This window comes from Pinus tabuliformis, chromosome 3_2 (genome assembly GCF_031772625.1).
Source record: "Pinus tabuliformis cultivar Carrire ecotype Pingquan chromosome 3_2, CPIR1, whole genome shotgun sequence".
Lineage (NCBI taxonomy): Eukaryota > Viridiplantae > Streptophyta > Pinopsida > Pinales > Pinaceae > Pinus > Pinus tabuliformis.
Genome location: NC_142302.1, coordinates 357,390,246 through 357,462,334, shown reverse-complemented (window position 1 = coordinate 357,462,334; position 72,089 = coordinate 357,390,246). Strand labels below are relative to the sequence as shown.

The following is a 72,089-nucleotide window of genomic DNA, read 5'->3' as shown; positions in this document are numbered from 1 at the left end:
TAGTGCATTTACTCTAGGCCATATCTCTTGATTTTGTTGGTTAATAAAAAGGAAGGATTGGGTCTTTCTCCATGGATGTAGCCCAAATTGGGTGAACCACATATATCTATGTCTCTCTTGTTTTATGCATTTCTGTTTATGTGTTTTTGGAATATTTTGTGTATTTCATTGCTCCGTTAATTTCTAACATCGGATCTATAGTGCTTAGGAGGCACAGATAGTTGGAGAAGTTGCACAAAGTATTCCATGGATCTATGCAACATTGGATAATAGGCAGGAAAATCACTAGACATCCATCATTGAGATAGAAGGTAAGCTTTATGAACGAGTTGTTTCTATTTTGATTGACCTTGGATCTAATATTATAGTTATGTTAACCTTTACCTGGTGGATAAGTGTGGTTTGACAAAAGAAGTGCATGCAGAGTATTCGTTAGTGCAATTGGCTACAATGTGCTTCTAGGTTTGGATTGGTTGTACTTTCACAAGACTAAGGTGGATTGTTATGAGAAGGCTATTGAGTGCTTGGATGACAATGTAGAACAAATAATCTTGTAGGGTAAGAAGAAGGCAACACAATTTAGAAGGGTTACAACTATGTAGGAAAAGCACAGTCATAGGAAAGGGTGTGTGTCTTTTTCAGTGCATGTATCTAGTGATAAAAGGTAAGGATGTTGAGGATGCAAAAGTATTGAAGAGGTATCCCGTTTTGCAGCAGTTTCAGGATGTATTTCCAGCATAAATTTTAGAGTGTGTGCCTCACGGGGAAGTGGACTTTTCTATTGAGTCGGTAGCGAGAGAAAAACCAACATCAAATGAACCTTACAGGATGAGCACTTCAAAGATAGTGGAATTGAATTTTTGGTTGAAGGAAATGCTTGAAAAGGGATACATTAGGCAAAGTGTATCGTCATCGGGTGCACCAATATTTGTTGCGAAGAAGAAGGATTGTACTCTCACGCTGTGCATTGATTATAGACAACTGAATAAAGTAACCAAGTATCTGTTGTTGACGATAGATGGCTTGTTTGATTAGCTAAAGGGATAAACATTGTTCTTGAAGATTGATTTGAGATCAAGATATAATTAGGTATACATCCAAGAAGTCGACATCATTATAAGACTTCGTTCTGGACTAGGTATGGGAATTATGAGTTTGTTCTAGTTCCTTTTGGTTGTACTAATGCTCCAGCTACTTTCATGTGTTTGATGAATAATGTGTTGTGTCCTCATCCAAACAAGTTTATGATTGTATTCGTCGATGATATATTGATATATTCTAAGAATCTGGAAGAACATGCCAAACACTTAGCAGTAGTATTGAGATTGCTAAGAGAGCATTAGTTGTATGCCAAGCTTAGTAAATGATTTTTTTCAAACAGAGGTACATTACATGGAACATGTGATCTCCAAGGAAGGTATAACAGTGGATCCAGAAAATATCAAAGCTATCATGGAATGAGAACCTCCTAGGAATGTGGATGAGCTCATACCATTCATGAGGTTAGCAGGTTATTAGAGGAGGTTCATCAAGAACTTGTCATAGATTTCCTATCCTATTACATCATTACAAAGGAAAGGAAAGAAATTCGAATGGACAGAGGAATGTGCAACAAGTTTTGAGTAGTCGAAGCAGTTTCTTACAAATTCTCCAGTTCTAAAGATAATAGATCTCAATAATGAGTTTTTGGTAGGTATAGATGCTTGTAAGAGAGGACTTGGTGGAGTCCTCATGCACAAGGGGCAAGTGGCATGTTTCATGTCAAGGAAACTAAATGAGCATGAGATAACATATGTAGCACATGATCTTGAGTTGGCACTAACCATTCATGCATTGAAGATGTGGACGCACTATCTTCTCAGTAGGAGATTTGTATTGATGAGTGATCATAGTGGCTTCAGATATTTATTTGACCAATAAAATATGAATGCCAAGTAAGCTAGATGGTTTTCCATGCTCAATGAGTTTGACTTTGAGATCAGGTACATCATTGGAAAGGAGAATATGGTTGCATATGTTCTTAGCAGAAGAGTTTAGGTAAACCATATAGAAGTTATAAGTACATATGGGAAAAATTTACGAGATCATATCTTACAAGAAGGACATCAGGATGATAAGTATAGGGATCTTAAGCACATGTTACAATAGCAGGGTATAGGTGAACAAGATGTGGACTATCATGTCACAACATATGGTTTGGTGAGATTTAGGGATAGGATCTGTGTCAGAGAACAATGAACTCAAGAAGCTTATCATGAGGGAATTTCATGTCAAGCCATATTCAGTTCGCCTGGGATATCAGAAGACTCTAACAGTTGTAATGAAGTTCTATTATTGGCCTAATTTGAAGAAAGAGGTAGTTGAGTTCGTCGCGAGGTATTTCGATTGTCAACAGATAAATGTAGAGTGCAAGAATCCATGTGGTTTACTACAGTGATTCCAATTCTGAAGTGGAAAGGGGAGGTCATTTCCATGGATTTCATTACAATTTTTCATAGAACATATAGACAGCATGATTCCATCATGGTTGTGATTGACAGGTTGACCAAGGTAGCTCACTTCATAGTGGTTAAGTTTACTTATTCAACTAGTGAGGTAGCACAAGTCTTTATCAGGGAGATAGTGAGATTACATGGTATTCCTAAGAACAGTGTGTCAGACAGAGATTCCAAGTTCACTTCTAGGTTTTGGAAGGAGTTATTTACAGTTTTGGATATATATTTGGCCTTCAAGAAAAATTATCATCCATAGTTAGATGGACAGATAGATAGGATCAATAAGATTCTGGAGGAAATGTTGAAAATGTATGTTATACATCAACAAAACAGGTGGGAGGAGTATCTTCCATTTGTTGATTTTTCTTACAATAATGGGTATCAAGAGTCATTGAGGATGAGTCTCTTAAAGGAAATTTATGAGCAGAGTTGTAATACTCCCATCAACTGTAGTGATCTAGTGAATAGGGTACTGATAGGACAGAACATGTTGGCAGAAATGGAACAGGAAATGCAGGTTATCAAGAAGAATCTACAGGTAATATAGGATAGACACAAGAGTTATGCAGGTCAACACAAGGAATTTAAGGAGTTTCTCATTGGGTAACATGTGTATTTGGGCATCAAGCCAAAGAAGATATCCTTGAGTATTGGATCATGTTCATGTTGGCTTAGGTGGGTTGGACCTAGGTTCAAAGTGTGTTGCACACCAACAAGAACCTCAACGACTGGCCCTCTCGGAAATGATCTGCAAAAAGATCTCAGTCTCACCCAAAGTGATTATGGTAGGTTACAAAACCAAGTTTCTGCAGCCTAAGGGATATTACACTATGGCATCGTTGTATTCTTTTTATGCTTTAATTCTTATAAAAAATGTAACCTCCACAAATTAATTCACACTTATACTTTACCTCGCGAAGTTACATTCATAATTTGAGCATAAAATAAACATTCATAAACTGTACAACACTGAAATAAGGTGCAGATAATAAGCAAATGAACACTAAGACAAATATTTGACCATGATTCATCCCAATGTGGGACTACGTCGACAAGAACTATTGCTTATAATTTGGAATTCGATACAACAAACAGTTTTTCCCTACACACACAGCTGCAAGGTATCTGCACACGTAGCTGCAGACAATCTGCACACTTAGCTACAGACCCGGCCTCCTTACACACAACTATGGAGCCTCACCCGTCCTCCAAAATACAAACCATAAAAGTATCACATAAACATAGATTTGATCCAATTCGATCTTCTAATGATACCTTCTTATTTATTATTCATCCCTATATATATTATTACATGAGATATTTACTTTGTTACATTACAATGGACCCGATACCATGATTTCTGAAATAAAAGGGGTTGTTTCCCAAAACCAACCAATTTGCAATATTGTAATGATTTTACATAAAGGAAGGGGATTCGCCACAAAGCCTTGATGCTGCACGTTGACTTTGATTTGCGATCTTCGTCATGCTCGGTTGCTCTGCTACATGGTTCACTTTGTACTCCACAACATCCTTTCTACTGCGCGCTTCCACAAAACTTGGATTTCTTCCTAAAATTTGGCCAAGTTGGGCTGCGCCAAACAAGCTCCCAACACTCCCATGTGGCTCATCCCAAATTACTTAGCTGATATGCCCCAAATCTTTGCTGCGATTCTCATGTAGGTAGAATTATACTCCTGAAGTATTTCTGCTAAAGACTTCTCCTCTTGGAGCACTTGTTCCAGTAGTGCCTTTGTTGTCGATCTGACAACCTTCTGCAACACTTCTTTCTCCCTCTGTCATATCTCCTTCAGCCTATCATCTATTTCCTGTGAAATATAGAAGTCCTCATCCTACCACAGTTGAGTACTCTCTATCAAAATATGTTTTTCTTTGATGTTCTTGAATCTTCTTTTGAAGAGTTTGTCCTTTAGTGGTTCTGGAGAGCCCCTGGGAGACTGGTAAGGTCTTCATAGTTGCCCAAAGTTCTTGCAAATTTTTCTTCTTTGTTTGGAGCTTCACTTCAATCCTCTAAATGTTTGGATCCTCCTGGAGTGATGTCTAAATCTGCATAGTTTCATCTAGCAGTTTACCAGAGTCTACTACTATGTCGGAGATGCCTTTTAGTGCAAATTTTAGATTTGTTTCCCTTTGCTCATGTACTTCTGGTGGCATGACTGGCTGCAGCCTCATTTGTAGCTCAGTAATATCCACTTCATACTCGAACTTCATTTCCGTGAGTTTATTCTTTGAATCTCTTATTGCGAGGCCAAGCTTCATGACCTTCTCTGCTGGTGACTCTTCCTCGCGGGCCTTTACTTCTGGAACTATACTACAAGTTTTGGTGATCACTTTCTCTAGTTACTGTTATTGGTGGCATTACCCATCCCTTTCCATAATAATTTGATCGAGCTCCTTCTTCAACGATCTCTTTCCTTCTCCACCTAAATATTTAACAACAAAGTGCATTATTCTCGCTCCTGTAGTTTAGTTGTTATACCTTGAGGGAACTCATGCAATGTATGTGTTGTAGTGTGGCAATGTTCATATTGACATAGTCCCACCCTTTTTCTCGCTCTCTATTTTTGGTTCGCTCAAACTCTAATGCTCCAGCTGGTATCTGCATAATTCTTAATGCAAATGTGGTTTTTATCCATCGTTTTGGCTACTGCGGTTGACCCATTTGTCCTGGTTGTCTGGTTGTCTGCAGCAGTGCCTTTAACTCTAAAATACCTTCTTGGACATCTACCAAGAGTACTCTGTAGCAATTATCAATCTTATCCTAGGTTTCTGTTGTAACTTCCTCAACTTCATCTCCAATTTCGTCGATGTCCCCATCAACAAGGACAAGTGATATTGCACCCTTATATTTTTTGCCTTCTGATTCTTCCTTTTGCTCGACATAGGTGTTGTAGGTATCATTTTCTTGATGATGAATGGAAATTCCTCTTGTGGCTCTTCGTCATTGAGAAGGTCCTCAGCACCCCATTCTTGCTATGGCTCTATCTCTTATGTGTCTTTTCCTTTGTCCTTTCCACTTGAACCCACATCCTGTGTGGTGTCCTTCTCTGCTCCAATATTTTCTATGGTTGGAGTCATCCATTTTGTTGAACAATGTTGTATTATGCCAAGAAGGTCATCTTCGGTGACCAAATATGGCAGAGGATGCCATGTCTCCATCAGATCCTTCCGAGCCTTTACATATACCCTGTGAAAGTCTGCCTTAAACTATGCTATTTGGTGATACTGTTCATACAAACTTGGTGTCAACCTAGGATGATGGTTCACCACCATGTACAAGTCCATGTCCAATAGTACAAAGAAGATCATGTTCTCTTGTGCATGTAATGGCTCCTTGGTATGCCTGAGTGAGGCATACCACGTGGCTTCACATGCATCTACTTCGACTAGAGGAAATTGTGAATCCTTCAGCTCCTTCCATGCTAACAACATGATGATCGAGATCAAACACACATAGTGAAATGTTTTACACTCTTCCTATGCTTCACAAAAATCCTCCAAAAATTCCCTACATAAATATCTGGCACAATTGAACTGAACCTCATTGTTGCATTGCGCAGCTAAGGAAACTATGACCCCAGGGACTTCGCTTTCTCTACACTTCCTCAATATTTTTCCAGCTAAGTTGTGTGTGGTGAAGCACACCCCTTTATCACAGATGGATTTAATATCGTAACCTCACGCTTTCTTGATTAGCCCGTACTTGTACTTCATGGTTTGTGCTATTGCCTTGTCTTTGTTTTTTCCAACGAACTCTTTAGCAGGGTCCTTTCCTTGGTAGGGAAATCCAATAATAGTTTTTATCAACATTTCATCAATCGAGATCCTCTTCCCCATCCAGAGTTATCTATCATGCACTAATACCCGTAACTGTCAAACACAAGTTGTGTTAAATGTGCTTCTACGGAAGTGTGGCACATTTAACATGTTCAGTAAGCCTGATCTCTGTAATCTCGAAGCCCACTGGTGTGGCTCCAACCTTGTAACTCTGCTCTTTGGATAGTATATCTATTGTAGGTACTTGCTCAGATTGAAATTAGTATACTTACTTTGGTCATTGAAGTCCCAATCCTCCATCTTCAATTGCATTATTTTTCCCTGTAATTCTCCTTCAAATGGAACTTTTTCAAGTAGCAGCAATGTTAAAGTGCCTAATTACATGTCTTTGGGATATTTAACCAACTTGGCATCTAATTTCCCTAGTCGCATATATGGTGGCAAGACAGAGGGAATTTATGCACCCTCTCTCTCCATCTTTTGTATTTTAGCTTCCTCCTCATTGTCATGGATTTGTTCTGGTTCTTTTTATTGCACTGGTTTCTTCACCTTCTGCATAGGTTTCTTATCCTGCTTAGTCTTTGTCTGCTACTCTTTTTCTATGTTACTTCTCAGGGACGTCCTTAGCTCGACTCCTGATGCTCCAGCTAGTTCCTTTTCTTGTCTTCTTTGTGGTTGTTCTTCCATTATTACCTGCTTTCACGAATACCTCACGCATGTTGGGGCCACAGGTACACTTGATGTTGCAAATTTACCAGTCTAGGCTTCCATGATGCCTCCTAGTCCTTTCTTTGAAAACTCTCTAGCAAACTCTTCGAAACTTCTCTAAGACATACATCAGCAAATGGGTCTCACACTTAGTTGCAATTTCTCACACTGAATTCTCTAGATGGAAAAGTGTAAAATGTGGAGCGGGACATGGATTTTATAGTGGATTTGAATTTCAAACCTCATGATTAGCTTATATCTTGCTCATTCAATGTAGATATGGTGCTAGATCTGGCTAATTGTGCTTCATAAATGTGTTTCTCCCGCACCTTTTAATGGCAAGTTTCTTTTAACGACAACTTTTTCCTTCCAATGGTCATATTTCTGAATAAATTCGATGAACCTTCCCTTGTGGCACAGTAATCTTTCCTTCGTCGCAGTTCTTTCAGACTTCGATATACTACTGAATATCATGGAGTAATATTCCTTTGGGGAAGTTCCCTTCTACAAAGTAGTTTATAGTCCATTGCCCACTTTCAACTACAGGTGGCACTGAGACTCCTCTCCTTTTGTCCTTTAGTGCGAAGCTCCAGGGAAAAACTTGTCCCTATATACCTTCAATCTGCTACCATTCACTCGTTCTGGAATCAGGTGACAATCTAACTTTGCGAGCTGAACTACACCACCATCAAAAATGTGCTTGATGATATACGGTCCTAAACAATGTGTTTTAAGTTTTCCTTGGAACTTCATGAATTTTCTCTCATATAAAAGTAAAATATCTACTTCCTGAAATGTCTTCTACTGGATGTGCGTGTCATGTCAAGCTTTCTCCCTTGTTTTTTCACCTACTGATGTAAATATGCTATAAACATGTCTTCTTCCAGAGAAAGTAATTGTGTCATCCTTTCTTCCATTATATCAGAATATTCCATGTCTATGAAACATGCAACTTAAACTTGGCACAATGTGTTCCATATGCATGATTGCTTCTTGTCCATATATGAACCTAAAAGTTGTTTGTCCTATCAATTTATTACATGTTGTCCTATATGCCCACAACATCGCTGGAACCCTTAGATCCCTGTCATTTCTGTTCACATTGCACACTTTTGTTAGTGGATTCTCCATAATCTTATTGAATGCTTCCATAATTCCATTTTCCTAAGAATGATAAGGATTGCTCTTATGGTGGTAAGCTTGAAATTCCCATATTAAGGCTTCAATGGTTTGATTCAATAAATGTGACCCTTGATCACTCTTCAATATCTTTGGACATCCAAATCTAGACAAAATATAGTCAAATATGAACTTCGAAACAGTTTTTGTGTTGCAATCCTTCACAAGATATGCTTTGGCCCACCTAGTTAGATAGTCGGTTACAGTGATTATATACCTTGCACCAACATTTTTCCCTCATAGATTAATGGGTTCCACGAAATCAATAGCCCATTGGTTAAAAGCCTGCAATGTTACTTGTGGTACTAGTGGAATTTCATCTCTTCTTGAAGGTTTTCTAGTTCTTTAGTAGATATCACAAGCTCGATAGTATTTCTTTGCATCTTTGTGTAATGTAGGCCACCATAGTCCAGATCTTAAAAAATTCTGCGTAATGGCTTTTCCTGTATAATGTCCACCAGTTGTGCCACTATGAACTTCTGTTAAAATTATCCGTCTTTCGTGCTCAAGAACATACCTGTGTAGTATTTTATCTTGTCCCAGTTTATACAAATGCCCTGCTATCAGTGAAAAATCTGCTACCTTAACCACTAGCTCTTTCTTTTGTTGTGTAGCGTATTATGAAGTGACCATTCCTATGGTCAAGAACTGAATAATATCAGCGAAGTGCTCATCTACTACTCTGATAGAAAACCACCATGCATCAGGAAGATTATCCTCTATATTTGTTGGTTCTTCTCCTATTTCTATCCTCAAAAAATGATCAGGTCGAGCATTTAGTCTTCCTTGCTTAAAAATAACTTCAAAGTCATACTCGTGAAATAGTAATAACCACCTACAAATTTCTCCTCCTAAAACAGGCTTGCATACCCAATATTTTAGTGCAGAGTGATCTATGAATATCTTGAAATGAGATCCCAAAAAGTAATGTCTAAACTTTTGTAATTCGTATAGCATAGTTAGACCTTCCCTTTCTGTAGTTGTATAGTTAGTTTTCTTCTTTAGACAGTTTCCTATTTGCAAAAGCTATGGCGTGATATATTTCTCCTACACCAGGTTGTGCCAATATCACTCCTAAATCTATCCATTAAGCATCCACATGAACATGAAATTCCTTATTCCATTCTGGGAAAACCAGAATAGGAGCAATTACCATATTCTCTTTTAGTGTGTCGAGGCTCTTTTGACACACTTCATTCCATAGAAGTGTTACATCTTTCTTCAGAAATTTTTCCATCGGCGCAGTGATCTGCACATATCCTTTGATAAACTTTATGTAATATCCTATATGTCCCAGTGTGGTGCGAAGCTGCGTCAGGTCTTTGGTGGAGGTAAATTGAAAATAATAGCAATCTTCACAGGATCCACCATCAATCCTTGCTTGCAAACAATGTGTCCTAGAAATATACCAAAAGGTACACAGAATATACGCTTCTTGATATTGAGAGAAATATGATACTGCCTACATATGTCGAGCATCTGTCTTAAGCTCGCGGCATGTTTCTTCAATAACCCAAAAATTGGCCAATCATCGAAGTATACTTCCAAAAACTTGTGAATAAACTCTTTGAAAGTTGTAACCACTACTCTTGAAAATATGACAGGGGCATTCTTCAACCCAAAAGGCATCACTGTATACCGATATGAACCCCATTCTGTACCGAAGGTGGCCTTATGTTGATCCTCTGGTGCAATTCTAATATGATGGTATCATGAAAATCCATCTGTAAATGAATAGGCTTCCTGACCTCCTACATTTCCCAATACTTCATCAATGAAGGAGTAGGGAATGGATCATGTAAACATGCATCATTTAAGTTCCTTAAATCAACAAAAATCCTGATTTTACCATGTGTTTTATTTTCTTGTACTGTCATAGGGTTTACCCACTCTGATTCTTCCAAAGGTTCAATGATTCCAGCTACTATCATTTTTTCAAATTATTTATTCACTTTTTCTTTGTATTTTGGATTAAGTCTATAAGTCCTTTGCTTAACTGGCTTCACATCAAGCTTCAGAGGAATCCTCATAACTCCCAAGTCTCATACTATGCGTTTCATTTCTGAGAAATCGGTGGGAAATAACTCGTGGTATCCATGCAAAAGATCTATCACTTTGTTGATTGTTTCTCATCCCAATAATCTCCTATGGTTGCAAACTTTGGCTCCTCTTCTAGCCCTATATTCACCTTCTTCGTTTTTAATGGCTTTGTTATATCAGGCATTTCTATCTCAGGTTCATTCACTTCGTGGTAACCTTTAGATTTTGTTATGTCAATATTGCGAGGGTATTCATCTTCTTCTGCAACGAGGTTGTAGCATTTTAGTACATTATGTAGCTGCGCAGCCTAATCAGGCTTCCAATTGAGTGGAATTTCATTCTAAAAAATATTCTTTTTAACTATATGAAGGCCTGAATATATATATCGACAATCATCTTCAAAGCTAAATGTCAATATAAACCCATCAATCATCTCTGCCCGGCTCGTAGTACCATGTCGCAATTCTGTTTCTAAATACCAGTTTTGAGGAGTGGTCACTAGTGTATGGATGAACCCATGCACCCATTCTTCTCATCGAATCTCTCTCCATGATGTCATGCAAAGCTGGGTGTGCTCTCTAGGATCAATTTGACCATCATATTTATCTGTCAATTCTATGTCTACCTGACAAACCTTATGCATATCAACCTTTGACATTCTTGCCAAGTTCCTATATTCTTCTTATGTGTACCCCACCATCTAGCAGGAGTATCTCTTAGGGATATATCCACGGCTAATAATATTTGGCATTCTAGTACCTGTTCTTCATATTCTTCAAGAAAATTACTTATATCACCCAAACCATCATAGTAAGGAAACTTACATACTTTAGAGGTTATATAGCGGAGTGATTTAGTCATTCTCGCACATCGCCTTGTAGACACTTCATGTAACCTATTTTTCCACTTTTCTAATTCATCTTCCGAATCTGAAGCAAAGTTGTTATTATGTTCCCAACTTAACTTTCCTTCTGCAGTAGGGTTGACTCATTCTTATTCTTTGGTTGTCACTTGATAGATGTTATCAATATCATCTGTGTTTTAATCCTCTTTAACTAACTCAGTATACCTGGCTCCTTCTGATGGATCCAAGGGAACCATCACTCTCATGTTGTTTCTTTCAAATATAATCTTCCTCTTCTTCAAGTTGGTTACAGCCATGTTAGAAAATGCCCAATCCAATCTAAGTAATGTAGGATAGGGGTTGCTGTCATCCACAATTTCTATTACCTCAAAATTTGTAGTAATGCGTACCCCTTCAATATCCATTGTAATTCCTGATAATCTTCGTAGAGGAACAATCCTCTGTTGGTTCGCCATTCTCAGCAAAATAGGTAACCATTCCAACTTCGATTTACCCATTAGTTACCATGCTTTCTTTGTGAGGACATTAGGTTCAGAACCCAGATCTAAAATAACTTGGTCCATATCATATTCTCCTATTTGTGCACTAAGCCTAATTTCCTTTCCAGATCTATTTTGTCTATATAAATTATTTACTTCACGCATTTCACTTTGTGGTACTTCCTTAGATGCACATGAGTCTATCAATTCCTGCAATCCTTCTACAACTTTTTGATTCCTCAACAACTTCATACAAGTTTGTAGGAAATGTTTTAAAATATCTGGATCCATATCCTGTGTTGCAATTGCTATTATTTCTCTTTTATTGTTATGCTTCAGCTACACACTAGATGTCAAAGTTCCTGCATCCATAAATCTTTGCTTCACTTCCAAGAAAATTTATTTTTCTTTGTGAATATCGAACATCGATACTTTCTCTGTAGTCTTTCTAACCCATGTACCTTCAACTACCTTCTTCCCATCTGCTTTGTCATTTCCCGTTGTAGCTCCACTCCTTGTTACAATATTGATGTGAGGTTCATTTATCCTCGGTTCTGCGGTCATCATCTAAATGTTCTAGTTCAGCTGTGGATTCTTATTTTCTCACATTTTCACTATAAGTACCGTACACTGTTCAATGAAATGATTAAATGCTTTACAATACTTATAGGTCATACTTTGATTTTGACAATCTCTTGCGAAGTGACCTGCCTGGCTGCAGTTATAACAAATAATCTGAACTCAACCTCAACCTCATCCTGCATAGCCACCTCGGCCACTGCGATGTCCACTTCCTTCATGTCCTTGTTCTTCATCTTTCATTCTATATGTGTCAACACTGTGATTCATCATCAATTCATAGGCTTGACTGTTATTTTCATCATGCCCCACTGATTTACAGAACTTGCAAAACAAGTTATTTGCAACTTGCACATATTTTTGTGACAAATATAAATCTTCAAAGTGATGTTCAACTCTAGTTCTGCATATCTCGCACCATAAACTAGATCTAACATTCAAAGGATTAGGTGCTCCACTAGCTATGTAATTTTTTAAGATAGGACATTTCTCTTTAGAGTGACCTTCTGCTTTTCATTTTGTACACCAAACTTCGTCACGAACTTCTTTACTCTTCCTCATAGCCTATAACTGCAAAGTCAAATTCACCAGTTGACTCTGTATCTGATGCATACCTGCATTTGTATCACCTATCAATGAAGTTTCTAACTTCATTGCAAACTCCAAAGGTTCAGCTTCAGTTTCTATTTTCTATTGTGTCAAAGGTAATCTGATGTGTGGGAAAAACACAGCTATAAACCATTCCTTGTGTTGTTGCGGATCTATATTTAAGCTCACCTAATCCAACAATACCTTGAACCTTTGATCAAATTCCCATACTGACTCAGTCAACCTTTGTGTGATGCACTGCAACTCAGATTTTGGTTTCTTGAATTCTTTTACTAATGTTGATTTAATGTCTATGTAAGACCTGATTTGGTTGCTCGAATATTTCATATACCAATTTAATCCTTGATCTTTGAATGTTTTGGCGAGTTGCGCCCTTTTCACATTTTCATCATGGACCTGCTTCGTGGTCCATATTTTTTCGCATAAGAACCAGAATTGCTCCAGATCCTCTGATCCAGTTCCTTCAGAGATTGGCAACTTAATATCATCGACCATCATTCTTTTCAGGGGGGAAGGGGATTTGTAAGGGAGGGGAATGGGGGACAGGGGGGTGGGGAAAACCAAAATTTTTCTAACTCTGGCTAGATTCAGGCTTCAATACACTTTGAAGCTGAAAGGGTAAACACTGTGGAGTTCCTTTGGGATTCCCAGGAAGGTTTCCTTCACCTTCAGATTCACTCAACAGAGGGTTATATCACGGGGGATTCACTGGGGGAGAAATACCATACCACGTGGGTTCATATTGTGGGATATTTATTGAGGAAAAAATGACATAATATATTGGGTGATATATAGGGAGTAGAGGGTTTTTATATTGGTAGGTATAAAAAATGGAGCCCAAAGTTAATGAAAAAATACAAAGGGGTATAAAAAATGTTGATGAAAAATTGGATACCTCCAATATCTAGTGAAAGTAGGGGTTTTTAAATTAGGAATGTGTATTGGGTTCATATTGCTAGGGGGTTAAAAAATGTCTTTTTTAGAGGTAATTTCCAATATGTAGTCAAATTAAGGGTATTGTTTAATATGCCACGAACGTATGTGATATGTATGAGGTTCATTGAGTGAAGCCCCCGTGGGTTATATTTAGTCTCTATGAAAAGCTTCAAATCTTGGCCGAAAGATCTCTTCTTAGTGTCTACTTTATACCTTTTTCCAATTCGCGTTGTTCCGGTCTCTTCTTAAAATATTTTTCCAAACATAATCTACTAATCTGACTACATTTAAAGAATTCCCTTTTCACACAAAAACATCTTAATCGAGAATTTAAAAGATCTCAAGTACTTACCTTGCGGTCCCTTGAAAAATTTTCATTCAGCTTCTCTATAGGACACCGTAGAGTCTACTGTGAATTCAATAATCAATCCTCCTAAACTATTGCCAACCCAGAAATCAACAGATCTTGAAATTTTTTTATCAGTGTTCTTGAGTTGTTGTATCAATTTTGGAGTCCAATGCTTAGGTTCGTCTCCTTTAAAAGAATTATTTCTTTTCGTTAATCTTGAAATCCACTCATACATCTCGATGTGGAACAAACTAAAGAAGATTTCGTACTAATCTTCAAAGATATAATTCTCCAACCACCTTCTGGATGGTAGTTTAGAATTTTTGTTCTCCTGACCTGCAAATCTTTGTTCCTTTTGTTCTACCCACTGTTGGATTTCTTTGTTCGACGGATGTCAAAACATATCCCTCAAACAGATCCCGATCCCAACAACAGAACCATTTGTTGGCTTAGGTGGGCTTGACCCATGTTCAATGTGTGTTGCACACCCAAAAAAACCCTCAAACACTGGCCCTCTTGACAATGATCTGCAAGCAAATCGCAGTCTCACCTGAAGTGATTATGGGAGATTGAAGAACTAGGTTTTTGCAGCCTGAGGGATACTGCACTATGGCAATGTTGTATTCTTTTTATGCTCTAATTATTATAAACAAATTAATCTCATCAAATTACTTCACACTTATACTTTAATTCACGAAGTTACATTCATCATTTAATCGTAACATAAGCATTCTTAAACTGTACAATACTGAAATAAGGTGCAGTTAATAAGAAAATGAACACTGAGACACAGATTTTACCATGGTTCATCCGAATGTGGGACTACATCTACAAGAACTGTTGCTTATAATTTGGAATTCAACACAACAAACATTTCTCCCTTGCGCACACAGTTGCAGGGTGTCTGCACAAGAAGCTGAAGACGATATGCACACTCCGCTGCAAACGTAGGCCTTCGTGCACAAAACTATGGAGCCTCGCCTGTCCTCCAAAATAAAAACCACGAAAGTATCACATAAACATAGATTTGATCCAATTCGATATTCTAATGATACCTTCTTCTTTATTATTCATCCACACACACACACACACACACACAGATATATATATATATATATATATATATATATATATATATATATATATATATATATATATATATATATATATATATATATATATATATATATATATATATATATTATTATTACATGAGGGATTTACATAATTATATTACCATGGACCTGATACCATGGTTTCCAAAATACAAGGGGTTGTGGGCCAAACCAACAAATTTACAATATTTTAATGTTTTTACAAAAAGGAAGGAGCCTCGCCACGAAGCCCCGATGTTGCACGGTCTTTTTCGTGCTCCACTCCTCTGTTACGTGATTCACTTCATACTCCGCGACATCATTTCTATTGCGCGCTTCCACAAAACTTGGATTTCTTCCCAAAATATGGCCAAGTTGGGTTGCGCCCAACAGTGTCAGATTGAACCTCAATATTGCGGACCTTTTGAGATCCTTGAGAGGATTTGCACCAATGGCCTATAGACTTGCACTGTCTCCGCCAGTGAAAGTCCATGATGTTTTCGATGTTTCACTTCTTAAGAATTATGTAAAAAATGTTGATCGTGTGATTGATTGGTCTCTATTATAGGTTGAGCTAGAAGGAGAATTCCCATCGAAACCTCAGTTCATTTTGCAATAGAAACAACTCATGCTCCATAACAGAGCAATTGAGCAAGTTAAAGTGCAGTGAAAGCACTTTAGACTCGATGAAGCTACATGGGAGATGGTTGATCAGACGTGGGCTATGTATCCTTCATTGTTATATATATATAGATGGTTGTTCTTGTAAATATCGCAATGAGTTGTGTTATAAAGCTCCAAAAAGTTGTATGGTTGTCATGTTGTTAAGTTTGTCATGTTGGTTTTTCTTTTGAACAACTTCTTCATTGTAATTACTGCATCAAGCTAAGTTATAAAGCTCCATGGGCAGTATGTTTTGGTTTTTAGTAGTCTTGTTGGTCATAGGTGTCATAGAATGCGAAGGACGGTGTTCACCTAGGGGGGAGGGGCCTGTAACATCCCTGTGCTAAAAGTTCATGTAATAAAGTTAATAAAGGAAAATTAAGACCAAGGTCATGGGACATGTATTCCAGGTTGAATGTTGGGTAAACATCCTCGTGGGTGTTCATTTTGGTTTATAATGGAAAAGGAAATTGGCAAAGGCATTGGCAAAGGATTTGAAAAGGAAAAGAGGAATTAGTTGGCATTTTATTTATGAAAATAAAGTAAAATAGGAGAAAAGGGAGATGAAAGATCACAGGTTTGCATGAGAAGGAAATTGAAGGAAAAATAGAAGAAATTGAAGAAAATGGAGGCCTTAATAATAAAAAGGCTTATGAGGATCAGTTCACATGTTTTGTCAATTTGACTTTTGTCAATTCAATTTTGGAGCTCTCTCCTATTCTCTCATTCTCTCATACTATCATACACTTAGAGCATTCTTGGAGAACTCTAGCATTGAAGAAAGAAAGCAAAGGAAGGAAAAGGAAGGACCATAAAAGCATGGGATAAGCAAGGAAAAGTTGGATCAAGAAGCTTCAACAAAAATACGTACAGGTAACGTGTTGCATGTGTCATTTCGTAGCTATATCTATGTGTTTGGTTCTCTTGCTATCGTTGGCATGGGTTTTTCCAAGCATGACAGTGGTTTCAGCCTTACCTGACATTTCTGGGTAGCCATGGTGTGATGGGGTGCTTTCATTTGGTTTAGCTTTGGATTGTCAGATGGTTTTGAAACCGAGTGAGGTGTTCTTAGGAAAATTCCCAAGGGCATAGAAATCCCACAATGGTTTTCGTGGGATTGTGTTGAAACCTAAGGGTGGAGATGGGTAAATTCTTCAAGGTATTGATGAAGAAATTTGAAGGCATCAAGCCTTTTTTGGTCCTACTGATCCCTTAACCGGTTTTGGTGGTATTGTGATAAATTTGGGTTGTTTATGTGCTTTCTTTGTGCCCAGTGATCCCTTGAATAGTTTTGGCAGGATTGCGGTAAAACATGGTTTTTTATGTGCTTGTTTCTGGGCTAGGAATCCCTTCACCAGTTTTAGCAGGATTGTAGTAAGGCCTTAGGGTGGAAGTGGTTTAATCTCTAGAAATCCCTGGTTTTTTTTGTCTTGAGTCCCACATTTATGCTTGGAATATGGCACGAGGGTGATTGGTTGAAAGAAAGATTTGGTTTAGCTTAATCTCTGGTCGGGTGGTATGTGGAAGTCCCTTATTTGGTTTGATTTTGCATATGTTCATAAGAGCTCGTTTCCTCTTGTATTTCATGAGTAATTGTACTTTTTATTATATGGATTTGATGGTTTCTCTATCTTGTTTATTATTTTGGATATATGGTGGTTATAAGCATGGTTTTATAACAGGTTCTAGTTATGGATCTTGATATGTTTAATTTTTTTATGAATGGTTATTGAATTCATGAGCTAATAAGTGTTGTTGTATCTATTATGATAGGTAATTATGCCTCTTTATGATTCTCAAATAAGTATAAGAACCCTATGTTCAGATATGCATTCATGACATGTAGATTACATGTTCTCAATATGTTTTAGAAAATGATTGACATAGTTAGGCCTGGTTAGGTCAAGTCTTTGACTCAATTTTGAATGTTTAGTTTTGTTTTCATGTCATTTATGCATATGAAAAGTTAAAGGAAGTTTACGGTAATGGTCTGGACGCTGACCTGGTATTTATGCTCAAAATCTAGGACCGCATGCTCCTAACTGGAAATTTTTTGTTGCAGTCGCATCGATGCAAGCTTGTGCATGTGGTTGGAGGGTTCCAACCACATGGAGACCTTGTTGTGGGTGTTGTTGAGGATCCAAGGTAGAAAAGAAGGAGTACAACTCAGGGTTTGGTCACCTAGGATGGTTCCTCACCCCTTGAGTGTCTTGGAGCACCTATAGGATGTTGTGGAAGCTGAGTTTATCATCAGTAGTCAGCCCCACTTCCTTAATGGGACCTAGGAGGCCAGGTCATGTCATAGTAGCTCTCTGTCTCATGTTTACCCTGGCATGCAGGTGAAGTTGGGTAAATATGGGAGGGGTGGTTACCTTTTCCATCTCTTTAGTAGTAGTCTCTTCCTCAACAAGTGAATTGATGCTTTCTAAACACACTTGATCTAGATCTTTCCAATCTTCTTCAATTATGATTTTTGTGCTTCCTTGAAACTGGCTCGAATGCTTCTTTTTAATCATTACTTTGAGAAGTTGGAGAGATACAAGAAGATAGAGACGTCGAAGCTTTATATATCTCTTTGCAAGGTTCCCATACACGTGAAAAAAAATTCTTTTAAAAAGGACCTGCTCATAATCTGAGAGCCTAAAGATGGGACTAGCACTCAAGTCAAGTTGAATCTCCTTAGAAAGTCCTTTTGTAAAATCCATTTCAACAAAATTTTAGCCCATGAAAATTTACTATCCTATCTCTTAGAGCTAAACATGTAGTAGCCAATTTTTTCACTAGTGGCTTTAGAAATACCACCACTACAGTAAAATAGAGGAAGATATGACGATCTAATCTTGATAGACAAATCACTGATTTCCAATAATAATAAAAAAAAACAAAAAAAATGTTGAAAAAAATTCCTTTAAGCCCACAAAATAAAACATAAATCTATATACCATATCCGTATCCGTATCCTCCTTTTAAAACAAAAACCAAAACAACTATTTCCACGATGTAGAGTACCAACCACCCCTCTTTCCAACTATTTCCATAAACTTATCAATCACCCCTCTTTTCTTAATATATATATATAAATTAATAATATTAATATATTTAATATGAACGGCAAATAAAATGATGATTAATAATATTAATGTAGAAACATAAAAGTGATAAAAAAAATATTTATGAAAGCAGATTGCTCCTTTGGTTCTGTCAGGCCAGGTTAGGTCAGAAATTAATGAGCGCAAAACAACTTATGATATTATTCATTCAACTATTGTTATTTATACATGTACAGAAACGGATCAGTTCATCTTCTAGATGACTGTCCGGCTTCACCTCATCCGTTTCGGATTAGGTGTCAACATTCCCCCCCTTAATCTGAAGGGATGTTGGTGAGTCCAAGCATCGTTCTGAATCTTTCAAGCTTTTCTCTTCCAAGCGCTTTGGTGAAGATGTCTGCAATTTGCTCGTTCGTGGAACAATGACGGAGATGGATTGTTTTGGCCTCAACATGATGTCGGATCAGATGATATTTAGTATTGATGTGCTTAGTACGATCATGGAACTTTGGATTCTTGGCCAACTTTATTGCAGATGTGTTATCAATCATGAGTGGAGTAGATTGTATTTGTTTTACTTGCAAATCTTCAAGAATTTTCCTGAGCCACACAATTTCTTTCGTTGCTTCAGCTGCTGCCACGTATTCTGCTTCTGTTGTGGAATCTGCTGGTACTGATTGTTTGCGTGATCTCCAGGAGACAGCTCCTGATCCAAGACTCATAGCATATCCTGAAGTAGATACCCCAGTTTCTTTGTCTCCATCGAAGTCTGAATCAGAGTATCCAATCAAGTTGAAGTCGTCCACCTGTGTATACTTGATTCCAAGGTCTTGAGTTCCCTTCAAGTACCTTAGAACTCTTTTTGCAGCAGACCAATGTCCCTCACAAGGCTTTTGCATAAACCTGGAGAGGATTCCAACAGCAAATGAAATGTCTGGTCTGGTAGTAGTGAGGTAGATGAGACTTCCTACAAGCTGTCTATACCTTGTTGCATCCTCAAATTCCTTTCCTTCAGTAGATGTGAGCTTCAAGTTTTGTTCCATTGGAGTAGAAAGGGGATTGCACTCTGTCATGCCAAATCTGTATAACAAATCTCCAATGTATTTCTTTTGAGAAAGAAATATGGACTTTGGATGTTGGGTTACTTCAATGCCAAGATAGTAATGAACATAGCCCAAATCAGTCATTTCAAAAATTTTTCCTAATTCTTTCTTTATGGATGCAATATAGCTTTCATTGTTCCCTGTCATTAAAAGATCATCTACATATACCACAAGATATACAACTGTTTTGCCAACTTTCTTGACAAATAAAGTTGCATCATCAAGATCAAAATGTTTGAAGTTGAGTTTCAGAAGATGCTCAGTTAGTTTTTCATACCAGGCTCGTGGTGCTTGTTTGAGGCCATACAAGGACTTCACAAGTTTGCATACTTTGTTTTCATGTCCTTTCACAGCAAATCCTTCAGGCTGGGACATAAAAACATTCTCTTTTAGATCTCCATTCAAGAATGCAGTTTTTACATCCATTTGATGGACTTTCCAACCGTTCTGAGCAGCTAGTGCAAAGAGTGTCCGGATGGTGGCCCATTTTGCTGTGGGAGCAAAAGTTTCCTCGTAATCGACCCCTTCTTTCTGTGCAAAACCTTTTGCCACAAGCCTAGCTTTGTGCTTGTCAAGTGAGCCATCAGCTTTGTACTTGTTCTTGTAGACCCACTTGCAGCCAATTGGTTTGGTTCCAAATGGAGGATCAACCAGCTTCCAAGTGCCATTCTTTATGAGGGCATCATACTCCTTCTGCATCGCTTCTTTCCATTCATCATAAGAAGCTGCTTCTTTGAAGGAAGTTGGTTCAAAATCTGTAGACAAGTTCAATTCACAATCATAAGTAACATCCATATCAACATGTGAATTAGAGTTATCTACATCACCTCCATCTTGTCGATTTGAATTTCGGGTTCCTGTTTTTCCAATTTCATCAGGATGAACACTTTCAAGTGTCTTTGTCAGCCACTTTGGGGACCTTTCTGAGATGGTCCAGGCTGTTCTGTTGATTGAGTTGGGTCTGAATCAAGATTGAGTCTCCCAATTCTATCAATTACATCACTTAAAGCATCATCCGTTGTTGGAGTGTCATGCAGGGGAGATTGTTCTTCAGAAGAAGATTCCACATGTTGATCTAGTATAGGAATCCCCCCTTCAAGATGTGGAATCTGATTATCAAACTCTTGAAATGATTTCTGTTTTGTGAATCTATCCAAGCGATCAAGTTGCCGCTCAACAACATTGTCAGATTTGGATGATTCAAGAAAAATGACATCTCTAGATAAAACAAACTTTTTATTTACTTCATCATAAAGGCGGTATGCTTTAGATGTGTTTGAATACCCCAGGAAGATACACTTACGACTTCTTGCATCAAGTTTGTTTCTATGTACCTTTGGTATTAAAGCATAACAGGTGGAACCAAATATCCTGAGATGTTTTACCGAAGGAACATGTCCATACCACAATTCATAAGGAGTCTTGTTTCTTATAGCACTAGATGGACATCTATTCTTTATATATGCAGCACATAGAACAGCATCAGCCCAAAACATTGTCTTTACATTTTTGAAGAAAAGCATAGATCGTACCATATTCAAAATTGTTCTGTTCATTCTTTCAGCTACACCATTCTGTTGAGGATTATAAGGCACAGTTGTTTGATGTTTAATCCCATGTTGGCGAAGATAGTGTTCAAATTCATTTGATGTATATTCTTTTCCATTATCAGTGCGAATAGACCCAATATGAGATTGTGCATCATTTTCAATCCACTTATGAAAATTCTTAAATGTTTGAAAAGCATCAGATTTGTTCTTCAATAAGTAAACCCAACACATTCTGGTGTAATCATCAATAAATGTCATGATATATTTATTTCCATTTGCAGAAGGAACAGGCATTGGACCACATAAATCTGAATGAATAAGTTCAAGCTTCCTATGTGCTCTTGAATGTGAATCATGAAAAGACTGTTTGCTATGCTTTCCTAGAATGCAAGCATCACATTGTTTATGTTTTCTAGGAATTGTAGGCAAACCAGCAACACCATTTTTCTTCAACAAGCGGAGACTATCATAGTTTAAATGCCCAAATCTAGCATGCCATAATAAACTTGATGGAAGTGTACATTCTTCATGATGAGAAATATATGAGAAATGCTGTGCATGAGCAGAGGTTCCTTGCAGTTTAAGGAGTCTTTCTTCTTCTATACCCCTCATGACAAGTGAGTGGTCAGATGCCTTTCTTACCTCAAGCTTGCCATCAAACATGTGAATGGAGTGACCTTGCTGGCGGATGTGAACCAGGGACAGCAAGTTTCTCTTCAGCTGTGGGAGATATAGAACATGATCCAGAAGAAAGTCTGGAAGACCAGGCAGTTTAAGCCTGATTGTGCCAAGCCCTGATGGCTTGATTTTTGACTGATCTGCAAAGTATACTGCTCCATCAACATTGTTAGTGAAATCTTCAAAGAAATCTCTTCTATGAGTCATATGACAGGTTGCTCCTGAATCAAGCAACCAGTCATTTTTCGAAGAAGCAAGTGAAGCATTAAACAAATCTTCATTTACTCCAATATTACATTGTGCCTCAATATAGTGTGCAGATTCGGGTGCTTTACCTTTGTCTGAGTCATCAGTTTTACCTTTCTGCTGATTTCTTCTCTGCTCAACTTTGTCCCATGGTAGCTTGCATGTAGAGGCATCATGTGATCCATTTCGTTTGCAGCGAATGCAATGCAGATCTGCCTTTTCTGCTTGAGGATGTCTGCCCCCCCTGCCTCTGAAGTATCTTCCTCTTCCTCTTCGTCCACCTCTTCCTCTTGTAGAATCTTGAGCAGGCTGCTTTTCTTTATGAGCAAGGCAAACAGTCTCTTCAGAAGATTCAGGGACTGTTTTCTTTCCAAAGGCTTTCTCTCTTTCAGCAAACTTTTTCACAAGAGTGTCAAAGGTTATATCTTTAAGATTTCCATTTGCTTGTAAAGACTCAAGATAGTTAGAGTAGGTAGGATAGAGTGCTTTGAGAAAGGCAATAAGAGAGATATCCAGCTCAACCTTAGTGGATTTAATGTCATGCACTATAGATTTTATTTCAGAAGCAAGAGTAAGAGGATCATTATTTTTCAGTTCAAGAGTGAAGAGTTTAATCATGAGCTGAACAACTTCAAGTGCAGAATGTGTATCATAGAGTTCTTTCAGCTTTTGTAAAGCTTCAAAGGCAGTGGAATAGGATGAAATATGACGACTTACTTCCTCATTTACAGATGCTGCGATCAATGCAAAGGCTTTGCTGTTCTTGTTTTCCCAAATGGCGAGTTCTTTGTCTGATGTGGGCTGCACAGGGTCTTTGTCTTCTTCTCCAACACACACTCCTTTCCACAGCTCATTGTAGATGAGGGTGTGTTTCACCATCCGAGACCATTCAGAATAGTTCTCCTTGCCAGTGAGAACTATTCCGACCATTGAAATGATTGAATGCATTCTGTGAAGAAAAAAAAAAATCTCTGCCAAAATATACTTCTGTTTGAGAGAAAAAAAATCCTTATATGATTGCCTTATGCAACAGTATATATATAACAAGGGTGCTCAATACACTGTTCTAGCAGTAAAAAAGGGCGCTCACATATATAGATTGCATGAAAACGCTTTGATACCATTCATCACAGACATCTTTCCATGTTTCTGTTGCAGAGTTTCGAGGGTATCATCTTCATCTGAGTCCAATGTGAAATACCATTCTCGGCCTTGTCATTTACACAAACACATTTCTCGGCCTTGTCTTCACGGCATGGTAGCCGCTGTCCAGAACACAAGTGTCGGCCTTGTCTTCACACAAACACAGTTCTCATATATCAACTCAGTGTTAGCTTTATTTAAAAAATAGGCATTCAGCATTTAAAACACGCAGTGTTAGCTTGCCATTAAAGTAGGCATCCAGTTAAAAGAAAAAAAAGGCGCAGTCACTACCACCGTTCAGAACGTCACCACGGACTTCGTTTGCTTTCCACTATGAATCTCCAGAGACCCTCGGCGTCCACAAGTTTCATGTCTATACAAATCAGTTACTTCAAACAGGTGTTGGCTGCTGGTAATACCATAGACCCGCCAACGCTGCCAGACTCAAACAGAACAGCTACAAGAAACTACGCTGCTTTCACACAGCAGCATTCACCTTAGGGCTTACGCTCTACACAACGGGCTCTCTTCAACGCACACCGCCGAGCCTTCACCACATTTTTATTTGCAGGGGCTCATACCAGTGGTTGAGACTAGAAAGGCGCAGTCACCACAGCGTAAAGGCGCAGTCACAGTTTTATACCATAAACTCAGGCTTCAATAACATAACAGGTTTCAACAGAAGATACGCACTCAACCATTAAAAAATCTGAAAGCAGTCTTCAATACGTTTAAACCAGCTCTTAATATATTAACACAGCTTCAATACAGTCAATACCTTAACGCAGTTCTTCTTACAATAACACGTTACCGTTTCCTTGATAGTATGGTAACCTGGCGGAGACCTTTCCACGACTTCCACATACAGCAACGGACCTCAACGCAGCGAAAGGGAGGGCGTATGCAGCTATGTCAGAAGGGATGTCAGAAGAGCAGAGAGCGTATGCAGCGCTGGTGCGCCAGGGAGCAGAGGTTTTATGAGGCAGGAGGAGTTACGCTATTTCTGAAGCCTGGGACCTGTGCTCTGATACCATGTCAGGCCAGGTTAGGTCAGAAATTAATGAGCGCAAATCAACTTATGATATTATTCATTCAACTATTGTTATTTATACATGTACAGAAACGGATCAGTTCATCTTCTAGATGACTGTCCGGCTTCACCTCATCCGTTTCGGATTAGGTGTCAACAGGTTCGTTTACATATATTTAATATATTTATAACTATTTTTTTAAAAGTTGTTTACAATTTTATATATATATATATAGAATTATAATTCATTTGTTTATTTATTAAATTTTTATAAATATATATAGTGTGATTTTTAATATTGTTAAATATACGAGTATTAATATGCATCATTATTAATTAGAATTTTAGTATTGAGAAAAGGATAATAGACTGTCAGAGAATTTATTATGGGCTTGAAAATGAGTGTATTATGGGCTTGAAAATGAGTGTAAGTCAACAAATCTTTGGGTATGGAGTAAAAAACGTTCCTCTTTGATACTCTTATACCCTTATTATTTTATATGGATGTGAGGTTTGGTGTTCTAGTAATTTAGCGAATCAATGAGGAAGATCAAAATGATCCAAAAGCAATTTATAAGTTACAACCATAATATTAAAGGAAATACTCCCTACCTTATCCTCTTAATTGAAGCTAGCATTTATCCCTTTGAAAGCATGGCTATGATTAGGTATCTCATGTATAAAAAGAAGTTTTACAACATGGAAGCCAAGAGGTTCCCCAAAATTGTTTCTTACACTAGCCAAAACCCACACGTTAAGCTCAAGTGAGGCATTGGAGAATAAGGATAGTATTAAAAATATTATTACTTCCAATTTTAAGAATAAGTTGTGGGATGATAAGGAGTTAGAGGGAAAAATGATAGTAAGGTATTATAAGGAGGCGATCAACCCCAATCTGCTAACCAAAATCTGCTAACCAAAATTATCTTTCTGTCTTGACTAGTGCTAATAAGAAAATGCACATTTCTAAGATAAAAACTAATTATGATGAGCTTCAAAGTGACATCTCATATTCGTCAATTCGCAAAACACCTTGGGACGAAAGAGACTGTCACTTTTGTGATACTAAGAGGGTTGAACAACACTTTCTCTTGGATTGCCCGACTCTTACTCACATCCATTCTCATCTCCAAAATATTTGCCACAATACCAACATTTTTGAATTGTTAGGTCAACAAAACTATGGTGATCTAGGAATGCTTCTCTCCCTTCTCTTTTATTATAGAAACAAAATATTGGATAATCTCAACTAATCGCATCCATTCTCATTTCCAAAAGCTTTGCCACACTACCAACATTTTTGTCTTGTTAGGGAAACAAAACTATGGTTATATAGGAACGCCTCTCTCCCTTATTTTCATTACAGGAATAAATCTTTGCCACACTACCAACATTTTTTACTTGTTAGGGAAACAAAACTATGGTGATCTAGGAACACCTCTCTCCCTTCTTTCATTATAGAAATAAAATATCAAATAATCTCAAATAATCTTTTATTTCTTAAAGTTTGATAAACCATATTAATCTTAGTAAACATTAATCATCATCATATAAATAGAAGAATATATATATATATATATATATATATATATATATATATATATATATAATAACAATTTTCAAATTTTCAAATAATTATAAATTTTCAAATTGAAGATGAGAAATTTGGAATATGCTCCATGATTTGATTTTCAAATCTAAGATCTATCATTAAGACAAAATGCCTAAGAGAAAAAAACCGCTAAATAAAATATAAATAAAGATATAGGAAAAAGAAGAAAGATAAAAGCATCTAAACTAACCATTAAAAAATAAAAACCTAAAATTCTTAAAAATAAAAATAAATGAATAAGAGAAAACTTAAAATTAATAATTAGTTATCAAAATATTTCCAACACTATATGTAAATATATATTCTATTTAATTAATTTTAATATAAAATTTAAAATTTAACACAGTAATATCAAATTGAAAAAGGTAATCATTTCTTCACTATCAAATGTAGCCCCACATTTAATACAATTAATTATAAAAATAATTTTTTTAAGTGATATATAATTTAATTATTAATAAAAAAGTTGTAAGAGAATAAGTCTGCTCCACTAATGAAGAGGATCTCTGGTTTCTTCTCCTTTACGCGGTTAAAATATATGACTAAAATATTATTGAATAAAAAATACGTATTAGTGAAGGATATATATCTTGATTATAGAATTAACCAGTCTTTTCACCGGAGCAATAATGTAAAAATAGATAAGGTGTAGAAAAAGTAACAATTACACAGAAGTGCTGGAAAATATTAAATCGCATAACCAATGAAAATGAAACGGCAATATAAGCTTTGGAAAGACAAATAAAAAATAAGTAAATTAGATTGTACTGAAACTGGAATAAAGTAAAACAAATTAATCATTAATGATACATTTCAACATACGAGATTCAAATTTTATTATTTGATAATGAAAGAGGAATTAGATCTCACTATCCCCACTATGGTTGTACCTCACTTGGATCTTCTTTGTTCTTATTGTGCTTCCGCAGTACCATTGCAATCGGGTTTTGCTCCGTCAATAGTCTCACTGCCCGCTACTAGAGGCAAAAGAAGCGGAATCGATTCTGTGATATAACGAATAGAGGCCTAATATAAATTAGAGGCAATGATTCTTACAGTGAAAATGGATAATATAGTTTTTTTTAATTGCGATTTAGGTTTTATTTAATGAATTTCTAACAATATTTTTAAAAACCACATTACTTAACTCATATCAATTAAATTTATACATTTTCTTAATTTAAAAAATCTTAATGTTATAGATTTTTATTTTTTCATTAACATTTTTTATACTTTTTTATATCTTTTTATTCTATTTTTTAAACCAACTAATATTACGCTATTATATGCTCAATATATTATATCATTTTTTCATCAATATATATCTCTAATATAAACCAAGGTAATATGATTTTACTATTCAATAAAACCACAAATTACTCAGCAAATTACACTATAAAATTTTAAAACTTAAACATCATAGTGCATTTCAAACTTCGGGACCTGACCACTTAACAAATATTACAACGTTGTTAATAACAGAGAAAACATAACCGGAAGGTTGAATGGTTGTTTGGCAGAGGAACACGGCCGGAACATTATTTCGTCTTCAACTGTTAACGATGGCCACTTGAAACTTCAAGCGCCAAAATGTACTTGAATGTCAGATGTTAAGGCTGATCAGCTTGAAAGGCTAAAAATAGTTCCGAGCAATGGTACAGAACACAATGATGAGCGAGAATAGCGTAGTCTAAAGTTTAGCATGTTACCTTTTCCATTTTTTAAATGTTATATTTTCAGTGTTTATTTTTCCCAGCATAAAAAAGGTTATATATTAATTATATGGATTATGTACATAATATTCCACATAAACATCAGGAGATAATCCAGTTATTTCTATGAGAACCGTAAAATAAAGGGTACCACATATAAAACTATGGATAGTCATATACAGTCTTAATAGAGGAATTGATAAATACTACATGGAAGTAATAAACATATATGAAAAAAGTTATTTCCAAGTAGTGCACTTGCTGATATAAAAACAATATCGACCTATTTTGGGATAATATATAATGTTTTGTGTTTCCACCCTATGTCAATACCTGTTGCATACAAAAAAACAAAACTCTTATACAAAAAAGGAAAAATATCATATATAGTGTTATCCAGGAAATGTATATTCCACTCCGTTGATCCTCTTGTCCTTCATAATAATATCCATCTGCACTTCACCCATTGGACCATGAAGACCATTTTTTGATAGCTCATTAGTGACCTGATTATATTCTCTTCCAATATGTCAGATTATGGGCTGCCCCAGTTGATTCCAAAGACCTTGTATTCTCCTTAACCAGCCATGCAATTCTTGTTTTTTAATTTGTGCCTTCCCTTTGACATGATCCAAGATGATCTTCGAGTCCCCATATATATGGATCTCCAGAATACTAAGGAAATTTATTAACCACAACATTCCCCATAATGCCATAGCCTCGACCTTGTTGTTTGTACCCAAGCCAGCATTCCAATGAGCCTTATATTGTAAATCCTTTGATATGTTTATCCAAAAACCGCAACCACATATGCTATTTTGAGCAGCACCATTAAAGCAAGCAAATGAAAGTTCCTTGTGGGGACCATGGCTCGTATCAACCTTATCTTTTGGGATACCATCTTGTGAAGGATATAAAGCATGTAATGAAATAATTTTTTCATGCATCAGCTCAAAGTCCTCTAACCTATTCTAAAAAATATACATATTTCTCCATTTCCAAATGGACCAAAAAAGAAATAGAAGGATGGCGTGCCAGGTTATTTTTTGTTTACTCCACCACCCCATACAATCTGCAATTCATGGTGAAATAGATATGTAAATCCAAAATATTCTGCTAATTTTTTCCATACCTGTTGCACTGTTTTGATATACCAGCCATGCAAAACATATAATTTTGATAGGAATATAGTTACTCCAGAGAGCCTTGAGGATGGTATCCTCCATATTGTTATCATTTCCGTCACACAAAATAGCATAAACATCAGCAACACATATGTTGCCATCCTTCATTTTCCCTGCCCATACCATTTTATCACGTTGATCTTCTCGGCATATTCCCAAAGCTTTAAGAGCCTCACAAACATGTTTCCATTCCAGTGCCAGGTTATCAGCCATCCCCAGTTCATTTGCGGTTTTCCATATGGGATATCTATCCTTCCAATAGCTGATCAGTTGGTTCCATAAGAAAATACCATTATCATATAGAAAATGCAATAAATTGTCAGGAAGACAACAATCCTGACCAACACCTAGAAACTTGTCCAGTCCAATGATTATGGAATGCCCCGATCCCATACTCCAAACCAAATGTTGTAAGAAAATATAAGACACCTTGTGCATGTTGTTCCAAATGGCCGATCCACTTGGTAAACCAATGCTTTGATTGCGGAACCAATATATGAAATCTCGATTTTTCATATACTTCTGTTTGATCACCATACTCCATAAGCCAGAGCCAAAAATGGCACGCCAGAGTGATTTCACCCGAAGTGAGATACCAAAGAGATTCAGATCCATAATGCCCCATCCCCCCTTGTTTCTTGGTCGGGCAATATGAGTCATTTTGGCCAAGTGAATTTTATGGCTATCATTACAACCCGACCATATGAAGTTAGCAATGATACGATTGATGCTTTTTAGTATAGCCATTGGAATCTGATATAAATGAGCCCAGTATACCCCAAGTTGAGTGAGCACAGCCCGTGTGAGGATCACACGGCCCCCCAGAGACAGACAATGGAATTCCCATCCAGCAACCCTCTTGAAGAAACGATCAACCAACCATTGCCAATCGGAGTTTCTGTAACAGTTTGGTTTAATCTGGTAACCAAGATATTGCATACCAGGCAACATTTGTTCTGCTTCAATACCAAAAATATTTCTGATATATTCAATCACCTCCAAGTCACCAGCATCATGATATACTATGGATTTATGTAGATTCATACTTAGTCCAGATACAATAGCAAATTTGTTAAATATATGAAATAGGTACAACCAAGTGAACCGATTTAACATTGCCATTATAAGAACGTCATCAACAAAAAGACTGTGAGAGATTTTGATGTTCATACCCATTTCCAAAGCTTGTATATGACCATCCACCACCGCTTTCTTGATTTGCAAGCTCAATCCATCCATGACCAGTATGAACAGTAAGGGAGATAATGAGCAGCCCTGACGCAGTCCACGACCGGCCCGAAAGAAATGAGTGGGAAGGCCATTTATAATAACTACATAATTGATGTTCAATACGCAAGCCATGACCCAATTTACACCACTGAATTGCAGACCCATTTTGAAAAAAACCATTCTCAAATATCCCCAATCAACACGATCATAAGCTTTCTATAGATCCACTTTCATAATGTCGGCATTGATATGATTTGTGTGGATAGAGGGGATGCACTCCAGTGCTATGGCGATAGCAACATGAATTTTATGATCTGGTAAAAAACCAAATTGTTCTAGCGATATAAACTTTGACAAAATCCCTCGCATACGAACAACAATAATTTTGGATATAATCTTATAAATAAGATTACAAAGCGATATAGGTCTATAATCATAAAATGTGAGGGATGGAAATTTCTTTGGAATAAGTGCTATATAAGTTGAATTGATTCGCAGATGAATATTACCTCTAGTTCTTGACTCCTCCACCATTTGCAAGAGATCAGTTTTAAATATTTCATAGAAGTGTATGAAGATCTCAGCCGACCACCCATTTCGGCCGGGACTTTTATCCCACTTAAAAGATTTAAGTACTGCCAGAATTTCTTCAACAGTGACTTCTTTAATAAAATTTTCATTGTCCTCCGCGTTAAACATGGTAGGAAATAACTCCAACGCCCATACCATTGCTTCCCCATCAGCCGCACCTTTGTCGTCATAAGCCTTTTGAAAATGTTCAATAACAACTCCACTAATGGCTTCCTACGATTGGAAGACTCTGCCCTCCACATCATGTATTTCCCAAATAGAATTTATATTGCGCCGGTGATTCGCATATCTATGAAATTTTTTTGAATTTTTGTCACCTTCCTTAATCCAAATAGCCCGACTCTTCAAATGCCAAGTAGCTTCAATAGTAGACAGGATATCCTTTTTCTTGCTTTCAAGAGCATGAATACGAGTCCTGATATCCTCATGTAGTGAGTGCGAGGACATCCAAGGAAGGAGAGATTCCAGTTCCAGTTCGATCTCCTTAAGGTCCTTCTGTTGAGCCAATGTTTTTTGTCTTTGCCATTTCTTTACATTCCGCCTGAGAATATCCAACTTAGCCAATATGTGTTCCATTGGGGAAGCCACCTGTTGAATAGGCCGGGTCCATATCTTGCTTACAAAATCATTAAACTCAAGGTCTTTGAGCCAAGTATGATTGAATTTGAATGGCATACCATACCTGTGGATCCCCGCCAGCCAATGCAATACAATAGGCCGATGGTCTGAAAGAAAATTACTAATGACCTCTGAATTTACATTACCCAGGCGATCCATCAAGGTCTCATGTAGGATGAATCGATCCAACCTTTTCACAATATATGCCTCCCCTTTCTTGCCATTATCCCATGTAGGGAGGATCGATTGTGGACATATATCAATGAAATTATGTTCTATGATAGCCTCGTGAATCATTCCCGCAATAGGATCTCCTTTGGCTGTCCTCCCCCACACTTCATCCATACTGATTGTACAATTGAAGTCCCCCGTGACAATCAATGAAGCTAGGTTCATTATACCAGATTCGAACAGTTCCTTCCAAAAGGAAGTCCTGTTCCTATATGGACCATATAGGTTCAGAATATGTATACATTCTAGTTTCCCACGAAAGTAAGCCTCAATCAGAATGTCGGCTGAGCATGAGAAAGTTTTTGCCTGCACCCAGAGCGGATCCCATATGACCACAAGCCCACCTGATAGACCAGCAGCGGTTGTGGCAGAAATATACCAATGCGGGAACATTTTCCGGAAATAAACAACAACATTAGAAACCGAATGCATGGTTTCTTGTAATAAAATAACACAGGGATGAACAGAGTGAAATAATTGCCTAAGAGCCAGGAACTTTGAGGGTGTTCCCAAACCCCAGATGTTGAGAGATAATATAGCAGTCATGGCACATCCCTTGCAGGCATAAGTGCTCCAAGGGCCCGAGTAGATGGAATGTCAGCAATCGGTACATCGACAAGGAAGTTTTCAATAGGGGAGTGTGAAATTATCTTTCTGGCATGACCCCTAAAATGATGGCTAACACAGTTACTTTTTCGCTGATTAGTAATGTTCCCCGCCGAGGTAGGACTGATTTGTGGGGAAGAAAGACTGTTCGGCTTATGGATAGTAAGTGACCAGAGATTAAGGGTTTTCCGGTTTAGTAGTGATTCCAAGTCACTACCGACAGAGTTGGTAGGTGAGTGCCGAGGAGTAACCGGAGGGCTGCTGCTGATGCGAGGACTCTGAGTTTTAGGCACACGAGGGGGAGATGGAATGTGGGTTACATATGAGGTGGATGGGATGTCATGTGCCTGATATAACTTGGGATTAATATTGCCAGGAGGAGAAAAATCCGGGAAGGTTGTGCAAGAAGGCGGAGCCGGACAGTGAATGGCGATGGGTTCCGATTTCTCATAAGAATGGGAAGTTGATGGAATATAAACTGGGGAAATACCGTCACGAGGAGAAAAACCATCACGTGAAGATCCATGAGCAGAGTATTTTTGAGAGTGAGATCTATGAAAAATACCTGATTGACTACGAGTATCATGACCCCGAGAATATGCAGCAGCCGGATGAAACTTGTTCGGTGCCCCCATATGATTATGTCCATGATATCGTCCACCCCTGCGTCGAGGACAATTAGCCACCATGTGCCCCGTATGGTGACAAAAGGAGCAGCGGAACGAGACGCCCCAATAATCCAGCCTCTGGGTAAGGTGTGTCTCCCCCCAGTGGAGACCAATATGGTCCAGGAAGCCACCCCGATATTCTTTTTCGATTAAAATCCATGCGACCCGCTTATCAGGTGCCCCCAAACACCGAGGATCAACATATTTAAACTTCCCTATTGCATTCCCAATGTCCTCCAAGGCCTGCTTCGTCCAGAGTTCGATCGGCAAACCGGGCAGCTTCACCCAAATTAGTTTATTCTGCGGGGTATTATTCAGGGAATTGAACCCAATAAACCAGGAATGTAGTTCCAGGAAACTACGTCCATCAATCCATGGGATGGCCTTGGTCTTTTGTAAGTCTTCCTGACTCAGAAAATGGAAGTTGTACCATCCCCACAACAACCTCACAACTGTTGGCATATAGCCAAGCATAGTCTTCCACTTCTGTTCAATCCAGGACTGCATATCAGAGTCAGATTTATCAGAGAAATGCCAACGCCCCACAAGCGCTTGTTTTTGCAGGCTGGTGATACGGTCACTAAGTCGATCAAGGTCAAAAACCAGTGCAGGAGGGGGAGATGTTGTTTTTATAGATTGGGCCTTATGACCAGTACGTCGATCATGACGAGAATGGATACCACCCAGCATATCAGAGGAGGCATGTCCACCACTTGGCGCAGAGCCATCCCCTAGAATGGTGTGCCAACCATCTAGAGATTTCATGCTATTACAACGACCACCTCCCAGACTATTAAACCTATTTGACTCAGCCGCAAGGGTGGCTTGAATGAACGCCTCCTACGCCAACGTGTCAGAGTCTAATATATCCATAACACTCTATACAAAGACCCCACCCAAATCGGGGTTCCGTCAGATAGCCACATGCCCAAAACAATATATGCGACAGATAGTGACAATGGAGAGAAGAAACATCATACACTAGGAATTAAACCATATGACACAAGCTAGTACCTTCTGATAGCGAACACAGACTTGAAGAGATAGACGCAATAATTGAAACCCACCCCAATTGGATAGGTCGAAGGATAACAACTCCCAAGTAAGTCAATAAAGAGGAATGCCAGATAGTAATAGATCCAGAAAAGGAAATGTATTACCGAGGAATAAGTAATACCCAGAGATCATATAAGGTAGTACCAACGCTAGAAAATCACACTCGAGAATAAACTAATAATAGAATGACAGAACTAATGACTCAAGATTGGGGAGGTATTAAAACCAAGATGGGGTACAGTACAATGTAAGGCAGATCCGAGAAGAGGAAAGATCTATAGGACATGTGTCAATTGAATGTGATAGTAAATAGCCACCTACTACCATGGAACAACGTGATACTGGGAGAGTACTGGAATAGTTTGCCAGAAAACACAGGGCAAGCAGGCCGAGTGCAACTGCCTAGCAGTGGAGTGAATTACCAGAGTATCCAGTGCAGACAGAACAAAAACATGGAAAAAACTACACACCATCACAACAACAAAGGCAAAAACAACCCTTGCAAGTCCACCATATATCCCCGAGACGAAAACTAAACTGCTTACACGGCTGTGAAATATAGAAAGGATTAATGAAATGAAGACAGTTCAAATTCCCTCCAGACACCAAACCAGAACAGCTATCAAGTGAGAAAAGAAAACTATGGCGAAAAGAAGTCTCAATCTCCGAATGCATGTGAGTGCCGGTGGGAGGTCCAGAAATGGATAGTAAATATACGGCTTAAGATATAAATGGATATAACAATAAGCACAAGAATATGAACAAGCTCGGACCACAAAAACCACTCACACAAACAAAACAATCGTTAAAAGTATAAATATCACTTTCTGAAATCACATATATTAAGACAATTGATAAAAGTATAAAATCACTTTTTGAAATCACATATATTAAAGAAATTCCTAAACATTCCATCTATCTATGAATTAATTGCAAATGTATAAATACAATTTGAATAATAAAAAATTAACTTTTTCAGCAAAAATCACGTGGCGGATTCCAGGATTCCAGTGATACATTTGCAAAAAGCAGAGAACTCTAAACTGCCCCCCGACAGAATTCAACAACCACTTACATGTAAAGAATCGCATATCTTTACGCATAGTCTAACGAGGCGGAGGAGTTGCCCAGAAATTTATGGAAATTCCTGTCATATTTAAAGGAAATCCGGCAAGGATTTTTGTAAATCTAAGTTATAGTTGTTAAACTTCAAAATTTTAGGTGTCCTAGAGGTTTTTGTTGGCGCTGAATCCATTTCCACCATCAAAAACACGATTCAAACAATGCCTCTACAGGATTTTTTGAATTTTTTTTGCCCGGATTCCGACCACTTTTGGCCATCCCAGCAATTCCTCCATCTCCTTAGATGACTCCAGAAAGAAGTCCCCACTTGTTTTAGTTTAAAATAATGGTGATTGGCTAAATGATGGAGGCAACCTGTAAGGACCTACAGTCCTTGACTCTTCCGCCAGTGCGAAGTGCGAAGGTTGAGCGCACGAGCTAACAAAAGATGACCGAGCAAACACTTGGAGTGCGTGTGCAAGTGAGGAGCGAGTCATATGTTTATAAGGATGGACGAGGGCATTTGTGGAGTAAAGCCGATGTTGGAAAGATTGTTGTTCGGGCGTTGGTCGATGGGCCGACCAAGCGAATTGGTGATAGAAGGGCGTCGGTTGAAAAATAACACAGGTCGGTCGTGGAGTTGGTTGACCGTGCATGGATGTGTATATATGGACGCATTGTTGGAAAATTTGAGGCATCAACCTTCGATCAAAAATTCAAGCGCATTTCACAAGAGATACAAGGAAAAGGTGCGAAGTTGAGAGTGCAGCCGCAGCAAAGAGTGGCGCAGCTCTATGCGCCCAACCTTGGGCGAGGCCGCACAGGATATCGGACAAAGTTGTATCGAGTGGAAAGCGTGGCCAAGGAGTGCTCGTCGTTCGGTTGTCGGTTGAGAGATGACTCGAGTGAGGTAGCCCGCCCACCGTGCGGAGGTAAACGAAGGGTGACTCGGGTGGAGTCACCCGCCCGTCGTGCACGAAAACAAGGTTCGGTTGTGAAGTGTGGAAGGTAGCTCATGTGAGGGCGCGCCCACCCGCCTTGGGCAAGGAAATCTTGGTTATCACACGAAGATGTGATGAAGTTGTAAAATTGGCTAAGTATGAAACTTGGTGTTTCCCAAGTATACTTGTAAAGCTTTGTAACATTGAAAATTGTATAATATATTATTCAGGCAGACTCATTGTTTAGGAAGTTGCCCCTCCCTCTATACTGTGCAATTGTGTTCTCTTGTATAATTTCTGATGATAATGAATGTGTATGGGTGTTCATTGGTATAAAGGAAACATAATAATCACTTAGTTGAGAAACACAGACTAAGTAGGACATATGGTTAGGCATAGTCCACGAACATAAGTATTGGTGAAAAGAAAGTGTTCGGTGGTGCCGCACCTCACTAAGAGCGGTTGAATGACTACCGTAGGCTTGGGGGCGTGACAGTTGGTATCAGAGCTAGTCTGAAGACTTGGAGGAGTCTTGCAAGAAGCTGGGTGAAGAAGGTGTGTAAACACTTGACAATTGGTGTTTGAGAAGGGTTGCTCGTGACAGGTACTTGCAGGTGAAGGAAGCTGTTTCACATACAAGTGGAACAAGAGCTAGTTCATGCTTTGCAGGGAACTTGGAGAAGGCTGAAAGGCAAAGATGGTGGATGAACCTATGGTAGGTGAATCTAGCCATAATGCGAGTGAAGTCTTCCGGTACAAAGTGTTGGAACAAATGGGTTGATGGAGTTCTAACTGGGTTTCGATGAAGGCTCAGAACATGAAGATTCGTGAAGGTTGTTCGGAACTAAGGAAGGAACTTGAAGAACTCAAAAGCCAATACGGAAGTACGATGGATGGTGAACTCAAGGAACTTGACAAGGAGATCCGACAGAATGGACTTGATCTTCAAGAGCTCTTGGATGAGAGAGGCCAGTTGAGGAAGAAAAGTGCCATGGTGGAAACCAAAATCAAGTAGCTTGAGGAAGAAATGAAGAAGAAACTTCTTGGTAAGAAGGTTGTAATTGAGCAGGATGAACTCGACTACATTGACAGGCTGGGAACTCACTACCGTAATAATCCAGAGGATGTTCGGAAGTTTAGTTCTATGGAAGTAGTCAATGGACACTTGGTTGGTGCACTTAAGCAGGATGCGATGGAGGACAAGCTTGAAGGGAGTCAAGCTAGACTAGGATCAGGTTGCTTACAAGAGCCAAGCAAGGAAGTGAAGTACCTTAGGAGGAATGTCAAATTGGAGCACAAGCCAATAGACACTTCTGAGGCCGAGTTTTTGAAGAAGGTTGTTGATGTGAGACACAAGATAAAGTGGATAGAAGGAAGTGATGCCTTGAAGCTGAGTTTTGTGCAAGTGACCGTGAAGGGCAAGAGATTTGCATCTTTGGCGGATATGGGAGCTACTCATAGCTTCTTGAGTAAGAAGGCAACAAAGTCTTTTGGGAAGAAAGCTCAGATGGAGAGGGAATGGAGTGATTTCAAAGCAGTCAACTCTACCATGAAAGCTGTTATTGGTGTAATGGAGAACACTCAAGTGAGAGTGGGATCGTGGTTTGGAAAGTTGGACTTGAGGATCGTGGACATGGATGATCATTCTATGGTGCTGGGGCAAGATTTCATGAGGCTTGCACAAGCCATACCAATGGTGGACCGGGACATTCTCTTGATCACATCTAGAGGAAGAACTATGATGGTTCCGATGAATAGAAGGAGATGCTTGGGGTATCGACCGAGGATGAATTCTATGACTTTGTATCCCAAAGATCCGAATGTGAAGCATGAGGATGTGGAGCGAAGAGGACTTGGGAGAATGACTCAAACAATGAAGGAAGGTAAGTTGATTAACTTCATTGCAAGAGCGAGGAAGAAGGAAGGAAGTGAGAGGACAATCTCACGAACCTTGAGGCACTTGACAGAGACATCTTCTACTGATGATCTTCACAATGGAGTTGCTGATGAAAGGAGTCCGAGTACTACTTCAGAAGCAGTGGTTGGAGAGGATTATGCAGGTAGAGAATCGGTTGGTATAGTGTACTTTTGTAGGTATGCTATGGGTATATATGACTTTTAGTTGACAAAGGACAAGCTTTGTAAGCTTGGGTGCACTTATGAGGAGGTTGAAGCTGTGCATAGATATTTGAGGACACAGTATCAATCTGATACATGGGTGGATGAGATTCAGGGAGGAAACTTCCTGGCCCTCATTTCTCTATAGAGAACCTTGGGGAAGGGTTGGTGTAGGGACCTTGTTTGGGAGGGGCTACACCAACTTAACAAGGGGCCTTGGGAGGAGGCTTCTTTATGACAAATTGCAGACTTGGATGCAAATGACTAGATGTTGGGATGAAGTCTACATGGGTTGGACATCATGGGCAACTAGAGTCATGGACATCAGGTTGGAGACATGGAGCATGGCAGTTATGCAGAGACATTATGCAGGAGCATGTATAGAGGTGTCATGGACATTCTATGGGGAATGCCGAAGCAAAGGATGTTGTGTGGATGTTGATGTGACATGGTGATGTTTGTATGATCCGATGGGGAGGTTGTAGACTCTTTGTAGAACAAGACCATGGACTGGACATGTTGCAGATGGGATGGAGTTTCCATGGACCTGAGCATGGGATTGAGAGCAGACTTGATGAGTCCGAGATGTAGCAAATGTTAGGCAAAGACTAATGGTGGCATAAGGATGTGCATTCTTGTGGTTTGGGCATATGGTTGCATTAGCTACCCAACTAGTTCGAGTCATGAGGGCTACCAGTGTGCAGAATGATGTTGCTATCAGGACTACATGTTGGCACATGGTAGAGGTGTGTTGGCATCTGATGAAAGACTACAGGATGAGGACGAGATAGGGTGGAGATGGTAGTTCTACATATGTTGTAGGGATGTTTGCAGTATGTGGAGGAGTTGATATCATGGATAACATTGTCCTGATATGTAAATCTTGATCTTGGTGGACGGCTACCGGAATGGGATGTTGTCATGGACGACAACGACTTTAGGTGGAGGAGGATGTAAGGACTTTCAGTCCTTGACTCGTCCGCTAGTGCGAAGTGCGAAGGTTGAGCGCATGAGCTAACAAAAGATGACCGAGCAAACACTTGGAGCGCACGTGCAAGTGAGGAGCGAGTCATATGTTTATAAGGATGGACGAGGGCATTCGTGGAGTAAAGCCGACGTTGGAAAGATTGTTGTTCGGGCGTTGGTTGATGGGCTGACCAAGAAAATTGGTGATGGAAGGGCGTTGGTTGACAAATAACACAGGTCGGCCGTGGAGTTGGTTGACCATGCGTGGATGTGTATATATGGACGTGTTGTTGGAACATTTGAGGCATCGACCTTCAATCAAACATTCAAGCGCATTCCACAAGAGATACAAGGAAAAGGTGCGAAGTTGAGAGTGTAGCCGCAGCAAAGAGTTGCACAGCTCTATGCACCCAACCTTGGGCGAGGCCGCATGGGATATCACAGAAAGTTGTATCGGGTGGAAGGCATGGACAAGGAGCACCCGTCGTTCGATTGTCCGTTGAGAGGTGACTCGAGTGAGGTCCCCCGCCCACCGTGCGGAGGTAAACGAAGGTTGACTCGGGTGGAGTCACCCGCCCGTTGTGCACGAAAACAAGGTTCGGTTGTGAAGTGTGGAAGGCAGCTCGTGTGACGGTGCGCCAACCTGCCTTGGGCAAGGAAATATTGGTTATCACACGGAGATGTGATGAAGTTGTAAAATTGGCTAAGTATGAAACTTGGTGTTTCCCAAGTATACTCGTAAAGCTTTGTAACATTGAAGATTGTATAATATATTATTCGGGCAGACTCATTGTTTAGGGAGTTGCCCCTACCTTTATACTGTGCAATTGTGTTCTCTTGTATAATTGCTGATGATAATGAATGTATATGGATGTTCATTGGTATAAAGGAAACATAATAATTACTTAGTTGAGAAACACAAACTAAATAGGACATATGGTTAGGCGTAGTCCACGAACATAAATATTGGTGAAAAGAAAGTGTTCGGTGGTGCCGCACCTCGCTAAAAGCGGTTGAAAGACTACCGTAGGCTTGGGGGCGCGACACAACTAAATGAATTGTAAACATTCACATTTTTTACATTTCACCGTCACATCTCAGCGTTGTTTTTACATTAAGTGCGGTCAAAAACATGTTTTGCCAAATGAAAAAGGCATAACGAGACAGTTGGAATTTCAAAATAAAATTGACCTTTTTTCACAAACTTGTTTTTATAATTTGAAGTCAAATTTTTTATGGTTTTATAATATTTTAAATTATATTGGACAGATAAATCACTCCATGACTAACAATTTGCCTATCAAAATTCCACCCCTGACATGACAGGATTGGAATTTCAATAAAAATGTGACATTTTTCACAGTTCCTAACCTGTTTTTATAATTTCAAATCAAATTCTGGCCGGTTTTATAATATTTTAAACTATATTTATGCACAAATCAACTAGCAATTTGCACATCAAAATTCCACCCCTGACAAGCACAGTTGCCAGAACGCCATATTGGAGTCCGAGAAAAGCGAAATTGGTTCTGTGACAACAGAAATTGAGCCGTTTGAAAATCACAGCTTTGATATTGGCAATACCGAAAGTTCCGGGGTCAACATATGCAAAACTACTAAACATCCAATTGAGCAATCATGACGGCTGTGAACACTCACTTGGATAAAGGCTTTGTCCATCTACCCGGGACAGAAAAAGGACAGGTTAAAATGCAGAAAGAAAAATCAAGCACACCAGAAAAGCGGTCAGTAGTTGATATAATTACAATTTCCGCGCATGGGGATACGATTTGAGTGTGTCTGTTCACGTGATATAGATTTTAGTTCCTACCCGGCAATAGAGGTCACAGCCAATGGGGCGCTGACAGAGAACATGAAGTCAATTGAAACCCGTTCAGAAAATATAGCTCACGATGATTTATCATCTCTTAAATGCTGAGAAAGCAACCTGCTGAAGCCATTTGAATGAATGGGAAAGCTACGAATGTAGATGGACAGGCGGAGTACCAAGACATGAGAAGGAGAAGGGTTTTCTGTAGATAGTTTAGATGTGTTCGGAAAGAGAGTAGAGAGGGAGAAGAGTTTTCTGTAGATGGTTTAGATGTGTTCGGAAAGAGAGTATAATCAGGATACATCTATTTTAAGTATGATTTAAATATTTATAAAGTGCTATTATTTAAATATTTTATATAGTTATTAATTTTTTTAATTTTTAATTTTATTTTAGTTAATATGAGTAAAATTAAAATGAGCTTTTCCGTTTAATTAGTGGATATAATCATATAAGTAATTAGCAAAACATAATTAATAATAAAATAAACATAATTGATAACAAAATATTATAGTTAATTTTGATTAGTAATCGCTGATTATGGGTGAATATGTTTTACTATTATTAATTTAATAATTAAAGTTGAATTTGATTGATTATGATTGATTTAATTAATTATGTTCAATTCTATGATTAAAGTTGGTTAACTGTGTTTGACCATGGTTGGAATATATTGATTATAAATAATCATTTGATTGTGTGTCATTTTGGGTGACATTGTTGACCATGTTTTACAATGCAAACCTTTAGTTGGCCATGATTAGCTATAGTTGAACATGGTAGTCAACAAATGGCTATAGTTAAGTTCAGTTGACCTTGATGTACTTTGATCGACTATGTTGAACATGTTTGAACATAGCCGTGACCATGTCATGGCTGATTATTGTTGATTATGGATGACCTTGATTTAGCATGGTTGACTATGGTTGATTATGAACATAACCATGGTTGGTTGTGGTTGACCTTTTGTCAACCATGAAATTGTTGACTATGATTGATCATGAGTATAGTTGAATATGATAATTGTTGACTTTAGTTAGGTATAGTTTAAGATGATTGACATTAGTTAGCGGTGGTTGACCTTAATCATGACTACAGTAGATCATGGTTATTGAAAAAAGCGAGATTTTATTAATAACATTTCAAAAGATGAGTATAAAAAAATTTCATACATTGTGAATTCAAAAGTAAAAAATGAATAACAATAAATTTATTATTTTTTTGAGATGTGTGAAGATATATATGTTATATTTGAAGTTGATATTGTAAAATAGTTTAAAGAGTATGTTATATAGAAATTTATGTTATATTTAAAGTTGACATTGTAATTTATTTGAATAGTATGATATATGGGTATATTGGGACAATAATAAATTTATGCCATTGATATAAATATTTGTGAAATCTAAAACGTTGATATTAAATTAAAAAGTGATTATGTTTGAGATTCTTAAATTAAGAGATTAATTTTAGTAATATTGTGACATTCTAAAAGTAATAAGATCATTAAATTGCATGGAATAACTCATATTAACATTTAAGGAGTAATACACTTCTTAGAGGAGCTCACTTGCATAGTCCATTCAAATGTTATTTGTGAGTATAAAGTCTCATGTTTAAATCCCTCAAAATTTTTAACCAATCCCTCAAAATTTTTAACCAATGACTACCTCATAAAATGGACCCACCTAGAAATTATAATAGTAGAAGTTAAAATTAATTCTGTGTCATTGAATACAAAACCAACCCAATTACTATTTTTTCTAACAAAAATATTAAAAAAACTATATTTAATATATAAATAATATTTAACATTAGGAAAAAAATAAACAATATTATATAAAATAAACCTTATAACTGAAATAAAAATTAATACCATTATCCTTAACAAAATATAACTTAAAGGAAAGTGAACCATACTAATATAACCTTTTCTTTATTTTTTATAAATATGAAAAGTATCACACTAATATCTTAATAACATAGTAACCACTAATATAAATGATTTGATTTGGCTCGTTTTCTTTCTTTTCTCTCTGTAACACATAGCATGGTAGGAAGGGAGCAGGATTTGTATTATTTTAAACATAATAACCGCTGATATAAATGATCTGGCCTGTTTTTTTTTTTCTCTCTCCGTAACACATAACAGGATAGAAGGTAGTAAGCCTTATATTACATCTGTTTTATGGATAAAAGAATGATATATATGATAAAAGGTATTTTTAGGTGTAGGTATTTAGACTATATGTGAACTTATGATATATGAATAATAAGTATGGAAGATTATATTTTTAGACTTAATGGAATATATATAAAATAATATAAGTTTTATTAAAAAAAAATATGTAATTTAGAAAAGAATTATTAATAATATTTTAATAAATAACATAAGAAATAGTGATATAAATAATTTGATTTTTTTTTTTTAAGTATAACACATAATATAGTTAGAAACAAATATAATTTATTGGAAGATAGAAGAAAATATAATCTATAATTATAGTTAGAAATAAATATAATTTATAGTAAGATAATTGGAAGAAAATATAATAAAAGAAAAAAAATATATATTTAAAAAATATTTAGATTTTAACTACATTTTATAGTGCCTAAAAAAAATGTAAAAATGTAGAAGACATAACAAAACTTATTCTAAAGTGCATGAAAAATATAATTTTAAAAATATAGATAAAATTTTCACTGCATAAATTCTAGTTCAAAAATATGATAGTTTACTAATAAATGATAATTTAAGTGTGCTTAGCAAAACTACAGTGATGAACTTCACTAAAAAAAGCATTACAAAACAAAAATGATTTTTTTTATTTAAATAGTAAAATTTAATAATTTTTTTTTATTTAAATAGTAAAATTTATTTTATTAAGCTATACAAAATCTTAGTTGCAAGGATTAATATAATAATAGTAATTTTAGAAGACAATTAAAAAAAAAATCTAGACATTCTATAAAAAAAAGTTGAATATTTATATTGAATGTTACAATGTTAAATATTATAATTGTTATTTTTCTTTCATTCTAATTGTAACATAAGTACACTTTTTCATTTTAGCATAATGTTGAAAATTGAAATGTAGAGATATTCATAAACTATAATTTGACTCTTTATATGAGATTGGAAGTGGAAGTTAACCCGTACTAATCTTTGTTCCTAATATCCATTGTTTTGTTTATTACAACGGAACATGTAATTAAAGTAATTTTTAATGATTTTCTCTTTTGACAGGAGATTGGAACATAAACATACTTATAGAATTTCTTTTAGTGAACATTAGAAGTTGAGAGCACTTTAGGCATATAAAAAATATTTCGAATAAAACCAAGTAAACCATAAACTAAGAAATCTTCATCCCGCAAGCTACATGTGAACATGAGACCTAGGTTACACAAGCTACATGTGAACATGAGACCTAGGTTACACAAACTACATGTTTCCCATTCCAATTGATCATAAACAACACCAAAAAATAATCATCATGCAATTGAAAAATTTATTAATTTCAACATTTCTATGTTATGCATATTAATTTCAACATTTCTATGTTATGTATGGCGATAGAATTTCATGAGTTCACCATTTCTATGTTATGTATGGTGATATTTTTTCTTGGTAACAAAGAGAATTGCTAGATTAAATATACTCTTATCCATAAAAGGACAAATCGTATTAAAATGTCACATAAAAAGATCCCAATCATCAAGAAAGAGTTTCAAATTTCATATATTATTCAAAAATTTATGTAAAAATAATGATTTTAGATGATTTCGCAGTTGGTAAAATATTGTATGTAAAATGACAAAAACGTTGAATTTAACCTTCAACATTCTGCTATTACATACAAAAGCTTATTTATCACAACAATAAAAATATTTTTGAGAAAATCCTTCTTGTAAATCTATCCGTATGAATAAGCTTGGTTAAAAAGAACTCATTTCATTAATAAAAAAGTGTCAAATATTTTCCCATTTCATTTTAAAGCACGACGAGATTTGCCATACAATGTTCACATACCTTTTTAAACCATTTCAAAGCATAATACATTACTTTGACACGTATAATAAGACGGGCGAATCTTATTGGAGCCAGCGAAAGCAAAGGACTATAACAATTAACTGGAGCCAGCAAAAGCAAAGGACTATAACAATTAATTATTAACACCAGCATGAAAAATACAATGAATAATAATAAAAAATGCCAATACCAACGCCAATAGTAATAGTATGTTGAAAAATATTTCAAAAAGTTTCACTATGTTAATCTGTAATTGAGTGTTGTAAAAAGATTTTAAAATACAAGTAGTTGTTTCTCTAAAAAGGATGACGGCGATGCAAATTCACTGTAAGAATTTTCAATGATAATATCCATTGATTAAGCATTTTTTATATAATTAATAACCATATATGAATGATTAAAAAATAATTAAAAAAAACATAAAATGAATCAATGTACAGTTGTGTAATTGTGAGTACTTAACAGGGTAATATGAAACGAGATTTGTAATACGAACGGTGGAATATAAATTTAAAAGTTTGAAGTGTGTAATTTATAAATTTTCAACTGGTGTTTTTTAAGCCATTAAATTTATTTATAAATATATATATTTTAAATTATAAGAAACCACAATCTTGTTTAAAAGTATATTAAATTCTAATGAAAAAAATAACAGATATTAATAAAATTACACCAAAACGAAACTTGGCAGAAGTGAATCTTTTGCCTAGATGCAATTAATATTAGAGTTTAGAGAAACATTTAAGTTTGACTATTGAGACGAATGGAAAGTTGTGGAAATGAAATGTTAGTTTTGACCAACATTTACTTATTTTTGAAAGATGATAGTTGAGAAAATAAAGTGTTACGTTCTTGATGTTACAAAGTATTATATTTATGTTGAATCAATTTAATATATAAAATGATATTTTTGTTTTATTTAATTTTAAAATATGTAAATTTTAGTTATATTATATTTATTAAAAAATATAGCTTTATATATTTATATAAATGAAATATTTTAAAATAGTGTTAATGATGTTTTAGAAAAATTGAAATAATAAATATATCATTATATTAATAAAATTTATATAAAAATAGGTTAATAATCAGATTAATATTTTATTTTATTAAATTCTTTTTATATATTAGATATTTTTTTAATTAAAATTGTTTTATAATTAAAATTTTAATAGATAAAATAATTACTTTGAAGGTGTTTTTGACGGGAGGTTGTTTCAAGGGATTTTCTCATCTATGAGGAGACTATAAAAATATGCTACATGTTGTCATTTAGTTTTATAATCGTGTTGTTTTTGAGAGCCTAAAACATACATACTTACAAATAGATATGAAAAATAAGAAGCAAGAAACACAAAGAACAATAAATCCGCGAAGGGAAAATTCATTAAATTATGTCAACCCCTTATATTACATGTAGTGTACATCTAGCCTCTTATATCACTATAGGAAATCATAAGAGTCTAGTTAAAGTTAGTTATTTCGTTTTAACCGACCACATAACCGTTCAACTATATGGTTAATCTCTAACTAACTTGATTTATCGAATGACAAGGTGAGGACCAAGTTATAATGAATAATGACTTGTTTGTAGGAAGAATGATGACTGCATGACAAAAGGTTGTAGTAGCAGAGCATAGTAGAGAAAAGAATGCAACAATAAATAGATCTAAGAGATGCAACATCATAGAAAGATAAAAGGCTTCGACAAAAAAGAGATTGAGATGATCAAAAAGTGATGCAATAGGAAATAAAATGATAAGAGAATGGTGCAACAACAAACAAAGAAAATCATGGAGCAGAAAGTTAAAAATGATGACACAAAGAACAAAGAATGATGGGAATGTGTAGATGGAAAACATGCAGAGGATGAAGAAACAAAGGAAGCAAGGAAGAACAATAGTAATGTATAGATGCAAATGAATATATATCCATATGAAAATCAACATCCCTAAAAAGTGCAAATAAAAAATCCCTAAAATGTTTAACAATCTTACTTAATTTGAATTGAATGTACCTAGGTCAATGTTAATGTAAGCATGATGAGATGTGTATACTGCCAATTTTTTTTTATGTTGAGAAGCCTGTGGTACTCTTAAAACCACTTTGTAAAGTAAGATTTGTGGTTAAAACCACCAATGGTTCTAGTCAACAAAACCCACACAATGTGAAGTGTTGATAGTGGTACACAGAAATTGACTATATGGTTTATGGTAAGCCTGTGAAAAAACCCATGATAATGATGATTAGGGGAAGTGAAATTGTTCGTCTTCGAAGGTACATAAATATAGTATAATGAGTGTAGCATATCACAAGTATTCGTTAAGGGGTAGTACATTGGAGTAACTCCTACTTGTGATTTGATAAATAAAGTTAGTTAGAAATGAACTGTAGGGTGGTATGACTATGTGTTTCGTTAAAATGAAATAAATAAGTTTACTTGAACCTTTATGATTGTCTATAGCTATATAAGAGGCCATTTGTACACTACATGTAATATAAGGGGATGACATAATTTAATGAATTTCCCCTTCGGGGTTTATCACTCCCTATGTTTCTTGCTTCTTATTTTTTATGTATATTTTTATATTTGTATGTTTATGTTGTTAAAACCAACATATCTCACATCCCAGGGAAGGGGAGGATATCACATTGTTTTGCAAGGGGAGGATTTTGTGTTACTTCAGCAACTATCAAATTTGTGTAACCAACCAACGAAATGAGGTGAAGTTGATACAATGGGATTCCTAGCACTAATACTCTAGAAATAAGTCATCCCATGGCTAGTGTGACTTTCAACCAAGATCTATCATCTTGGATTCCAGGTTAGGGTTCTTAGTAAATGATGCAGTGCTAATCATGGCACTGATACTGGTCATGCACGAGTCAATGACTTGTTTAGGGGAAAATGAGGTTCAGTTGCAAAATATTTCTATGGACATTGCACCTATACTAATGTTCTAAGCAACAAATTGACTTTGAAGGTACACAAATTCTCCCTTTTCAAAGAAATTATTAATACACAAAAGATCATGAGCCCAATATTTCTGGTTGGAGAACGGAATTATCAGCTTAGTGTGTATCAATTAACTATCGATGGGGTTTATTATATTTCCATGAGCTTCGAAAGAAATGAAATAGAGAAGTTTGTGTCTACCCTTCCAAGCCATAGTTTTTGGTGCCTTTTTCAAATGCTTGTCCTGAATTAGCACGTTGGGATGAGTCATAGGCATAGGGATTCCTATGGTTACTTTGCAATGGAAAACACGAATGTAAATAATACCAGCCTTGGGTGGAATGAATACATGAAGATGTTAGACTTTCTGGCTCTTGATATGGGTTATTTGGTGAAGGACACGACTGTGCTCAACACATACTTCAATGTGATCACAAAATCTAGTAGCCTTACCAAGAATGTGAGGCTTAATGTTGGGGCTAGAAGTTCTTGAGGTCTTTCTAGGAAGCCGAATGGGCATCTACGGAGGTCTACATGGAGAATTGAGAATTTCACAATGTTGAAGGACCTATTGAAGAAGAGGAATATGACAAGGTTGTGTGTCAAGAGTAGGTGTTTTCAAGTTGGCAATTGCGACGATCATCTTTATTTCTCTCTAAGAGGTACTCTACAAACCAATGTTACTTGGGAGTGGGAGCGAAAGCGGGGAGCGCGAGCGAAAACGGGAGCGGGAGCGACATTTTCAGAAGCTCCCGGTTTGGGAGCGAATCCCGGAGCGTTTTTATATAGATATATATATATATATATATATATATATATATATATATATATATATATATATATATATATATATATATATATATATATATATATATATATATCTATATATATATATATATATATATATATATATATATATATCTATATATATAGATATTATATTTTGATACATATATGTCAACAAAAACATGTAGAATAATGAATTAGATATAAAAAACATAAAAACACATAGATTGAACCATACAACAACAATCATCTAGAAGTTATATTCTTCATCAACCACGTCCACAAGTTAGTTACATAGTAACATACAACATATTGAGTTTCATGATTCATCAATCATAAAGTTTCAAGCATTCAAAATTCAATATATAACATTTATCATCATTGATCACCAAAGTTGTACTTGTAAGCTAAGTGTAACCATTACAACAAATAATATCTAACACGAAATGAAATGTTATCAAAATGAAATGAAATGAAGCAACTTTCAACTTTCATGAAGCATCATATTCATAATTCATTACTAATGAGTTATAATTGCCAACTTCAAACTTAAATTGTCATATATTGTTTAAAAAAATATCATAATAAATATGAAAGAGTCAATAGTTATAAAAGTTACTAGAAACTAGAAAAGAGAAGTAAATCTACTATCTATTTCTTATGCTTGGGCCTCTTGCCACCACGAGAAATGTCTAATTTTTTAGTCTTGTTGGAAAATCAGAGTCTTTTTCATTAATATCACCCTCTAAGCATTAATATCCAGAGGTATATTTGTCATTACCTCTGTATCTATATAGGGATCTTTGTCATTAATATCACCCTCTAAGCATTAACATAAGATAGAACAAGCATAGCATGTCAAGTCAAGATTTTGTTTGAGTGATGCGTACATTTTTTGGAGGGTCATGATAGAGGAGTTCGACAACCAATGTCACTAACATCAAGGTACATAGAGGGATTGGCGCTCTTGATTAAATACGAGTTCCATACCCTAATACATGACAAAATTCAATGGAAACATTGCAATCCCCCAATCCTGAAATCCTGAAAAATTGATAAGTCTGGTGGATTTTGTATGAAATCTAAAATTCTACTTTCTCCATATGAAATCCAATGAGGCCAGAACCACTCTCAAACATCCTGAGTCATTTCATGGTAATGTTAAAAATTTAAGTAAAAGGATGAAAATGAATATTAAGGAGAATTCTTAAACATTACCATGAATAGCATATCAATACTAGGGCCTAGAATTGATCATTAAGCTGCCCCACTAAAAACTTATTTGTTTCTTTCAAAAAAAATTGCATTTCAAACACTACTACAAAAAAAAAAAAAATTGCAAAAAAGGCAAAATGCTCCCGAAATCACTCTCGAAAAGGCAGGGAGCGAAATTTTTTTTAGGGAGCGTGCTCCCAAGTCGCTCCCGCTCAGAGCGCGGATTGGGAGCGGGAGCGGGGGGGGGAGCGCTCCCTCGCAACTCTGCTACAAACCCCTAATATTTTATAAGTTTCTTGGTTTACTTGTGAATGATAATGAAAATGAATGATTGTCTTTAGTGTTGCCAATTAGTTGCTTGATTTTTTTTCTTCTGAAAATACATCTAATATATTAATAGAAAGTAAAATATATTACATCATAAAATTCACATCAAATATACTACCTAAAGTCAATATATCTAATTTGGCAAAAATTTCAGGTGAGTCTACATATTTTATGAAAATCCTTATCCAAGCTTATATATGGATTGCTAAAGTTTTGACCTAACACCATTTAAAATTGTTCTTTTGGACTAAAATTTCAAGTCTAATGATACTTAATTTGTAAGCATAAAATGTATTGACTCACAGTGACTTGGACCTTGTACTTCAGGTACAAATGTTTAAAATCTTATCATTTCTCCAGCGAGGATTCATTTCCACCTACATGTGCCACAATTTTTGCAAAAAGATCATGTATAAGTTACATCCATATTATTTGATAAGGATAGTAAAATATTCATAGCGAAGAAAACTTTGAACAAAAGTGCCATGGTACTTAACATACAAAAGAAAAATTTGTTGCATAGTTAAGTAGATATTCCAATGTTTTCACTATGAAATTACATATCACAATTTCTCAAACCTTTTTTTCTGCTACAAGTGTTTTCATTTCCCTCCAATGACCTCCATTTCTAAAACTAACATGTTGTGAGATTTTGTTGACCAACTTTCCCCTTTCACAGACCCGAATATCGATGACCACTACATCCATGAAATTTTTGACCTAGGCAGATCCACTCGAAGGGATCACTTCATGCCGGCTCAACCATACATCCCAACCCTAAGAGTGATAAGAGAATTGAACTTGTGACTTCTCAATAGAAAATTTTCGCTAACGATGGGGAATTGACCAATTGAGCTAACCCTAAAGGCTCCCCTCTTATTAAGAAGTAATTGAATTTGTTTACTTTCAATTACTTATTATGTTTGAGCATTCAAAATTTTTATTATTATTCTTTTCTTTTTGACAATAACGACCCAATGACTAAGCAAGAGGAAAGACGTTCCGTATTGACCAAGGAAGATGTGAAAACTCCCTCAGGCTGCCTACTCTTTAAGTCTAATCAATGCAAGCTAAGCATGTCATTTCAAGGAATCAAACATCGGTGGTGACGAAGTTAACTTCATATCTCAACCGCCTTACTTAACAAATATTTTATTATTGTTAACATTAAAACAATCTGTTTTTAACTCCTTCTCTCTATGCATACATATTTATGAAGTTGATAATGAAATATATTAGTTAACATGGATATTGAAATACCTTATTGAAATATTTTTTAAACTTATGAGAATTATAAACATCCTCAATAGAAAATGAAATATAAAGGTGTTTTTTTAGGTTGATATAAAATTATATTACCTACGTATATATCAAAATATTTTATTTATGGCAAAGATTCAGAGTGTAACATTTTTACCACATCACCTTCACACTGCTTTGTAATATCAACTAGTAGAGATCCATACATATTGAATATATAAGATTTACATTTCAAGAGTTTTGATCCTCTCAACACTTGATAGACCTATAGTTAAGAAGGATCTATATCGGTTATATCTGTGTGTGCACACGCACATAAAAGTTTTCGTAAATTGAAATATTAATCCATAAAAGGATACCAAGCCTTGAAAATCTCCTGGATTACTTGGATTGTTTAGAATATACAACTTTCAACTCTAGCAAATCTTTATTGGATTTTAAACTAAATGTTTTGATCATAAAAGCATATTTTTCATTAGATATATACATGGTTGACAATGAAATTTTTATTTATGGACAACAATGTTCGTGATAAAATGTCTTTTTTGTTACAAATAGATTTAAATACACGTCAATAGTACTTAACCTTCCATATTGAAGTATTTTTAAAAACTATAAGAATTATAAATCTCCCTCAATTAAACATGAGAATATATGTGTGTGTGTGTGTGTAAATTTCATATATAATTATTTTATTTAACATAGAAATCAAGATATTTTATTTATGGTTAAGAGTGAGAATGAGATACTTTTGCCATATCTCCTTCATAGAGGGTTGTGATATCAACAATGAACTGATTCATCTAAGTGAGAGTAAGATGTAAGTTTATTTATATTTTATAATACTTACAATTATAACTAACCAAATATGTACATTAATTCCAAGTGATCAAGAAAGCAAGTAATTTTACCAAGAACGTGGGGATTTTTTCTAGGGCTAGAAGCACTTGAGGTATTTCCAAGAAGTCGAATGGGAATCTAGGGAAGTTTACATGAAGAATTGATAATTTGACAAGGTTGAAGGACCTATCGAAGAAGGGGAAGATCACAATATTGTGTGTCGAGAGTAGGGATTTTTAGGTAGGAAATCATGACTGTCATCTTATTTTCTATCCTAGAGGTAGTCTACAAACCCCTATTCTATTCTAAGTTTCTTATTTTCCTTGTGAATGATAATGAAAATGAATTATTTGCATTAGTGTTTCCAATTAGTTGCTTCAATTTTATATTTTTTGAAAACACATCTAATATATTATTTCCAAACAAAAGATATTACATCATACAATCCACATCACATATACTCCCTAAAGCCAACATATCTACTATGTCAAAAATTTTAGGTGAATCTATATCTTTTATGAAAACCATTATCTTAGCTTATATGTCGATTTGCTAAAGTTTAGACCAAACACCACTTAAACTTGTTCTTTTGGACTAAAGCTTGAGTCTAATGATACATAATTTATAAGTATAAATTGCATTGGCTCAAAGTAACTTGGATATTGTACTCCTACAAATGTTCAAAATCTTATAATTTCTCTAGCTAGGATGCATTTCCACCTACATATGCCACCATTTTTTCATAAATATCATGTATAAGTGACATCCATATTACTTTATAGGGAATGTAAAATATTGATAGGGAAGAAAAATTTGAATACAAGTGTTATGGTACCTTGTATACAAAAGGAAAATTTGTTGATTAGATTTTCCAACGTAGATATTCCAACGTTTTCACTGTGAAATTACATATCCCAATTTCTCAAACTATTTTTTTTCTCTCTCCTACAAGTTGTGAGATTTGGAAGACCAACTTGCCCATTTCATAGACGAGAAGATCAATAACCTCTAGATCCACAAAATTTTTGTACTACGTAGATCGACCTGCAGGGACCACTTCCTGTTGGCTCAACCATAGAGCTTGACCATAATATTGTTGAGATAATTGAACTCTTGACCTCTTAATAGAAAATTTTCTTTAACAATGGGGACTCGACCAATTGAGCTAACCCTAGAGGCTCCCCTCTTATTAAGAATTAATTCAATTTGTTTACTTTCAATTACTTCTTATCTTTGAGCATTCAAATATTTTATTATTACTTTTTTTTGTGACCAAATGACTAAGAAGGAGCCAAGACATCCCACATTTACAATGGATGGAGTAAAAACCCCCTTGAGATGCCTACTCCATGAGCCTCGTCAATGCAGGCTAAGCATGTAATTTTAGGGAATCAAACAATAGTGGTGAGGGAGTTAACTTCCCTCCTCAACCACTTGATCTAGCCTAACTTGAAAAATATTTTGTTATTGTTGACATTAAAATAATCTTTTTTTAACTCCTCTCTATGCATATATATTTATGAAGTTGATATTGAAATATATTAGTTAACATGGATATTGAAATAGTTTATTTCAATCCTTTATTGAAATATTTTTTTAAAGAATGAGAATTATAAATCTTCCTAAATAATGTAAAATATAAAGGTGTTAAATACTTATAGTTTGGTTGTTAAACCATTTAATGCTTGCATTTTTTGTTAAACCATAAAGTGCTTGTGGTTCGGTTTTTACACCATTAAGTGCTTTCCTCATTTTTTAAGCCACGTAATTCTTAACGAACAACTAGATACACCACTATATGCTTTCCACTTGGTTGTTTAACCACCATCACAATGGGTTCAATCCTCAAAAGCTAAATAACACACCTATATTTGGGTGAAGCCTTATGTTTTGAATTAGGAAGAGTAATAAAGTCACTAGGGTGTTACTACCAAAGAGTAGTTGATGAACCACCCAAGTAGTGGACTCCATATTTAGAGTGGTTGACCAAATCCATTGGTGTAAAATTCCTATTTACAAGCATCCCCTCAAACTCAGGATCTACCTTTGTGGTGGCCAACTGCAAGAGAGATTACAATGTGGTTGGCCTATGGTTGGGTGGAGAGTGTAATTCCCTTCTCTAGTTGTGAGTTGATTTATCTCTTTCAGATAAGTATACAGATTTATGTATAGTTCATTAATGAATGATGTGTTATGCTTAATTTGATAACAAGTTCATATATGCTTATGTATGATTCATGACTAAATGCTTAAATCTTTTTGTATCTATGGTTGAAAGTTGTCTAAGATGTTTATGTATATATGAATATCTAGCTCTATTAATCCTGTTGTAGAGCTCAAAACATATATGTTATATCATATGTTGATTGATACATCAATGTTTGGACTTTACTATCCAATATTTGTTTATGGTTGATATGTTAATATTGTGTAATGTTCTTTTTCACTTGGTTGGTATGTCTAAGGGATGGAATAAAATATGCAGTTAACAAACTTTATGGTTCTCTAGTAGAGGATATATAATTCCTCAGACAATATTATGAACATTGAATAATTGATTATGGATTTTTTTATCCTATTCATGACTTGTAGATAACTTTCAATCTGCATGGGATTGAATTTTGAGACTATGTCCTCTCTCTTAAATTCTAAAGAAGAAGTAACTTGGACACCTATTTGTTATTGGCTATAGAAAGGTATTGTGAGGGATATGGTTCTATACTTTAGGAAAAGTATCTCTGCAGCTAGAGAGTAGGATCTTCCCTCTCACCATTTCCACTCATTGATATTAAAATTCTAAGATTGCGGCCTCAAACCATAGCACCCCAAAGTTGGGCTCTTAGCCTTCAAGCCTTAGAAGCATTAGATTGAGGCAAGAAAAGAAGTAGGAAAATGGACTCCAACAGTAAGATTTGTTGGGAGTGAACATGTTGGGATCTTGGCCTTCAGGACATCGTATTTGCAGAGAAGCAACATGGAACACCACTCATCATCGGTGCTATGGTTGAATTTTCATTGGGTGAAGCAATAGTAGTTTGGCTAATCGAACTATGGTTTCAAAATGTAACGTTATTGCTACCCATCGATCATCACCATGGGTTCTGACATGTTCTGAATGTGATAGATGCGTGCTCATTGACAGTCAATTTAACCTACCCAAGGTTCTATTTCATGGAACCATGCAATTGGACCAATGCCTACCACTATAGATTGGAACGTTGTGTGAAATTAAAAGGGACGATGCTAATGATGAAAGTTTTAATCTTGGAAAGGTTCTGGTACAAGAACCCTACCCACTAGGCGGCTTCCCATTTCCCATTTTTGTTACTTCTTAGTGGCCACATGCATTGGATAGAAAGGCCTTGGAGTGCTGCTCCATTGTGATGTGGAAAGTAACTTTGGGTCCCACATTTATAGCGTGGTAGTGCCATGAAGGCTTGGCGGAGGCCATTTGGGTGTCAAATAGTGACTACTGATGGCATGGTTTCTTTTAATCGGCCAAAACTTCAAATGGGAATAAGTTTTAATATTTAACTTAGATTGAGAAAAAAATTATATCACTAGAAAGTTATCAATGAGCTAGCTGTTATGGTGATATCAAATTTTAATTCTACAAAATTTGAAAAAGGAGCACTCTTGTAACCCCATCTCCATGACAGACTATGGAGGTTAGGTTAATTCAAAGGTAACACCTATTACATCCCTAGATTAGGATAAGGGGTTAGGAGGGAGTGTTACAAATAGTCTCACATCTACGAGGTATATTAGGATTAATTCCCAATTGTGCAAAGTCTACCATGAATCTGACCACTTTGCAAGAAGTTGTAGAAAGAAATTGGAGCAGCAAAAGTAAGTGGAAGAGGACAATCAATGGCTACAACCAAAAATAAGGAGGGCATATCAATGAAACTAATAACTAACCAAGGTAATTTGAATTGAATGGAAATAAAGGAAAAGGACCAGCTTATACAAAAAAACATAGTCGAGAGAATGGAGAAGAATCAATTGCACAAAAGGGAATAACAATAGAAGTAGCAACTATGATTCCCTAAATATGATCAAGGAAGAAGGATAAATCCATATGAGAAACACTTCAATATCTCTAGAGAAATAACCCAAATCAAGATATGATACAAATGCAGAGCGGATTGATGAGAATATTTTTACTTTGAAAGATAACCCAACACCCACACAACCAGTGGCAAAGTCTTCATCAAAAGTGGAACAATACCACTCTCCCAAAAACATAAAAAAAGGCCAACCCTTGATAGTTCTCTAGATGAGAAATCTCAAGCAAAGAAGGAAAAATAGAAAGAGTGGATTCATACAAATGTAGGAAGAAAGACAAATTAGGAGATAAGAATGGAGAAAGAAGAAAATGATAATTAAATGGGAAACCAATCAATCTTGGATTCAAAATTGATCAAATGAAATATAATTACTAAAAAGGGAGGATACTCAACTCATTAGCAAGGGGGAACTAATACAAATCGTAACTAATGAGGGTAATCTCCCAGAATTGTTCATTATTAGGGTCTAAGAAACGAATGATAAAGGTGAAATCATTAATGTACAAATAAATTCCTATAGTTCTTCTACTCTATATGCCAACCCATTTCAAATAAAAATTATAGATTTGGGCTTCATTAATTGATCTAAGAGACTAAAAATTTAGTTAATATTGTATCCTTGGTGGGGATTGTAATACAACTTTGCATCAATGGGAGGAAAAAGGGGGATCTATTGTGAAACAAACTTTAGGAAAATATGGAAGGTTTCATTTAAAAGTTAAATTTATTTGATATTAATCCTTCCCCAACCAAGTTTATGTGGAATAATAATAGAACAAGCCTAGGCCATATTGCTTCAAGATCAGATATATTTCTTATATCAAATTATTTATTATAAAAAAATCATTTACTACTTCATATATTCTCCCTTGAAACAACTCATATCATCATCCAATAGAGTTAGAAATTTATCAAAATATAGACTATAGTCCTTTACCCTTTCAGTATTGTCCAATATATACTAGAATGGATGGTTCTAGATATTTCGTAAAGCAGGTATGGGGAGAGTGGGTTCTTGGAATCCTAAAATCAATCTAGGAAAATAATATTAAAAGACTAAAATAAGTCTTATAAAAATGGGCCAGAGATCAGAATATTGATAGATTTTTTTTGTACAGGTTCACCAAACACATATGGAGATGCTCCAATCCAAACTAGAGGAAGGGCTAGTCACAAATGATCTTCACCATGAGGAGAAGGAGTAGTTTTAAGAATATCCCATAATGCTAAAAAAGGAGGAAGAAATTTGGAGACCAAAGTCTAGAGGTCTCTATATTCAAGTAAGGGATATGACCAACAAATACATTCATAACTAGACAAGAAATAGATTTTGGAAAAATAACATAAAATAAATTGTAGCAAGAGGTAGAAAAATATCAAACATCTCATAGATCAAAGATTGAGGTGTTCCACCACTATGGTGATATGTACAACACGACTGAAGAAAAATTATACAGGCATAACACTTTATAACTTCATGGGATAATCTTTCACTAGTGAAAGATCTCAATAAGGAAGAAATAAAAAACTTTATGTTTTCTTTTAAGTCGAATAAAGCTCTAGGAACATATGGGTTCATATTTTATTTTAATAATCAACTATAGGAGGTGATAAAATTTTACTCTTGCATAATGATAGACTACTCTTTTAAATATAATTACATGGGATGACGAATTAATACCTCCTTCCTTACATTTGGGCCAAGAGAATACAACCCATACTCATTTGGAAGGCTCACGCCTATCTCGTTTTGTAATGCCACTTATAAGGTTATTTCAAAGATAGTGGCCACAATACTTAAATTCCTCTTTTAAAAAATCATTTCCAAAAATCAGGGTGGATTTATGTATAAAGGAAAACAATTGATAATATCATTCTTCTACAAGAAGTTGTTCACTCCATCCAAGATAAAGGAGATAATGGTATGTTAATAAATCTAGACATGCAAAACTCCTTTGATAAAGTATGATTTGAATACTTATTCAAGGTTATGTCAAAATTTGGCTTTCATAATAAATTTATTTTTTGGGTTTCTCTCTCCATCTAATTTCCCAAGATTTGCCCTCTAGTAAATGGAAGAGTTGCATGTTTCTTTTATGTTTCAAGAGGCTTGTGTTAGTGCTACCATTCATCTCCTTTTTTGTGCATAATAATGGTGGATTCTCATAGAAAATGGTGGGAGTTTGAAAGATGCTAGAACTGTTTATTAGACTTAGTGATTTTTCTAGGAACAAAGAATACAAATAATTGCCAAATTACTGATCACACCCTTTTACTGGGAGGAGATTTAATAATAGTTATAGGGAATTTTCAATTTTTCCTAGACTACTTACCTAAGACCTGAGTGGGACTCATAAATTCAAGGAAGTATCAAATTTACTCTTGGAATATCTCTATCCATAAGCAGAGTGAAATTGGAAGAATCCTAGGTTTTAATTCTATGGAATATTGGAATAATTCAAATACGTAGGCATTCCACTCTATTTGAAATCTCACTCCCCACAAGCCTAGGATGGAGTCATTTCCAAATATAAGGTGATATTTATAGCATGTGATGCTCATTGGCTCAATCAATCTGGGTGGAATATGATTATTAAAGTTGTTTTCTTTCTCTTCCTCTTTTCCAATTCTCAAATCTTCTTGCTCATCAAATCATTCTTTCTATAATGGCAAAGGAAATTCTCAAGTTCTTATGGCAAGGAGATTTTTCTAGCATGAAGAAATTTCTTTTTATAAAATGGGCCATATTAAAGTATCCTAAAATATGTGGGGACCTTGTCATTATAGATCATGTGCTCATGAAGAAAGAAATAGTAGAAAAGTTAGTTTGGAGATTTATCACTAGGGAAGAAGATTGGTGGAAGACAATCCTCAAAACAAAATACCCTCAAAAAGAGAGAATAAGAAGCCTTGATCTAATTCAAGCCTCCAGGGAAGACTCTACTATAGGGAAATTATTTATAGTGGTAGCACCGCGCATTAGCTATTATATATATTTGGATTGAGGAAATGATATAGATATAAATATATGGATAAATGAAGTAAGGGATAAATAACTAATGCAATTAAATAAATAAATTATGCATCTTAGAGAATTATTTTCGACATAAGGTAAAATAAATTTAATAGACATTTATAATTGGGATATCAATGGAAATTAGATATTTTTGTATTTGAAAAATGCCCCCAAAAACATGCAACACCTGGTTGTAAATCTTCAAGCTAATATGGTGGGATGTGCACTATGGAGGATTGAGGAGGCAGATCAGTTTGGGTGGAAAAACTGTAAGTACTCCATGCTGGAAGGTTAAGATGCATTTATCCTCCCTCATAGAGCTTCTCCCAAAACAATAAGTTGGAAACACAATATGGAAAGAGAATGCTAGCTCAAATTTTAATTCCTTTTTTGGCTTCTTGATCAATACAAATTCTTGACTGTAGAAAAATTGAGAAAGAGGGGAATTCAAGGACCTTCAAGATCCCATATTTGTAAGAAACAAGAAAAATGAATCTCTAATATATTTTTTGAATGTTATTTCACTAAATAAGTTTAGGTGGAGATGACTTACCCACTCTGAAACCAATTGAAATGACCAACCATGCTTGAGGAATTATTTACCACTTAGGCATAGAACTATGCTGGTAGCACTTCCGAGAAATGTGTTTTCAAAAATATCTTAAAATCCCTTTAAAAGTTCATGTGCTTGAAAATGTTGTTAGAAAGATACAATTCCATTTTCAATAACTTGAATGTCTCACCCTAGTGTACATATATTTATGCTCTTGTGTTGTAACTCCCCCTCCTCCTAGGTCCACCCAAGCAACCGACCAGTCGGGGTAAACATGTGACGAGAGAGGTCACTATAAGGGATTCACCTTCCTTGGTGACCTTAAGGGAATGGAACCGACAAAACATATCAAACAAACCCATCCACATCAGAAACAACACCCTCAAGAGACATGTCAACCACTCAGACATCCTGTCCCTAAGTCCCATCAATGATTTCAGCCTTTTAACCCCTAATCGCTCTCATGCTATAGGAAAGATAGTGCCCAAAAGCCAAACTCGCCCCCACAGGGCTATGTGCCAGCACCCATGGACTCTTTTCAGCAAACCTGTGCCAGCATCTTTGAGAATTTAGCCACTTTTCTAGCCCAGAATCTCGACCTCTTCCCAAAACTTGTTACAACCTCTAGAATCCATCAAAGACATGATGAAAATATAAACAAGTCAAAATTAAACCTTAGGAATAGGCCTGAGCATCCCCAACCGGGACTGACATTCTGTCAAACAATTGGCATCAGTGCAACCTACAGGTCTAAGATACAAGACATAGCATCAATGACTGAAAGCACTTATTAAACATAACCATAAGGATCACCACCTTCTCGTTGAATTATTATAACATCAATTAGGTCTTTCATCCATCCATTTAATAATTATAAGTGAATACATGAAATAACCATGACATGAACCAGTCATATAACCAACATAAAACCATATGAATATTAGATATATGACAGCCATTAAATCCACATATAAACCCATGCAAAATTAAGAGAACTTATCTTTTATTAATCATAGAAAATTCGACCAGTTTCAGTACTTCCACATACCACTCGACCCTAGACATGGTTGAACCAAATCTCCCTTTCATCCAATAACCCCCGTGACATATTCAAAGCATGAATGTGGGATCTTATAAAAATCAATCCAAGAACAACCAAGGGAATCTAGAGGTTAAACCACCTCCACCCTCATCAAACTGTTATTACACAAAAATCGGTGCTCCAATCAAAACCAAATTGAACTTGGAATGCCATCCGGAATCCATCACTATCCTTGAGGAATTTTTCATCTCCTTCCCTCTCAGGGTTTACCGCAATCCAATCCCGAATCACTAGGCCCTAAACTAAGACCAATGTCTTACACTTTACCAAAATCCAAACCCAAATCACTAGGCCGTAAACAAAGACTCCTCCCTCACGCTTTAACATGTATCCCGCCAAAATTGTTCAAGGGATTCCTAGACCTTTGAGAATGAACATGGAGACCATCTTTGCCTCAGATTCCAAAATCCATCCAGCAAACCAAACCTCAAAACCGAGATAAACATCCCACCATACCATGGCATCTAGAAAAAGGCAAGGCTAGGCTGAAAACCACTGTCATAACCCAACAAAACCATGCCACCATCAACACGAGAACCATACACCAACATGGAAATCCATCCATGTCCAAACCATCTAGGAAATCACACATGAAAAATGTTATGTGCAAGTATTCCTCCTGAAGTTGCCCGATCCTTCTTTTCCTTCCTTGATCCTTGCTTTCCTTTCCTTTCCTTTCCTTGCTTTTCCTTCCTTGATCCAGAACTAGAGTGCTCCAAGAAAACTCTAAGTGACCAAGAGTGAGAGAGAGAGAGAAAGTAATCAGAAGCTCCAAACTTGAATTGACAAAAGGTTACTAACTGATCCTTAGAAGATTTTTTATTAATGAGGCCTCTATTTCTTCATTTTCCTCCTTATATGCAACCTGTGACTTTTCACCTCCCTTTTATCTTAATTTCAATTATTTTCATAAATAAATGTGCCAAAAATGCCTTTTTTCCTTTTAATGCCTTTGCCTTAGCCTTTTCCAATTTTCCTTAGCCAAAATGCACATCCAGTGATGCCCGCTAGGATATCTTTACACAACATTTAGCTTGGAATAAGTTTCCCTTAACGACAGTCTTATTTTACCTTTATTAAATTTTATTACATGTACTTTTCACTAGGGCTAGCACAGAAACCTCCCTCTTGGGGAACACTGTCCTCAGTGTTAAACCACACCATGACCTTAGAAAAACTTTTAAAAAGCAAACATACTGCCCATGGAACTTTATAACTTATCTTGTTGCAGTATTTACAATGAAAGACTTTCTCAAAATAAAAGCATCATGACAACATGAAAATATAACAAGCATAATAACACGACACCCATACCACTTATTGGAGATTTATAACTTATCTAATGGCGGTATTTAGATCCATATACATATACATACGTATACCAAAACATATACTAACATCAAACTAAAACTGCTTTGCCTCAACAACAAACAATGAAGGATACAGGGCCTGCATCTGATCCACCATCTCCCATGTAGCTTCTTCAGGCCCAAAGTGCTTTCACTATAATTTAACTTCCTGCATGGATCTCTTCCTGTGCATGAGATGTTTCCTCTACAATATACACTGAGGCTCCAGCTGGAAATCTCCTTCTTGCTCCACCTGCAATACAAACCAATCAATAACATTATCAACATCCTTCATATACTTATTAAGCAATGAAATATGGAAAACATCATGGAATTTCTCTATTGGAGGTGGTGCAAGTCGATATACCACTAATCCAATACTCTAAAGGATCTCAAAAGGCCCACAATATCATGGTGCTAACTTGGCACATGAGCCAATCCTCAAAGATATTTTCTTGGGCTTAATGCACAAATATACATGCTCCCCAACTTGAAACTCCCTGAATAACCTCTTCTCATCCACATAAATGTTCTACCTATCTTGTGCTACCTTTAGATTCTTCTTTATAACTTGCATTTCCTGTTCCATGTCTTCCAATGCAATAAGTACAATGTTCACTGGATCACCCCAATTGGTGGGAGTGTTACAACTCCACCCATACAATGCCTCAAAAGGACTCGTCCTCAATGACAACTGATAACCATTTCCCTATGAGAACTCAACTAATGGAGGATACTCCTCCCATTTCCTCTGTTGGTGCATCACGTGCATCTTCAACATATCCTCCAAGATCCAACATACCCTCTTTGTCTCTCCATCTGTCTGTGAATGATAAGTTGTATTGAAGGTCAAATTTGTACCCAAACCTACAAATAACTCCTTTCAAAACATGGAAGTGAACTTTGCATCCCTGTCTGACCCAATATTCTTTAGAACACCATGCAATGTCACTATCTCACTGATGAACACCTGTGCTACCTCACTGGCTGAATATGTAGTCTTTACTGGAATGAAGTGACCTACCTTGCTCAACATGTCAACCACTACCATAATAGAATTACGTTGCCTGACTATCCTTGTTGACCTGTAATGAAATCCATGGAAATTACCTCCCATTTTCATTCCAGAATCGCTATAGGTTGTAGTAAACCACTTCTATGCTTGCATTCCGCCTTGAACTGTTGACAATCCAAACATCTAGCCACAAACTCTGCCACTTCCTTCTTCAGATTTGGCCAATAGTAGAACTTCTTTACCATCGTCAACATCTTATGATATCCTGGATGACCAGAATATGGCTTGGCATGAAATTCCCTTAAGATACGCTTCTTGAGCTCACTGCAATTCAGCACATCGATCAAGTCTCTAAATATCACCAAACCATCTGTCGTGCGATGATAGTCTACATCCTGATCACTTGTACTTGTAACTGGAAATGTACCTGTACCTATACCTATGCATGTTCTCCATGTATTTTTCATCCCATTGTCCTACCTGCAAGATCCTATCCTGTAACTCAATCCCATAAGAGCTCATAGCTACTATACGATTTACCTGTACCTTCCTACTAAGAGCATCTGCAACCCAATTCTCCTTCCCTTTGATGTATGTGATCTCAAAGTCAAACTCACTAAGGGTATCCAACCATCTAGCTTTCCTAGCATTTAGATTCGGCTGATCAAACATACCTCAAGCCATTGTGATCATCATCAACGTAAACCTCCTGCCAAGAAGATAGTGCCTCCACATCTTCAATGCATGTATAATCGCTGCTAGCTCAAGATCATGCATGGGATAGTTATGCTCGTGCTCATTTAGTTTCCGTGACTCGTAGCACACTACATGTCCTTCTTCCATGATAAATCCACCAAGTCCTCTCTTGCAAGCATTTGTACACACTACAAACTCCTTGTCCGAATCCACAATCTTTAGCACTAGCGCATGTGTTAAGAACTACTTAAGCTACTCAAAACTAGACTCACACTCCTATGTCCATTCAAACTTCTTACCTTTCCACTACAATGATGTGATAGGATATGCAATGTGTGAGAACTTCTTGATGAACCTCCTATAGTAACCTGCCAATCCCATAAATGATCTCACCTCATCCACATTCGTAGGAGATTCCCACTTCATGATGGTCCTTATCTTTTCTAAATCTACTGCTATGCTATCCTTGGAGGCAACATGCCCTAGGTAATGTACCTTAGTATAAAAGAAGTTGCACTTGCTAAGTTTAGCATAAAACTAATGCGCTCTTAGAAATCTCAACACTGCTGCTAAATGCTCGACATGTTCTTCCTCATTCTTAGAATATACCAGTATGTCATCAATGAATACAATAACAAACTTATCCCAAAAAGGACGCAACACATTATTCATAAAACACTTCAATGTAGTTGGAGAAATAGTCAAACTGAATCGAACAAAAATAAACTCATAATGCCCATACCTGGTCCTAAACGCAATCTTGCATAAATCCTCTTCCTTGATGTGTACCTGATGGTATCCCGATCTCTAGTTGATCTTAGAGAACATTGTTGCTCCATTCAACTGATCAAACAAATCATCAATCCTCGGTAAAGGGTACCTTTTCTTGATCGTTACATGTTTTTAGCTACCTTTAGTCAATGCAAAATCTAAGGGTACCATGTTTCTTATTCACTAACAACACTGGTGCACCCCAAGGTGATACAATCGACCTAATGTACAACTTGTTGAACATTTCCTTCAGCTACAACTTTAACTCAAAAAACTTAGGTGTGCTCATCCTGTAAGGTGCTTTTGATGTTGGAGATACCCCTGGAATAAACTCAACAGAAAATTATACCTTCCTGTGAGGTGGCAACTCTGTAATGTCCTCAGGAAATACATCCTAAAACTACTACAAAATCGAGTACCTCCTCAACACATCGGCATCCTCAACCTCCTTACTCTTGTCACTAGAAATGTGTGCTACACATGTCACACAAACGTTTCTGCAACTACACTTAACCTACATAGCGTAACCATCCTCACTGATGTAGGTTTCTTCTTCCTCTACAAAGTCCTCTTTTCCCCACTATCATATACACACTCAATGGCCTTGTCGAAACAATCCACTTTGGTCATGTGAAGGTATAACCAATCCATACCCAAAAGCATATTATACGATCCCAATGGAAATACATTCAAATGTGTTGCTATAGGCATACCATTTAACTCAAATGCATAAGCGCTTACCCAATGGTGACCTCGTTTCTTTGTACCTATAGCCAGCTGTACCAACCAATATTCTGCATGCACTTCTTTTCTGAAACCACACTTATCCATCAGGTCAGGATCAATATAACTATAGTTAGATCTAAGATCAATCAAAATATAAACAACTAGATCAAAAACCTTATAGTCCATCTTAATGATCCATGTTTGATGATCTGTCTGCCTGTTGTCCACAACTGCATAGATCTGATGCATGTTATGGCCAACATCACCAAACGTATGTGCCTCTTGAATTCCATAGATATGGGATCTACCACCACTCTGATATTGCGGACAATCCCTCTTACAATGAGCCTTACCACATATCCAACACTACAATGGTTCCCTACCACCACCTCTAACTTGTTGTAATCCATGTCCTTTCTTGGTTGTATTGAACTTCTTGTAAGGAACTATGTTTTCTTTCTCACTTTCATCTTGATGTCTTCCTCTCTTTGGTGGCCATTTTCCTTTATCTTTCTAATTTCTTTTCAAGACTTGTTTAAGCTCAACTTTGCGCTTCGACTGCTCATAACAATGTTTCAACTTTCGGATGGCCTCCTCCAACGATCCAGGCTCATCGAACTCAATCCGGTCTCTATATGCTACTAGAAGTCCATTGATGAATCTCTGAACCTTGGCCTTCTCCTCTTTGAGGTAAGGTATATATCTGAAAAATTCCAAAAACCTACTAGTATACTCATAATCTATCATAGAACCCATCCACAACTCATAAAACGACTTGGCTCTGTCATCATAGTACCTCTCTGACAAGTACTTCTTGAAGAGCCTTTCAAATGGATTCCAAGTCAAATCATCCTCATGCATAACTTGAACATTTTTCATATCTTCCCACCAAATATCCTCTTTACCTTTCAAACTGAAAGAGGCTATCTTTGCTTTGATGTTTTTTGAATAATCACGTAATCAGAATAATTTCTTCATACCAAGAAACCATGCCTCTTCATCCTATCATTTCTTCATCTATCCATCAATGATAGGTGGCTTTTCCTTATTAAACGCATCTAGAAAGTATCCCCTATCTCTACTCTTGTAAGGATGATAACGATGACAATCATGATGCCTATCAAAGTTAGAATTGGAATAATACCTGTGTCGATCACCTCTCCTATCCAGAGTGTCCAACAACCTACCATCTATGATCATGTTGGATCTATCTGACCTATGTCTACTAGGAGACCTAATTCCATATGCCCCATTAGTTATGTCCTCATGTCCATGGCTGATCCGAAGTGGCCCTTTTCGCTGCAAATCTGGAAAACTCTGAAGTAGTATCGCATTCACCTCTGCTTGTTTCTCTTGTGCCTGCATGATTTTGTCATTTTATGCTTTGCAACTCCTTATTTCTTCCTTTAGGCTTCTCAATCTGTCTGCCAAATCAAAAGAGTGCCCCACACCACGCTACCCATTTGATTCATAGGGAGATTCTATGTAGTCTGCCACCTTTCTATCCATCTGATCTCTTTCCTGTAAGGCATACTATGTCAGCTAAACGAAATCACAAGCATAATTCAGGGAGGATACCTTGTCTTTAAGATCATCAAATCATTGCAATACATGTATAACATAATCATAATAGCATATGGACATATGAAAATAAATGGATCAACACAAACATCTTGCTAGTTAAGGTCCAGTCATCAATGCAAGGCCATATCAACAATGCATGTTGTTTAGTCAATTTAGTGTCGTAAATTGCTTGCATGAATTATCAACCGAGGTTTGTAGACTGATGAAGTGTGATGGACTATATGTGCTTAGTTAACTTTTCTCTCACTCCATTGTTTTGTATTTTATGTTTGTTTTGGGGGTTTCTGTTCTTTGATGTCTAAGAATATACAATCTATGAGAGATTTACATGGATCTAATGAGTTTATAAAGGAAGGATACGTTCCTAAGTTAGTCTAATCTACTAAAAATGAACCAAGAATCATTTTTAACTAGTTAGGACCTGATAAGAGAAACAGAGCATCTATATTATCTACCATTTAGTCCTAATCCATGGATCTAATTCTTACAACCAAAAGTAATACTGATGCAGAAGGTAATTCAATAATTGCATTCATTTAGCCATTCAACCATTCAATTTTGGAACATGATAGAATCAATCTCCTTGAAATGATTTTTTGGAATGTCAAGTGATGCAACTAAGTAATGACCTAAAAATAGAAAAGAAAAGATGACAGATTGTAAAAATGACAATATGCTGAGTAAGCTCAATCACTGCATGAATTAGATATTCAACCAATTAAGTTATAATTGTCATTATTTCGAAATGGTTTTGAGAACATCTATTAATATAGATAATTGACAGTTCTATGCTAAGAAAATGAGTAATCGAAATAGTAAGAAGCTAAGCAACTATGTATTCTCATTTCTTCATTTTTCATTCAGTCATTTCTCATACAATATCTCAGAAGAATAAGACTTGCACAATTGTGATTTTTATCCTTACACTATTGGTTACAAACTGAAATGAAACAAAACTAGAGAAAATGGACTTGCAGAAAATAGAGTAGTAGAAATTAAAATGAAAACAAGCAGCGAAAAACCTCCTTCAGTGCAGTGGCCCTCTACAACTGATGTGGCTGGATGACAACTAATCAAAGATGCACTTTTAAACCACCATTGACAAAATAGAGTTTGTATTAACAACAAAACGAAGTCTGAACAAAGTTTCTAAAAAAAAGCCTATAATCCCTTCCAGCTTCTAACTACTTCTCGGTCTCATTTAACCGATATTTATAGAAAAACAACATAACTGTCTAAGAGAAAATCTTGTTACAGGTGGCTTGATCCGAATCTATCATGACTTTTTATAGAAAGACATGCTACAAATGGCTTAATTCGAATTGTAATGAGACTGTTAAACTTCTAAACAGCTACAGGTGGCCTGATCTACATTAACTCCTCAACTTCTGATCAGCTACAAGTGGCTTAATCCACATTAACTCTTCAAAAAAACTGTTAGACTCCTAATTAACTATGAAATATCAAGAGTCCTACTACTACTAGATAATGTATTTGACTCCATCTTTGACCATGACTTTAGGCATGCTTTTCTATCGATCTGGATCGAGTGAGTAGGATAGAATCCATGTGGAGATGATTCTGGAGATGCTCATGTGGCCCAGTTCTTCATTTGACACCTGTAACCTGCCAAACCATGAGAGTAGCTACGGAACCCACAGTGAGCTACAGAATAGGCTGAGTTCTGTAGCTAATTTTCAAAAATCTATTAAAATAGAAAGAACATGAAAATATAATATGGTGATCATTTTAATGCTTTCCTAAGAAAAAATCTAGCATTTATCATTGATTGGATCTGTAGTCTTGTGAGAAATCAAGAGAAAAAGGTGAGAACAAATGTCAAGGGAAAGGTAATTCTGAGGTTCAACATACCCCCACTGCAAAATCATTGCATGTCCTCATGCAATTTGCCAAAAATGTGAGTTCTTATTTTCTAATGCATTTGCTCAGACACTTCTGCTAGTACATCCAATTTTTTTCTTTTTCTCTTCTTTGAAGTGACTGTCATTCTGTGTTTCCTCATAAGAAGCCCGTATTTGAGGTTGATGACTATTCTTTTCAAACTTATATTCTTTCTTTTCAACTTCCTATTTTTCTTATACCACAGTCCTAGATGCAGAATGGTATTATCATGAATAGCCTTGTCCAATTTACTTTGTTCCCTCAAGGTTTCATTCTCCTTTTTGATATGTCTGTTCAATATCTCTAATTCATAAATTTCCTATTTGAGAGAGTCAATTAGAGGTTCTTGTGGATTGATAGAGGGTTCTGGATTCATTGAGGCACTTTTCTTCTCCACTGATTCTATATAATCATATATTTATTCTTGTACCAGGTCTATGCTAGGAGATCTTCTACTTGGGCTACCTTCAAAATGATGGTCAGGAGAATTTTGAGGACTGTGTGCAGAAGAGATGTTAACAGGAGAAGTTTCTGGGGTTTCCTCTTCTAAGTTTATGAACTCTGTCCCTTTTGACGGTGTTTTCTTTGCCAACCCTCAAAGTCTAGAGCTTCTTCTAGGTTGTGGATGACTTACATTCTCTTTCTCTATGATCTTTTTCTCTTTTCTTATCTTTCCTCTTGCTCTGATTTTTTTCCTGATTTCTGTCAGTTCTTCAAATATTAATTTTTCATCATCTTTCTATGATGAAGACTCAGGTTTGTCTTCAATGGTTATACCAATCTTATTTCTTATGATTTTTCTAACATTATCTTCTTTGGGTGACTCTAGTGCTTCTTGAAAATTACTTCTAATGAGTAAATCCTCCCAGGTATATCCTATGCCTTTTAAATGAAACTCAATCAGTATCTTTATCAACCCATGATGGTACATGGTTCTGTACATGAATTCTATTTTCTTTTGCACATTTGAGGTCATCCTTCTTAAACTGTTTAGCAGGAAGAAAGGAAGATTGATTTCTCCATTTTCTAGGAAATTCATCAATAAATGTATATGGTAGACATACATGCACCCGAATCTCCCCTCACAGGTGATAAATTTCTGTAATATCAAAAGCATGCTCTTCCATTTACTTTTAAGAGCTGAAATGGGAATTCCTTTTCTAAAAATAGAGACATCCATACCTGGGTTCCTGAGGATTACTTTCCATGATTGACTGTGGAATTCCTTGTGTTTGAAGCATCTTTCACCATGTCTTAGAAGTTTTGTAGCCTCTATTATGAACAATTTTGTTACTGCAAACTTAATATCTCCAATTTCTACCTCTGTACCATCAAAAGATTTTGTGATCTCTTTATGAAAGCTATCAAATTTTTCGATGAATTTGAGCCATCCAACCTTCTGCAACATTTCCTTGAGCTGTGGGTGTCCTTCCATATATTTTTCTCCTACCGGTTCTCACCTGACAATGAGTCCCATGTATTCTCCTTCACAAAATTCCTTAACCTTCAGAATTTATACCCTTCCTGGTTTATGAAATGGATTGACTACGAGTATGTTGAAAAGAACTGCGGGTTTGCGTGAAATAAGTAGATGATAAGGGTTTTGGAGAGACGTGGACAAATATGTCACGTCATAGTCATGACCGTTAAAAACAATGAGGGAGTTAATTATGGACCGTTATGTGACGGAAGACGAATGGTGTGGTAGATATGCAGTACGATAGAGATGGGAATCAAATCAAATGATGATTTGTGATGGAGACATATGAATGCCCATATGATACATATTCTATGTTCTAACCTTGCTATTTCAAAATAAATTTTTGCACTTTTACCTGTTGGAACTTAACCTTCTTGTTTGTTGGTTTTTCTTTGATGTTGATCTGCAAATACCCCTCTTAGCATATTAGTCTTCAAAAAAAAGATTCTTCAATTCCCTGCAATCAACATTTATTGGGAACAGAGTTGCGGAATGGAATTATGGCTGCAGAATCAAACTGGCTACGGAATGGAGTCAGCTGTAGAACATGACAAAGATGAAATATAGCTATGGAACATGGACGTGAAATAAAAAGAAAATGGAGTGTAATGAAAGGAAAATGGAATATAACAGTGAAAGGGAATGAAAGTGAAGTGAGATGAAATGAAATGTAATGAATTTGCAGATTAGGCACTGCAAACGAATGTAGTTTTATGTCACTACTTATTACAGAAAGAAAATAGAAAATATAGGATGTCAGAAATCTCTGATTTTCACCCTGTATTTCCTGTATAAGTAAGCCAATGAACAATTGGTTTTCATACTTATACATTTTATTTATATATCTTTTTTTTATGTTTTTTTTATATCTATATATATGTACAGGAAAACTAAGTTTGTGGAGAAGAAGAATTCTTCTTCACCAACTTCATCTCAGTGTTATCTTGGAAAATTCTGACAAAATCCTCCCTCGAAATTGGCTTATGATATATCTTTAACCAATGACCATTTACAAGAAGAGGTACATTTATCTCATCTATTGTCCTTATTCTTACTGCTCCATTATTAAAGACTTCTTTAATCTCATATGGCCCAAGCAAATGAGTCTGAAATTTCCCTTGAAAATCTTTGAATTTTGAATCAAACAAAAGTGCCCAATCTCAATCTTCTTCTCCTTGATATATTTATCATGCCATTTAGCCCTTTGCTATTAGACTAAAGTGTTTCTTTGAATTGCATCTTGCTTGATTTCATCAAGCTCATTGAGTTGCTCCAATCTATGTTTATGTGCTTCTGATAAGTCTAGTCCCAATTGGACTGCCATTTTGAAAGTTCTGATTTGAAACTCTATAGGGAACAGGACTTTCTTCCCATAAACAAGCTCGTAG

At 36.2% G+C, this 72,089-nt stretch overlaps 1 protein-coding gene across 1 annotated transcript; it reads right to left on the bottom strand.

The window, feature by feature from the left end:
* Positions 1–23,640: 23,640 nt before the first annotated feature.
* LOC149180934 (uncharacterized) lies at positions 23,641–30,497 on the bottom strand. The gene is made up of 4 exons (XM_089414037.1): positions 29,051–30,497; positions 27,139–27,210; positions 24,376–24,471; positions 23,641–23,714 (listed from the first exon to the last, which is right to left on the bottom strand). The coding sequence occupies exons 1-4, from the start codon at positions 30,495–30,497 to the stop codon at positions 23,641–23,643; spliced, it is 1,689 nt and encodes a 562-aa protein (XP_089270163.1).
* Positions 30,498–72,089: the final 41,592 nt, after the last annotated feature.

Excerpts from the sequence above, each read along its gene's own strand:
- LOC149180934 (XM_089414037.1), bottom strand. The coding sequence starts at position 30,497 with ATGGGTCTGCAATTCAGTGGTGTAAATTGGGTCATGGCTTGCGTATTG. Across the intron at positions 27,211-29,050 it reads ATATCAAAACAGTGCAACAG|AATCGATTCCGCTTCTTTTG; the intron begins GTATGGAAAAAA and ends GTTATATCACAG. Across the intron at positions 23,715-24,375 it reads ACCATACTATCAAGGAAACG|ACAAGGCCGACACTTGTGTT; the intron begins GTAACGTGTTAT and ends GTTTGTGTGAAG.